Here is a 60948-nt window from a genome sequence, read left to right as displayed (position 1 = left end):
TGAGAAACGCTGGGTAACTCACAAAGCTTATCTGGGATGAAGAAGTAGAAGAATCTGGAGGGAGAAAGGTCTGAGAGCAGGAAGGACTTTCCAACATTTAACCAAAGTGACACCACTACCACCACCATACTACCATCACCTTCAACTGCCTGGTTTCCGGAGGTGGAACAATGATTTTACAGCTTTCTGTGACGTGGGTCTGTTGCTGGAGGTAAAGTTGTGGGTGAAGTGACATTTCCTGTCCCTGGGGGCCGGAGTAGGAGGAGAGACAAGTTGCTGAGTGTGTAAATCTTTCCAGAGCACATACACCCTGCCCCAGGGGCCTTCTTAGGCTGCCCCATGGAGTTTCCCCTGGCCCAGATAAGCCTTCAAGGTAAGCGTGAAGCTCAGAATATGAGCGGGATCCCCTACATCTCTTCCTGAGATCCCACTTCAGGGGTGAGGAATCTACTCTAAGCTAGAGCTGGCAAGGCTGACTGGCAAGACATCCAGGTGCTGAGTCTTAGAAAGAGTCTTAGAAAGAGGAGGTAATGAGAAGGTGAGAGATGTTGGTAGGTAGAAGCTCCCAAGTTAGGAGAGAGGCCTGGCCTGAAGACCTCTGCCTCACTGTGACTGAGTCTTTTTTTGGGGGGGAGGAGGGGGGTGCGGTGGGCAGCCTAATTCCAAGGCTCTCCTTGCTGGCACTCTGTCTCCTGATAACTCCTCTGGTGGTATCAACCCTCTGGGATGCTTTAGGTTCTTATTCCTCCATCCTGAGAAACCCTCCCTCTCAGCCCTCCCGCCTTTCTCCTGTTGTCCTGATTGCTCCTCTTCCCACCAGAGGAAAACCAGTACCACTTTAAGCCTAGAGGTGGGGAGAGACAGAGAGAGAGAGAGAGAGGGAGAGAGAGAGAGAGAGAGAGAGAGAGAGAGAGAGAGAGAGAGAGAGAGAGAGAGAGAGAGAGAGAGACTTTCTAAGAGGCTCCAGTAACCATCTTTGTGCTAACAGGAAGTCATGAAGCCCCCTCCTCAACTTTCAGCATCTTCCAGCCCATGGGTTTGACACACAGAAGCTGCCAGGGCCTGAGCTCACCCCCTGAGCCCAGACAGCACACCCCAGCCAAAGAGGCTCAGTGCAGTCCCAGGACCCCCACTGTCCACACTGAGGTAAGTAGAAATATGAAGGGCGGGGTACAGCTCCCTCTTGCACTCCCAACCCTCCCATGGGTAAGGATGCGCACAGGGACACAGGTCACAAAAACAGAAAGCAGGGGTGTTCATGACACCGAGGAGGGCAGAGATGGCAGTGTCTCTTCCCGCTGCTAGGATGCCTACTAGCTCCTGTGATCCAGGGAGCTGAAGCTGAGTCTCTAGGTGAGCAGGGCCCAGTGTACTGAGTCCCAGAAGGGTACCCATGTCAGTGTCTCTGTCCGTCCAGTGTATTCCAGGCCCCATCTCACCCACTCACCCACCTAAGTATCCAGAACCTTCCCTATAACCAGCTCAGACAACCTGCCACAAGGGAAGCCTTTGTCATGTGGTCTGTGGGTGGCTTCCTGCTCCATTCTTGCCTTGCCTCCCTCTTGCTAGGGAATGACTTTCTGCACATCTGGAAATCCTTGATCCTTGCCACCTCCCCATTCCCCCCACTCCCCAGCCCAACCTCTTCCACTTAGCAGCTCATTGCTTCTGCCTTAAAGGCCCTCATGGCCCAGAGAATGGTGAGAGGAGAGTCTTTGGAAAACAAACAGCTGGAGCTGAAGAAGAGATTTAAGGTAGTGACTTTGAAAAGACTTTTCTGGGTCATTCTACCCTAAAATAGGCCCAGGGGTTAGCCATGAGGGTAAGAAAGTAGCAGCTGGCTCAGTCAGAAGAAGCCCACTGATTATGGCTGCTTCTACCACCTTGACCTCTCTCTCCTCTGCCCAGGCCCCAGGGGCTGCGTCCATCCTAGGGGATGCTGGGAAGCCTGAAGAAGTACCTGGGGCAGAAAGCAGCTGGTCTTTGCAGGCGGAGACCCGAGCTTGGTTCCAACAGACCCAGGCCCCCGGGTTCCTGCAGCACGGGGCAGCCCCAGCCTGGTTCCATGGCTTCATCACTCGGAGGTGAGCCACAGAGGAGGATACAGGCCACAGAATGCAGGAGCAGGTGGCACAGGTCTGCAGCCAGGCGGGAGTCTGTCTCCACTAGCACTCCAGTTCCCCCAGGCCTGTCAGAAGAGATCACCAGCAAGGGTCCAGCTCAGCTCTATCTGTGCTTCAGTGTCCCTCTCTAGGCTCCCTTATCCTACTGCCTCAGGCCTCTAGAGCTTAGGCTCTGCCTCTCTTTCTCTCCTTTTCTAACTCCAGTTTGTGTGGGTGTGGGTGTGTATATACTTACAGCTTTTTGGTTATTAATTGGAAACCAGAGTCTCATGGACTTTCCTGCCCTGGCTGGATCTGACATCCTCAGATCTCAGCCTCCTGAGTAGCTGGGATTACAGGAACGAGCCACCACCAGCATCATCTTCTTCCATCTCTCTCCAGCCTACTTCTCTTTTACCTCATCCTTTCCCATCCTCCCTCCTCCTCCATTTCTCAGCCCTACCTCTCTCCTCCTTCCTCAGCTCCCAGTCTATTTGTGACTTCAGAAATCTAGAAGCCTGCCGGGCACCGGTGGCTCACACCTGTAATCCTAGCTACTCAGGAGGCCGAGATCTGAGGATTGCAGTTCAAAGCCAGCCCAGGCAGGAAAGTCCGTGAGACTCCTATCTCCAATAAACCACCAGAAAACCGGAAGTGGCGCTGTAGCTCAAGTGGTAGAGCACTAGCCTTGAGCTGAAGAGCTGAGGGACAGTGCTCAGGCCCAGAGTTCAAGCCCCATGACCGACCAAAAAACAAAATCTAGAAGCCTGTAGCTGTAGGCACAATCTCTCCAGGCTGTCCAGCCAGGATGAGGTTGCACAAAGATGCAGGCCTGGAGGTGTCCCAAGTGGGACTTCCAGCTCCTGTCCACATCTAGGCCTAGAAGTGGGAAAGCATCACTTCTCTCTCCATCTCCAAGTAGCCATCTGCGTGTCCGCTTGGAGGTGGGGACGCCTAATGAGGGCCAGGAAGCAGAAGCAGGAGGCTAGAAGAGCCAGAGCAGGATCCCACCATTTCTCTCCATCACCAACAGGGAGGCGGAGAGGCTGCTGGAGTCCCAGCCTCAAGGATGCTACTTGGTGCGGTTCAGCGAGAGTGCTGTGACCTTCGTGCTGACCTACAGGTGAGGGCCGAGGGGTGTGGCTCCTGGCTGCTGGAGGGGCGGGGCTCCTGACACCACCCTTCCCAGGAGGAGTGAGGAAGTCTCTGCAGCTTGGGAGACCCTGGCACGGGGTAGGTAGGGTCGTGCCTTGAACTGCTGGCCTTGGCCTGGGAGAAGGGATAAGTATCTGATCCCAAATGGTGCCCTTTAGGAGCCAGACTTGTTGCCGCCACTTTCTGCTGGCCCAGCTCCGGGATGGGCGCCACGTGGTGCTGGGCGAGGACAGTGCCCACGTGCGGCTGCAGGACCTGCTGCATCACTATACAACGCGCCCGCTCATCCCCTATGGGGAGATACTTACCCAGCCCCTCGCTCGCCAGGTACACCCACGCCCCCACCCACCCTGACCTAAAACCTCAGGTTCTGAGGCCCACTCAGACCCCTGCTTGGAGCATATGCCCAAGATGACCCAGTGATATCTCTCTTGCCCACTACTTTGCCAGAAAGGTAATGTTGGTGGAGGAACTCAGCCCAAACTCATAGCCTGCAGGCCAGGAAGAGGCCTGACACGCAGTCATATTTCAAAAGTAGGCAGTATTTACTGAGCGCCTGGGACCCAGAATGACTGGGAGGCAGGCCTTGGGACCTATGGACCTTTGCAACAACTAGGACAGTCAAGTAATGGACAATATGATGCCAAGGGAACAGAGTGCAATTTATCATAGCAAGAAGCCTTGTCAGGGAGGGCTTCCATGAACAAGTTCAAGAAGGTTTCTTTGGGTTTTTTTTGTTTTTTTTTTTTTGTTTTTTTTTAATTTTTTTGGGTCCGGTTGTGGGGTCTGAACTCTGGGCCTGGGCGCTGTCCCTCAGCTCTTCAGCTCAAGGCTAGAGCTCTACCACTTGAGTCACAGCTCCAATTCCGGCTTTTTTCATTTTGCTTATGTGGTGCTGAGGAATCGAACCCAGGGCCTCAGGCATGCAAGGCAAGCGCTCTACCACTGAGCCATCTTCCCAGCCCAAGGTTTCTTTGTTTTGTGCCTATCCTGAGGGCTTAAATTTAGGGTCTCATGCGTTGCTTGAATTTTTCACTCAAGGCTGGCACTCTTCCACTTGAGCAGACCTCCACTTCTGATTTCTTTGCTGGTTCCCTGGAGAAAAGAGTCTCTTGGATTTGTTTACACAAGCTGGCTTTGAACCAAAATCCTCAGATCTCAGTCTCCTGAGTAGCTAGGATGACAGGTGTGAGCCACCAGTGCCTGGCTAAATTTAAGTAGTTCTCTGAAGGGCTACTTTGCATGGTTCTTACAAGTGAGAAAGTAACAGTGAACAAGATTACCCAAAATATTCCAACTAATAGGAATAGGAGGCAGACATAAAGTAATACAGACAACAAACCAATAGTGTGTAGTATATAATAATAATAATAATAATAGGGCTGGGAAGTTGGCTCAGTGGTAGAGCGCTTGCTTTGCATGCCTGAGGCCCTGGGTTCGATTCCTCAGCACCACATAAGCAAAAAGAAAAAAAAAAGCCAGAAGTGGCGCTCTGGCTCAAGTGGTGGAGCACTAGCCTTGAGCTGAAGAGCTGAGGGACAGCGCCCAGGCCCAGAGTTCAGGCCCCACAACCGGACCCAAAATAATAATAATAATAATAATAAGGAGGGTTCTAAGAGAAAACCGTGATGGGGAGTGATAGAGTAGTTTCACATATTGCAACATGAAGAGCAGACACCTGTGGCTCATCCATAAACCTAACTACTCAGGAGGCTGAGGTCTAAGGACTGAAGTTCAAAACCAGCCTATAAAAATAAACAGTCCCTGGGCAGGGAAGGTGGCTCAGTGGTAGAGCGCTTGCCTTGCATGCATGAGGCCCTGGGTTCGATTCCTCAGCACCACATAAGCAGAAAAAGCCAGAAGTGGCGCTGTGGCTCAAGCGGTAGAGCGCTTGCCTTGAGCTGAAGAGCTGAGGGACAGCACCCAGGCCCAGAGTTCAGGCCCACGACTGGCAAAAATATAAATAAAAAATAAATAAACAGTCCCTATCGTGATCTTTTTGAAGTTAAAGACTTTTAAAACCTTGTTGTTTTATTGTTGTTGTTGTTGTTGTTTTAAACAACCGTAGACACAAATGAGAGACTAGTCTGGTCACCGCGTTCTAGATGAAATTAAATTCAACACTAAAGATCGCCTGTGACCAGAGTTTGCTCTCTCCTTTATCCCCTGGCCTCCTTGCCTTCTCCATCACCTTTTCCTCACTCAGAGAACCCAGTCCAGGCCAAATCTATATCTTCACTTTTCTCTTTCCCATCCTCTTGCACCAAATTGCTTTGTCTTCAGGAAGCCACCTGCCACCCCCCCACCTCAACCCCTCCACCCCATCTCAACCCCTCCAGCCCATCTCTCAGGCCTCCTCCTTTCTAAGCAGACTCCTGACCCGGCTGGACTTTCCCTAAGGAATGAAGAATCAAATTCTGGAAGCAAAAGCCAGGACCCTATCCCCAAGCATAATCCACTCATCAAACAGGAGCAGGCCCCCGCCTTAGAGCACAAAGCGGGAAGCCTGGAGCCAAAGGAGGTACTGTGTTGAACAAGAGGGCTTGAGGGAGGGAACCGGGACTGAGGAGTGGAAGGGGGCTAGCTACAAAAAATGCGGGGAGAATACAGAAAGGGAGGAATAGTGCCACCAAGGCAGAGGCGAGGCCTAGGTGATGGAGGGGTAGGTTTTGGCCTTGGCTCCATTGCGCTCACTGACATTCTTCTTTCCTTCTCATCTAACCTTTCCAGCCACCCAGGCCCAAGCCTCCCATTCCTGCCAAACCTCAGCTGCCCCTCGAAGTCTATGCAAGCCCCAAGCCGCGACCCTACCCAGCCTTACCCCCTAAGCCCACCAACCCTATTTACCATGAGCCTGATGAACCCATAGCTTTCTATGCCATGGGGCGGGGAAGCCCTGGAGAAGCCCCCAGCAACATCTATGCTGAGGTGGAAGGACCACCTGAGACTGTGTCCATCAAGCACCCTGTTCTCCGGAAGTGCCAGTCCAGGCCCGTCCCAGGAGTCCAGGTAACATAGGGGTTCAGGGAAAGGTGAGTCAAGAAGCACTTCCTGAAAGCTACAGCGGGGTGGGCAGAGAAATGTGCAGATAGGATGCTAGGTGAAGATGAAGGTTAGAGTCTGAGGTGATCTGGAAGGGATGCAAGCAACTTTTCTCCAGATCCAGAGATTGAGCCCTCTCCTCTCCCTGGATCCAGGCCTCCTCCTCACCCCGCTCCCACACTAGCTTCTCAGAGAAAATGGAGACCAGAGTGGGAGTCTCCATGTGGGCCTCTAGCTCCCTCCATCTTGGCCCTGCCATCCTAGAGAAGAAAAGTACTTGGGCTTCTGTGTGTTACCTCAGATGGGGTTAGGACCAGGTCGCCCACACTCCTGTCTCCTTCTGCACACTTATCTCTCTCTTAGCCCCTAAATGACCATGTTTAGATATACATTCAGGATGTGGTATTGTCATGAAAGGTGTTATGTTCACTTACCACACCCTCTCTCTGCCTCTGTCCCCCCACCCCCAGGCCCTGCCCCACTTTTTCTACCTGCTGAGACTCCAGGGTCCCCCCAGTCCATATCTCCATCCAAACCTCTCCAGGCTAGACAGCTCCCCCAGGGTCCTACATCCAGTCACACCCCACACAGTCAACACCACACTCACCCTTGCTCACCTAAACTTCTCCCTCTAAGTCACCCAGCTAGCCAAGCTCAAATCATAGGGCTTCCTCAACATCTCTCCCCTCATCCCTCTCACTCCCCAGACATCTCTAACTTCTGCTGGATCTCTTCCTAAATTGCTCACTCCCACAAGAGCCAGCCTCCCTCAGGACTTTGCCAAGAACTTCATTTGTATGGGGGGGGGGGGGGAGGTTAGGCACTGGGGCTTGAACTCAGAACCTTGAGTCCTTGCTTGGCTTGGTCACTCAAAGATTGCACTTCACCACTTGAGCCACAGCTCCGCTTCTGTATTTTTTGCTGGCTAGTTAGAGATAGAGTCTCATGGGCTTTTCTCCCTGGGCTGATTTCAAACATCAGTCTTCAGATATCAGCCTCCTGAGTAACTAGGGCTACGTGAGCCCCTATTGGCTGGCAGAGCCTCTTAGCACCAGTCTGGTCCACTCTGCCCCAAAGAAACTAGAATGGCCTTTCTGAAAAGCTGCCTGATCACTTAGGCCCTCCACATTTTGGTGAAGGAGGATGCTACCTCCACTACAGAACTATTCACATTTCTTCAAACTCGCCAAGTGGCTTCAAGCCTCCTGGGCTTGCACCCATCAATCTCTCTGCTGGGCTGGGAAGATGGCTCAGTGGTAGAGCGCTTGCCTTGCATGCCTGAGGCCCTGGGTTCGATTCCTCAGCACCATATAAGTAAAATGAAAAAAGCCGGAAGTGGCGCTGTGGCTCAAGTGGTAGAGCGCTAGCCTTGAGCTGAAGAGCTGAGGGACAGCGCCCAGGCCCAGAGTTCAGGCCCCACAACCGGACCCAAAAAAAACCACCATCAATCTCTCTGCTTCTTGCCACCTCTTGCCAGGCTCATCCTTCTGCTGCCCCACAACCTTCTAATCATCCTTTCAGACATGTTTGCCTTTCTCCTCTGGAAGAACTTCCCCCACCTGACCTGATCTGCTTACAGACACCTGTTTTACTGCTTGCTGATCACCTGAGGCACCCATTTTCCCCATCTCCTTCCAGCTCCCCATTTCCCTAGCATAAGTTTGTTAAGGCAGAACTGGGACTTACTCAACTGTTTTCAAAGCACACATAGACAAGAACTTAGGAAATATTCATTGAATGAATTCTCATTCAACCCTTTCTCAAGGGTTTTATACTCCCTCTTATGCTTATGCTTTCTCTTCTCTCTTGAGATGGCAGATGGGTCTAAGAGAGTAGGAGTGTGACCTAGGACTGTTCTTCTCTCTGCAGAATCCAGGTGGCCCACAGCTGCATTCGGAGAACTCTGTTTCTGGACAAAGCCCTCTCTTGCCCCAGCAGCCCCCACTCCCATATAGGCACACCCTTCCCCACAGTCTTTCTAGACAGATGCTGCAGGACAGAGGACAGATGTGACTCTCCCTTGGACCTCCTTCTTCAGTAAGTGGAAAGTCTGAGCTTGAAACATCAGGTCCACAGACCTAGGTGCCCTTCTCAGGAACTGTGGATGAAACAAGCACAGGTGATCAAAGCTGGGAAGGACCTCAGCCCTCATCAATTGCAAGAATGGCAAAGAGATGTCATCTTGCATGCCAACTCTAATCCATTGGTTGTGGCTGCCTAGAGGGTAGCATTGGAAAGGATGTTAAGGTCACATCTGAACTCAGCAGAAAAGAACATCATGATTGATTAGTGATGTCTGCTGTGGATGCAGAAGGGAAAAGGAGCAGTATTTCATTGGCTCTTGCTGATCAAGGTCAATTCCCTCTCTGTGCAGATAAGGAAATAAAACCAGAGAGGGATAGTGACTTAGCCAAGGTCAAAGACTAGAACCCAGGCTTCCCTGGGTTCAATTTCTTACTGCATATGCTCTAACTCTTCTCCACAGGATGTGACAGAGATTTCCTCAGATAGAAAGCCTGGCTGCTTTCCACATGGGGCCTGGGTGCTAGCTCCTCTCCTTTGGATACTAGTGTAGCCCTGAATATTGAAAGGTCTGGCTTCCACCAAGAAGCCTGAAGGCTGGAAAAACAAACGTGCAGTGTGCCTCATCTTAATAACACATGCTCCCTCCTGAGAATCCCCAAGAATCAAAGGGTTAGGTGCTTGCTGATCCTCTGAGATGGTAAGAATTATGCTAGAGGGCCCTGCTGGCTCTCACCACCCTGGTTTCTCCTCCTGGAGTCTAATTTCCTTGGCCTTCTGATTCTGAGTCTGGGCCCTGGTCCAATGCTGCTGTTGTCTGAGGAATGGTTTGGTGAGAACAGATGTTAGAACTTGTTTTGTTGATTGTCTGGCTAATAAATCATCACCAACAACCTCCCCTCCACAGGGATCCAGGTCATCGAGGCTCCTTTTGTCTGTTTCTCTCTGACTTCCTCTGACACTGTGGTTCAGAGGTTCAGAGGGGTGAGAACAGAGGTTCAAAGGGGTGAGAACAGGGGATTCTGGGGGCTGGAAGACACCTGATCGAGGGTTATGCATGTGTTAGCCTAGGGCTGAGAGATACCAAGACAATACCAAGAGATACCAAGGGCCTCTGTTTGAAAGCATTCCGTTTCTAACTGGGGTGGGCTGAGTGGACAGTCAAGGCAGAGAAGTGGCTTCATCACTTGGATGTACCTGAAAAGAGACACAAGGGGCAAATGGTTCAGGGACAGCCTGAGCCTCCTCTCCTTCACCTCCTCTCCACCCTCTCTGTCCAGCACAAGACTGGGGAGGAAGAAAGTGCCTTTGAGCATGGGACCTCATCTTCCTACCCTCTTGGACTTTTAGGTCCTTTGCTCACTTAGGACCCCATTCTGTCCCCTGCTCCTCTTGTTCTGTTTCTTCACTACCCAGACCCATTCAGGACCAGTGTCCTGCCCGACTTGGGTTTCAACCACTGGAGGAATCTGCCCTGAGTCTTGCCTCAGACTGGAGTCTTTAGAGGTCTGGTCTTCCAGGCTCAGAGCAGAGCTGGCAGGGAAAGGCTTAGGCAAAGTCATTCATGCAACAGTTTAGTTAAGGCAATCCATGCCTGTCTGTCTGCTTCCACAAAATGCTCTCCGCCTGAAGCACAGGGTCCGTCTGGCAGATTCTTGCCTCCAACTGCCTTCTGGAGGCCTGGGCATTGCCATTATCACACCACCTCCAGCCTGGCCCTGTGGCTGTGCCAGCTCCAATGACTAGCCATTTCCCTCCTTTCCACTCCAATGCTGATCAGCTTAAGGAGAAATACGATGCTGAATCAACAGACATGGGGTTATACTTCCTTTGTCTATAGGTCTAAACCCCTCCTGAGCAAGAGGATAGGATGGCAGCAAGGAGCAGATGGCTCTGCTGAGTCAGGAAAGCTAAAAGCACAATGAAGTCTCAGATGAGACTCTGGAGTTTTTTCAAGGTGGACTCCTTGTGGTGGTGGAAGGATACACTGTGGTTTGTTGTATAGCAAGGGATGGGATCAGATGAGAAACCAAAGGCCCCTCCAGACTTCCAGATAAAACACAATGGCCAGGTGGGGAGAGGGGCAGAGATATTTTCCTTTTTTTCTTTTAGTTGTGGGGCTTGAACTTGGCCTGGGCGCTGTCCCTGAGATGTTCAGCTCAAGGCTAACACTCTACCACTTGAGCTACAGCACCACTTCTGGTTTTCTGGTGGTTAATTGGAGATAAGAGTCTCACAGACTCTCCTGCCTGGGCTGGCTTTGAACTGTGATCCTCAGATCTCAGCCTCCTGAGTAGCTAGGATTATAGGTGTGGGCCACCAGTGCCTGTCTTGAGATGTTTTTACTACAGGACAGGGTGGGGTCTAGGACTCTATACCATCCTTTTTTTCTATGGGGTGACAGGATTCAGGGAACGTGATCACGGGACCTGGATTACCATGTTGGCAGTGTGCTAGCTAGCTGTGCAGCCTTTAGCAGCCCTTTTCTGTGCTCCGGTCCCCACATTCTTTATAAATCAGAGCTCATATTTGATTTGCATACTAGTTTCCTTAACAGACTATCCCAACTACAGGCCTGCTGGGGCCAAAAGGAACTTCGGATACCTATCATAACCAACTTTTATCCAGGAGGTCTGTGTGGGGAGGGTGGTCATGGGGTTTGAACTCAGGGCTGTGTCCCTGTAATTTTGCTCAAGGCTAACACTCTACCACTTGGTGCCACAGCTCTCCTTTCAGCTTGGGAGTGGTTAATTGGAGATCAGAGTGTCACAGACTTTCCTGCCTGGGCTGGCTTCTAACTGCAATCCTCAGATCTCAGCTTCCTGAGTAGCTCGGATTACAGGCATGAGCCACCAGTGCCCAGCTTCATAACTAATTTTTTGTTTATCTAAAGAGGAAACTGAGATCTAGGGAGGATAGCTGGAGGCAGTCAGGGCCAGGGCCCAGGTGCTGTGATCCCAATCCAGTGTTTTGATAGCAAGAGATTCCTGGTAGACCAAAGTATAAGGTTCCAGGCCTGCCTGAAGTCCAAGGCAGTAAGTTGTGGTATAGTTCAGTGGTAGTGTTGGCCTAGGATGAATAGGACCAAGGTTCTATCTCTAGCACTGAAAGGGGGAGGGAGGGAAAAAATCAAGGTGGCTAAAAACAACTAGGAGGAATCCACCCAACCCTGACTTCACTACCAAGCTGAGGCCTGGGGCTGCAGTAAAACTTTAGGATGGAGTGGTTGAGTAACTTGAGCAGAATGGGGCTGGGCAATTATATTAAGACTTTCCCTCCTCTGAAGACAGATTCCTCATGCCTGGAGAAAGTATTCTCAGCTGACTCAGTCTTCCCATGGTCAACCTCCCTCATCCTTCCTCCCTCCTCAAGCAGTGCCTCTCTGGCTCAGTCTAGTCTGCAGGATGGTCTCTCACACCAGACTACATCCCCTCAGAATGGAAGGCTTTGCCATGAGCTGCAAGCATTGCTCCTACCACTCTCAGTCTAGCTCTTCCCCAGGCTTGGCTCCTTGGGCATTATGGCTCTCCACATCTTTTTCCTACTCCTGCCCTTTTCATTCCATTGGCTTCTCCAGCTAATATGAGACCGTCCCAAGGCCACCTGCGGACTGAGCATGATGGCCCACACCTGTAAAGCTAGCTACTCAAAAGAGACGAGGGGCAGAGGAGGTGGCTCAGTGGTAGAGCGCTAGCCTTGCATGCTTGAGTCCCTGTGTTCCATTCCTCAGCACCACATAAACAGAAAAAGCTGCAAGTGGTGCTGTGGCTCAAGTGGTAGAGCACTAATCTTGAGCTGAGGGACAGCGCCTAGGCCCAGAGTTCAGGCCCCAAGACTGATAAAAAGAGAGAGAGACAGACAGACAGAGAAAGAGACAGAGAAAGAGATAGAGATATAGAAACAGACAGAGAGAGGGGGACTTCAGAGTACCTACCTAGCAAGTGTAAGGACCTAAGTTCAGACCCTAGTACCCTAAAAGTCACCTGAGATTAGTGTCTGGGGGTGGGGGAGGGGCAGGGAGTGGAAAGCTGTAACTCCCAAACCTCATCTGTCCTTATTCTGCCAGTTGTCAACCTTAGACTACCCCTGAAAATAAGCTGAACATGGGTGGATAGAAAGGAAAGATAAACAGCAAACAACTAGAGCATTCCAGCATCCTCGCCACTGTTCCCCAGCCAGAACCTAGGCTTGCCCCTCAATAGATTGTGTGTACGCGCGCACGTGCTGATACTGGGCTTGAATAGAGTCTGGGCGCTCTCCCTTACCTCTTTCTACTCAAGGCTGGCACTTGAGCCACACCAACACCTCCAGTTCCAGCAGAGTATTATGGATTTGTCTGCCTGGGCTGGCTTCAAGCCGTGATCTTCAGACTAACTACAATTACAGGTGTTCTGTCACCAACACCCAGCAGACTGAGGCTTCTTGGGCAGCAAGTCCAGCACCGCAGTTGGGTGACAAGATGGCTGAATCTTCCCCAGGGGCCGTGCCATTGGGAAGACATGAAACTCTCTCATTATGACACTTTCCCACTTGGTTTGGTTTGTAATGATGACTGCTACCATGCCAGTTTTAGACAAGTATTTTTTTTTAGGGGGGAGGGCGGTATGGGTCTTGAACTCTGGGCCTGGGCACTGTGCCTGAGCTTCTTTTGCTCAAGGCTAGTGCTCTACCACTTGAGACACAGCACCACTTCTGGCCTTTTCTGTGTTGGTGGTAATGAGGAATCAAACCTAGGGCTTCATACATGCTAGGCAAGCACTAAGTCACATTCCCAGTCCCAAAATGTTATCTCTGATAAGACTAAAAAGTGATTCCTTATAAAAGCGAGGCCTAATGGGCTGGGAAGGGGTGGCTCAGTGGTAGATCACTTGCCTTGCATGCCTGAGGCCCTGGGTTCGATTCCTCAGCACCACATAAGCAAAAAGAAAAAAGCCGGAAGTGGCGCTGTGGCTCAAGTGGTAGAGCGCTAGCCTTGAGCTGAAGAGCTGAGGGACAGAGTCCAGGCCCAGAGTTCAGGCCCCGCGACCGGACCCCTCAAAAAATAAAATAAAATAAAAATGTGGCCTGAAGGTGGCATGCAAGAGGATTCAGAGATATTTATTCCAATTCTACCATCTTACCCTTCCTGATCACAGTGCTCCTAAAAAGAAAACTTCTAAATGAGAACTACAGAGAGGGTAGAGCTCACATGGGAAGGGCTGCACCTTCCTCACACTGGAACTAAGGAAGCCAGCACTTGGCTCAAGGGGATCATGAGTCTTCTGGGTCCTGCTGAACCATCCTGCCATCTAAGACACCCTGTAGGGGCAGACCTCAGCTTTCAGCCCTGGCCTGGGGGGGACAGTGGGAATGTGGCCAGAGCTGATGCCCCTTACTAAAGGCTGGCTGGATACTCAGATTTGGACATCCACAGCCTAGCCTGAGTGTCCCCAAGGGATGCAGGAGCCCCGTCTGGCTCCAACACAAAGTAGGTCAGATTTCAGATAAGCGGGTGGTTTTCCTGTAAGTGATGAAACCCTCCAATGTACTTAATGAGAAACAGACTCCATAACTTACCCAGCACACAACCTGAAGCAGCATGGTGGGATGCTTCACTCTGCCTCATCCTTCTTATTTCCAAGTTCTCCCCATACATCTTCAAACTGCCTGTGGCCTTGGCCTCACCTGTTACCAGGATTGCTTGACATTAATTCTCTTCTGTTCCCTGCAGCAGTGGACACGTGCATCTGGCACCACCTGCATCCCAGGGCTCTTAGGCAAAAGTTCCTTCAACCCTTTTTCCTACAGGTAACAATGGTGGCTAAGCCCTCCTACATGTTTGCACACCTAGTGACCAACCTTACTCAAACAATGCCCTCGGTGAGGGATCATGCCTTCTGCCCCGTCCCTCTAAGCATATTATTCTTCCAATTAATTGGAATCTGCAGACACCAACACCTCCCCTTCCCAACAAAATCTAGGAGTCTAGGAAAATCTGTTTAGCTCCCAAGTTCTATGCTGAGCTTCTAACCAGCCAAGGCCAATGACCTCAATATAAACTAGGTTCACCTTCTGACAGATATTTGGGGCACAGGTATTTGTGCTGTTCTACTTCCCACTGGATGTTATTTTATGTTTAATAAGGCTTCTATGCCATAGAAGCAAACTCCTAACATCCCTCACCCCCATATTTGTGATCACAGGCCCCTCTGAAAATCATCTTGCTAAATGAAACCCCTTTGTACAACCTAAGGGGAGGGGAAGGGAGAGGAAGGGAGGGGGGAGAAAAGGGGAGGAAGGGGGAAAGAGGGGGGGGAGAAGGAAGAGAGGGGAAGGGAGAAGAGAACAGGAGAGGAGAGGGGGCAGAGAAGAGAGTCAGGTGTTCTAGGTTGTGGGGCTTGAACTCTGCCTGGACACTGTCCCTGAGCTTTTCTGCTCAAGGCTAGGACTCTACTATTTTGAGTCACAGCTCCACTTCCAGTTTTCTGGTGGTTAATTGGAGTTAATGGTCACAAACTTTGCTGTCCAGGCTGGCTTTGAACCTCGATCCTCAGATCACAGCCTCCTAAGTACTAGCTAGGATGTGAGTCATCAGTGCCCGGCTGACACTCTTATTTCCAATTAACCACAAAAAGCTGGACGCAGAGCTGTGGATTAAATGGTAGAGTGCTAGCCTTAAGTGAAAAAGCTTAGAGATAGTGCCCAGACCCTGAGTTCAGCCCTAGTTCAGCCCTGGGACTGGCATATAAGGAAGGGAAAGGAAAAGGGAAGGAAAGGAATCATCCTGCCCTAGACAAAACCATGCATATAACCTTGATCTTCAATGGTCATAGGTCCAGTTGAAAGGGTGGACAGAGAAGAAAAAGCCAAACAGTCAAGTGAAGGGAACTTCACACATACTAAACACTGAGATCTAGCACAGGGCAGGCAGCATCTGTCAGACAATGTTTTATTTCAACAAACATCCCTGGTTAAAAAAAAAAAAAAAAAGTTGGGGAGAGTTCAACATTTTATCATACCCGCCAGAGAGCAAAACTCCCATCCAAGAACTCAAGAGCCCTTCAGAGGCGCCACTCAAGTCTTTGCAAGCTCCGACACAGAAAGGAGCTGAATTTCTAACTGGTTAAGAAAAATCTATCAAATAGGTTCCTTCTTGCAGAGGCAAGGGCTGGGTCCACAGGGAAAGAGGTCCTGGGCTTAGAGCAGCTGGGGTCCCAGAGGTGAAGCTGGAGGCCGGGCCAACTGTGCTGGCAGAAGATCTTGGGAGATCAGTTCCAGAGCCCTAAAATCCATATTTGGCTTGGGTCTGACGGCGGCTGAGCTTGTTCTCTGACCAGGTGTTCTTCAGTTCCAGCTCCCTCTCCTTAGCCTGTGGAGGGGAGGGGAGGGGGTGGGGAAATCACATAGGGTTGGTTTATATTGGGATGGAACCCAGGATCTTATTCATGTTAAGCACCCAGTCTACAATTGAGCTACAGCCCCAATCCTTAACTAGAATTTTGAAAGACTTTTTTTTTTTTTGCCAGTCCTGGGGTTTGAACTCAGGTCTAGGCACTGTCCCTAAGCTTCTTTTGCTCAAGGTTAGCACTCTATCACTTGAGCCACACACAGTGCCACTTCCATCCTTTCTGTTTATGTGGTACTGAGGAATCAAACCTAGAGCTTCATGCATGCTAGGCAAGTACTCTAGCACTAAGCCATATTTTCTTTTTTTTCTTTTCTTTTTTTTTTTTGGTGGTTGTGGGACTTGAACTCTGGGCCTGGGCGCTGTCCCTCAGCTCTTCAGCTCAAGGCGAGCACTCTACCACTTGAGCTACAGCGCCACTTCTGGTTTTTCTAGTGGTTTATTGGAGATAAGAGTCTCACGGTCTCTCCTGCCCGGGCTGGCTTTGAACTGCGATCCTCAGATAACCTCCTGAGTAGCTAGGATTACAGGCATGAGCCACCGGCGCCCGGCTAAGCCATATTTTCTTCTAACATTTTCTTTTTTTTTTTTGGTCAGTGTGGGGCTTGAACTCTAGGCCTGGGCACTGTCCCTGAGCTCTTCAGCTCAAGGCTAGCGTTCTACCACTTGAGCCACAGCACCACTTCTGTTTTTCTAGTGGTTTATTGGAGATAAGAGTCTCACGGACTTTTCTGCCTGAGCTGGCTTTGAACTGTGATTCCTCAGATCTCAGCCTTCTGAGTACGTAGGATTACAAGGCGTGAGCCACTGGCGCCCAGAGACATTTTCTTCTTGACTTGTGACTTTCCAATTTAAAAATCATTCTCCCGGCTGGATGCCAATGGCTCACACCTGTGAATCCTAGCTACTCAGGAAGCTGAGATCTGAGGATCACTATTCAAAGCCAGCCCAGGCAGGAAAGACTCCTATCTCCAGTTAATTACCAGAAAACCAGAAGTGCTGTGGTAGAGCCTTCGCCTTGAGCTGAAGAGCTCAGTGGGACAGTGTCCAGGCCCACAGTTCAAACTCCACACCGACAAAAATAGTAATAATAATTCTTCCATCGTTATAATTATAGGGAAACAGTAAATCCTTTTAGCCAGGTGCCAATAGCTCATGCTTATAATACTCAATACTTAGGAGGCTGACATCTGAGGATCATAGTTTGAAGCCAGCCTGTGCAAGGAAGTCCACAAGACTCTTATCTCCAATTAACCACCAGAAAACAAGAAGTGGAGCTGTGGCTCAAATGTAGAGTGCTAGCCTTAAGTGAAAAAGCTCAGGGATAATACCTAGGCCCTGAGTTCAAGCCCCAGGACCAACCAAATAATTTTTTTTTCAGTACTGAGATTTGAACTTAGGACTCTATACTTTTTTTTGTCGGTCGTGGGGCTTGAACTATAGGCTTGGGTGATATCCCTGCGCTCTTCAGCTCAAGGTGAGTGCACTATCGCTTGAGCCACTGCGTCACTTCCATTTTTCTAGTGGTTTATTGGAGATAAGAACTTCATGAAGGGCTGGGAAGGTGGCTCAGTGGTAGAGTGCTTGCCTTGCATGCCTGAGGCCCTGGGTTCGATTCCCCAGCTCCACATATGCAAAAAGAAAAAAGCCGGAAGTGGCGCTGTAGCTCAAGTGGTAGAGCGCTAGCCTTGAGCTGAAGAGCTGAGGGACAGCAGTGCCCAGGCCCAGAGTTCAGGCCCCACAACTGGACCCAAAAAAAAAAAAAAAAAAAAAAAAAAAAAGAACTTCATGAAGGGGCTGGGAAGGTGGCTCAGTGGTAGAGCACTTGCCTTGCATGCCTGAGGCCCTGGGTTCGATTCCTCAGCACCACATAAGAAAAAAGAAAAAAGCCGGAAGTGGCGCTGTGGCTCAAGTGGTAGAGTGCTAGCCTTGAGCTGAAGAGCTGAGAGACAGCGCCCAGGCCCAGAGTTCAGGCCCCACGACCAGACCCCCCCCCCAAAAAAAAAAGAACCTCATGGACTTTCCTGCCTAGGCTGGCTTTGAACCTCGATCATCAGATCTCACCCTCCTGAGTAGCTAGGATTACAGGCGTGAGCCACCGGTGCCTGCTACAACTCTATGCTTTTAAGGTAGGCATTGACTGTACTGCTTTAACCACACCGCCAGACCTTAATTTTATTTTACTGAAATAGAAGACCACATGAAAAAGGAAAATCATGTCTGGGATGATTTAATCAGAACAAAACTCAAGAATCCTTATGCTTATCTGACAGAATTAAAACCAAGTCACTCAAGTGGGAAGTATACAAGGAGACTAGAAGGGGTTTCTGAAAAGATGAATCAGTTACCTCTGACACCTGACCAGCAGAATGAGAGAGGCTTTGGAGGGCAAACCAGTTCACCAATAAACTATCACTTAGTCTAGAGACGCAGTTTTGCTGTTGCACTGGGTAGAATATTCAGCAACCTAGAAATTCACACCATTTTAATACAACCACTGAAATGCTGTATAAAAAACCTGAGATGGGGGCTGGGAAGGTGGCTCAGTGGTATAGCACTTGCCTTGCATGCATGAGGCCCTGGGTTCGATTCCTCAGCACCACATAAGCAGGAAAAAAAAAAAAAGCTGGAAGTGGTGCTGTATCTCAAGTGGTAGAGCACTAGCCTTGAGCTGAAGAGCTGAGGGACAGCGCCCAGGCCCAGAGTTCAGGCCCACGACCGGACCTCCCCCCCCCCAAAAAAAAAAAAACCTGAGAGGTACAATAATGACCTCTCTCTTATTTCAACCCCTTCTGGCCTGGCCTGCATTCTAGGAATGTGCAAGCACCACCTCTGGAAAGGAGGTTCACAATGCACCCCAAGTTAGTTGATGCCTACTCATTTGGAATAGGAGGGAGTAAAGACTCTGCCTTCAAACCACAAAATGGAGAAAATGCAGAGGAATTCTTGACAAGGGAAGTAAAAAGATGACAAGGACAATGTAAGCAAGATTTGCCATGGAAATTACCAGCTGAAATGCATACTCCTTAGGATGAGGGCCATAAGCAAGTCTCATTCATGCCTGTATCTTCAAAAGCATTAAGTACAGTGGGGCTCAAGAGGATGTCTAATGATTTAATGATGATGTGAGTTACCTAGTTAAACTGAGTAATTATCAAGACATATTCTAATTCTCAAAGACCTTTTTGGGTTATCTGTAATTCTGAATAATGTATTAGAGAATATAGCACCATTAGGTGGATGTTAGAGAGTCAATCTTTCCTTTAGGTGTAGGTGTGTGTGTGTGTGTGTGTGTGTGTGTGTATGTGGTGCGTGCGTGCGTGCGTGTGTGTTGGGAGTCAATTCCTTTAAGGGTGTGTGTGTGTATGTGTGTGTGTTGGAGTCAATTCCTTTAAGGGTGTGTGTTGGAAATATGTGTGTGTTGGAGAGTCAATCTTTCCTTTAGAGGGTGTGTGTGTGTGTGTGTGTGTGTGTGTGTGTGTGTGTGTGTGTGTGTGTGTGTGTGTGTGTGTGTGTGTGTGTGTGTGTGTGTGTGTGTGTGTGTGTGTGTTAGGGGTAGGGGTGTGTACGTGTGTGTGTGTGTGTGTGTTAGGGGTAGGGGTGTGTGTGTGTGTGTCTGTGTGTCCTTTTTCTTTCCAGGCTGGTGCTCTACCACCTGAGCCACAGCTTCACTTCTAGCTTTTTGATGGTTAGTTGGAGATAAGAATCTCACAGACTTTCCTGCCTAGGCTGGCTTTGAACCTCAGTCCTCAGATCTCAACCTCCTGAGTAGCGAAGATTACAGGCATGAACTACCAGTTCCCTGATTAAGTTTTTTAATTCTAGATGAACTTGTAACTTATAATCCATTTTATTCTCTTAAACTGTTTTGTATATCCAAACTTTCACTTAATAGAGTTTATTCTAAGCATCTGTACTTTGCTGGTCCAGGGCCTTGAACTCTGTCCCTGGCTCCTTTTGCTCTACCACTTGAGACACAGCACTATTTCAGGCTTTTTTCTGTGATTAATTGGAGATAAGAGGACTTTCCTGCCCTGGCTGGCTTCAAACCCTGATTCTCAGATCTCAGCCTTCTGAATAACTAGTATTAAGGCATAAGCCACTGATGCCCAGCTTGAACATATATCTTATGGACAGAGAGCAGAGGCAGAACAGGATGATGCATAAGAACACATCTCCACCTAGTGGTCACACAGGTAACAGGGAAGGTGCCCGCTGAACGCTGATCCTGCACTTGGGCTCCTTAGGCCAGAGCTCAGGCCTCAAATTCCCAGATTTATAGGGATCCTGGCTGGGCCTTGGCCCTCACTCTCCTCACCTGATGAATCAGATATGTGATCTGGTGTTTCCGCCGCTGCTGACCTGTGGGCTGCTCACCTTTCTTCTGCAAGGGAAAAAACAGTCCTTAACTCACATGAAGAAAAATACAAGTTTCTCCTTGTAGACACTGCAATATTAAGGAAAGAAAAACCACTTACATAGCCCAAATCCTAGGGAAAAAGTCAGTTTGGGCTGACTTTATGTCTATATACTTACAAAAGTTATTTTTGTTACAGCCATTATGCAAAAAAGGAAATAAAAACCCAAGCTCAAAATACTTGCTTGAAATAGCCTACTAATATCCCCCATTAGACTGGAAATATTTTGAGGTCAAGACTGTCTTGTTTCTTTAGTAACGCCACCCATCAGCACTAAGCTCTGGACATTTGAGTCCAGCACCAGCAAATGGTAGACATTTGAGACCAGTTTTATTGCCTGCAATTAGTCTAAGGCAGTGTAAGTGCCAGAGTATACAGGTGATCTTCTGCCTTCCCTCCAAGTCTCCTCAAAACCCTTGTGTCCATCTCCCCCTTAAACCTACATCTCTGTCCCCTTCTCCCCAATCAGACCAGATGTCTAACCTGACTCCTACATACAGCTCCTCATCAATCACCTTTGGCTGAAACCTACCACCTCCATTCTAGAAAGTGCCAACAGCTCCCTGGAATTATAAATTTCACAATCACTCCACCTTTCGCCAGTCTTCTAGAGTCCCTAACCAAATTTGATGCAAATGATTTACTGTCAAAGTCTATATTGGTCTGGGCTTTCATTCTGTGGTTTTTCTATCCTCTGCCAGTTGTCTCAAGCTAGAAGCTTCCTAGTCAGCCCCACCCAACTCTCAAAACTCCTCTCCAGAGTCTCCTCAGCACTTATGTAATCAATTTGCACTGTAATCATTTGCACTCAAGTGTCCTTAAATCTCTTCCCAACTATGCTGTCAAATCCTCAAGAACAGGGACCATATTTTTTTCCCCTTATTTTCTTAAGAAAATAAAAATACAGTAAGATGGTAGAAGAAAACCTGGAGCTGGAAGAATAGCAAATTCTAATTCCTTGATGTTATTGTATGTCATTTTAAATGACAGATAAAGATGATATATATAAAACATTCAGTGATATTCCAGGACCATCGTGAACACTGACAACAGCAGCTATTACTATGTGATGATGCTTCTCGACCTGCAGTTAGTAGAGCACACTTTCCTAAATGGTTTTTCCAGTAAACAGTGATGGATCTGTGATGATCTAACCACAATCCTTTGCTCTGTCCTGTATGACCGCCAGCATTCAGTTAAAACAAACGGCTGGGGCTTGGATAGCCATCTGTGGCCACAGAACAAAGCAAAGCAAATGGGGGGAGGCGGAGGGAATAAAATCCTCAACCTTGGCCTTGCTTGTGCTGGGCTCAAATCCAGGGCTTCCCCACATTCTCTCCCCTCCCCCCCCCCCACCACGTGGCAGGCTCATAAATGTCCACATTTGCTATACTCAGCTACTAAATGAGATTTTCATCACACCAAAGAAAACTAGCACAGAAAAAGCAGGAGGGTAGTGGGAAAAGTGGGAGAAAAAGGTATTTGGAAGATCACGGCTGGTTACATAAATAATGGGGAAAAAGGAAAGGAGATAAGAGTTACATGCTTGGACCCTAGGACCCAAAGTCTTTTTTATGGCTCTACAGTGTCCATACCTCAAAGATGTGCTGAGCAGGCCCTAGAGTAACAGGGTAGAGAAAGGAACGTGACTGTTGGGAAAGGGCACAGCAGCTACTGGTCTATCCAATGGAAAGGTACCACAACATATCAGAAGTCTTCCCAGATCAGGCCAGGGACTGCTCTAATCACCTAATAGCCAGTCTCTACCACCAGCTAGACAATGATTATAGTGCTGCCAAAATCTAGAAGGCCAGAACTGTACCTGTGAGACTCCGTGCATACTCCACTATCATGGGCAGAAGTGTTTGCTAAAGGTGTTGCCAACAGTAACAATGAGTGTGCAATCAAGACAAGATTTTGCTCTGTGGCCTTCTAAGCTGGCTACCCAACAGACCTTTCCCACGTACTTTGCTGAATGACTTCATGGTTTTCTCTTCTGTCAATGACTTGGTCATCCACTGCTGGGCCCCACTGAGCTGGTCATCACCTTTGATCTCCACAAAGTTGATTTCCTCCCTCCCTCGGTTCCTCTTGCCCTGTAGCCGCTTAAACTGGAAAGAAACAAAGGAAAAAAATACAGGAACAGCTGGGTACCAGTGGCTCATGCCTGTAATCTAGCTACTCAGGAAGCTGAGATCTAAGGATCACAGTTCAAAGCTAGCCTGGGCAGAAAAGTCTGAGAGCCTCTTATCTCTAATTCAACAGCAAAATACCAGCAAAAAGTCAGAAGTGGAACTGTGGCTCAAGTGGTAACGCATTAGCCTTGAGCAAACTGAATGAGAGTTCAAGGCCCTGAGTTCCGGAAGGAGAGGGAAGGGAGGAAGGAGGGAAAGAGGGAAGGTGGGAAGGAGGGAGGAAAGAATGGAGGGAGGGAAATAGAGATACAATTGGAAGGCTTTAGGCATGAGAATCCCTAGTTCAAGACCATCTTGGGCTGCATAATAAGACTCTTGTCTCAAAAAAGAAAAGAAAGATTATTTATGCTTTATCAACTCACTGCTTCATCATCAATGAAGGAGGCATCTGGGGCAATTTCCTGGGGGGGAACCAGAGCCGGGTCCTGTGCAGGATAGTAGCCACCACTGTAATAATCCTATGGACAAAGAGAAAATTAAAACAAAAACAAATAAACAAAAAACTCTGAAGGGGGCTGGTAAGGTGTCTCAGTGGTAGAGTGCCAGCCTCGAGCAAAAGAAGCTCAGGGACAGTGCCCAGGCCCTGAGTTCAAGCCCCAAGGACTGGCAAGAAAGAAAAAAAAAACCCTGAGGACCCAGGGGTGAGAGGTCAAGGTCTGCCCAGAAACAGGACAAACCTCATCAAGGAGGCTTAGAAGAGATTCCCAAACTCCATCACCTCAGTTAAAGGTAGAGATCAAGGACCTGCCCTCTAGTTCACCAGTTTTTGCAATTTTGTGATCTGCATTGCCTAAGCACATGGTTACTCTTTAGGGAAGGGTGACAAAGCATAAAGGCATTCTTTCCTGCTCAATCTACACCCTACTCTTTTAGTTGTTTCCCAAAAGCAACTCCTAGCCTCACCTCTATCGTGCCCTCAGCCCAGCTCCCCTACTCAGAAGACCCCTACAGACAGATAGGAGCAGGGAAGAGAGGGCATGAGGCATGTTACCCCTGTTCTCATTCTATTTAGGCCCTCCACACAGAGACTGTCTTTTAAATAGGAAAGGAGGGTGTAAATCTCTGATATAAACTACTATTTAAGTATTACAGAGTATATAAAGCTGCTAACTACCTATGTTTGTGTTGCCAGATTTTTCCGGTAGAAATCTGTTGCTTCCTCTCTGAGGGGAGCTGCTGGGATGTTGTTGCACAGAAGAGGAAGAACAGGCAGAGGACAGGCCAAAGCCCCTGTCCCTAGCAACTGTTTCTTCCTTGCTGCTACCTTTGCCCAAAACGCCAAGAAATATCCCTCTAAGAACATCCATCTTCTAGTGTGTTAAATGTAAACAGGGCCAGGACTAATGGCTTATGCATGTAATCCTAGCTACTTAGGAGGCTGAGATCTGAGGATCATGGTTCAAAGCCAGCCCAGGCAGGGAAGTCCAGTTAACCATCAAAAAACTGGGAACAGAGCTATGGCTCAAGTGGTAGTGTGTTAGCCTTGAGCACAAAGAAGCTCAGGGACAGCACCCAGGTTCTGAGTTCAAGCCTCTGGACCAATACCAAAAAAAGAAAAAAGAAAAAGGAATTACCATATTCCTTGGTTATTTTGGCCTTTTTTTTGTTTTTGTTTTAGTGCTAAAGACCAAACTCAGGGCCTCATGCATGCTAGGCAAGTACTCTATCACTGAGCCACACCTTCAGCCCTTTTTATGCTAGTTAAATTTTGAGATGGAGTCTCATTTCTTGTCCAAAAAAAAAGTAAAGCCCGGCTGGGAAGGTGGCTCAGTGGTTGAGCACTTGCCTTGCATACATGAGGCCCTGGGTTTGATTCCTCAGCACCACATAAGAAAAAAACTGGAAGTAGCGCTGTGGCTCAAGTGGTAGAGTGCTAGCCTTGAGCTGAAGAGCTGAGGGACAGCGCCCAGGCCCAGAGTTCAGGCCCCATGACCGGACCCCCCCCCCCAAAAAAAAAAAAGTAAAGCCGGCACCAGTGGCTCACACCTGTAATCCTAACTACTCAGAAGGCTGAGCTCTGAGGATCATGGTTCAAAGCCAGCCCAGCAGGAAAGTCTGTGAGACTCTTATCACCAATTAACCACCAGAAAACCAAAGTGGTATTATGGCTCCAGTTGTAGAATGCTTGCCTTGAGCTGAAGAGCTGAAGGACAGTGCCCAGGCCCACAGTTCAAGTCCCACAACCAAAAAATTAAAAAAAGAAAGAAAAGAAAACAGGCTTAATATTCACTACATATAAATAATATACAAAAATCTATTCCAGGGGCTGGGAAGGTGGTAGAGTGGCTCAGTGGTAGAGTGCTTGCCTTACATGCATGAGAACCTGGGTTCGATTCCTCAGCACCACCGCTGTGGCTCAATTGGTAGAGTGCTAGCCTTGAGCTGAACTGCTGAGACAGTGCCCAGGCCCACAGTACAGGCCCCACGACCAAAAACAAAATCTATTCTCAGCCAGCCATCATCATGCATTCCTATAACTACAGCTGCTCAGGAGGTAGAGCTAACAGGCCGCCAAAGGTATGAGACCTTAACCGAAAAATAAACTAAAAAGACTAGGGCCTGGTTCAATTGGTAAAGCACTAAGTCTCTCAATTCAATCCCCAATACCATCAAAAAGAAAAAAGTAAACAAAATAAAAATAAAAATAAAAAATCCAGGGGCTGGGAAGATGGCTCAGTGGTAGAGCGCTTGCCTTGCATGTATGAGGCCCTGGGTTCGATTCCCCAGCACACATAAGAAAAAAAAGCCGGAAGTGGCGCTATAGAGTGGTAGAGCTCTAGCCTTGAGCTGAAGAGCTGAGGGACAGCGCCCAGGCCCAGACTTCAGGCCCATGACTGGAGCCCCCCACCCCCCAAATAAAAATCCAGGACAATTAGAATGTTTTCTACAGTAGTATTCGTAAGATACACTTTTACATTTTAACATTTTAGATCTGCTGGTATATTTATATTTTAATACTGCCTCAATGGTATCTAAAACTACACAGAGACTCTCAATTTGTTATTTATTTGCTGGATGTAAATACAGTGGTTTTTTTGGTTGTTGTTGCTTTTTTTGGTCAGTGGTGAGTCTTGAACTCTGAGCCTGGGCATTTGTCCCTGAGCTCTTCAGCTCAAGGTAAGCACTGTACCACTTGAGCCACAGTTCCACTTTCTATTTTCTGGTGGTTAATTGGAGAGAACAGTCTCAGGGACTTTCCTGCTTTGAACCTTGATCCTCAGACCTCAGGCTCCTGATTGGCTAGATTACAGGCATGAGCCACAGGAACTCAGCTACATTGGTTTTTTAGATGAGCTTTTTTTTTTTTGGTCCGTCGTGGCGCCAGACCTCAGGCTCCTGATTGGCTAGATTACAGGCATGAGCCACAGGAACTCAGCTACAATGGTTTTTTAGATGAGCTTTTTTTTTTTGGTCGGTCGTGGAGCTTGAACTCTGGCCTGGGCACTGTCCTTCAGCTCTTCAGCTCAAGGCAAGTGTTCTACCACTTGAGCCACAGTGCCACTTCCAGTTTTCTGGTAGTTTATTTGAGGTAAGAGTCTCAGGGGCTTTCCTGCCTGGGCTGGCTTTGAACCATGATCCTCAGATCTCAGCCTCCTGAGTAGCTAGGATTACAGGCGTGAGCCACCAGCGCCCGGCTTTTTTTTCTTTTTGACAGTACTGGGATTTGAACTCAGTCTTCACACCTGTTAGGCAGCACCCTTGCTTTTTTTTTGGTCAGTCCTGGGTTTGAACTCTGGGCCTGGGTGCTGTCCCTGAGCTCTTCAGCTCAAGGCAAGTGCTCTACCACTTGAGCCACAGTGCCCTTCTGGTTTTCTGGTGGTTAACTGGAGATAAGAGTCTCATGGACTTTCCTGCTTTGAACCATGATCCTTGGATCTCAGCCTCCTGAGTAGCTAGGATTATAGACGTGAGCCATTGGTGCCTGGCCACCCTTGTTTTGTTTTGTTTTGTTTTTTGGGTCCCGTTGTGGGCCTGAACTCTGGGCCTGGGGGCTGTCCCTCAGCTCTTCAGCTCAAGGCTAGCGCTCTTCCACTTGAGCCACAATGCCACTTCTAGCTTTTTTTTTCTGCTTATGTGGTGCTGAGGAATCGAACCCAGGGCCTCATGGATGCAAGGCAAGCACTCTACCACTGAGCCATCTTCCCAGCCCCCCACCTTTGCTTTTTGATGAATATTTTGGAAATGGGAGGCTAGTTCTGCCCAGCCGGCTTGAAACCTCAGTCCTCTAGATCTCAACCTCCTCAGGAGCAGGTATGACCCCCCCCCCCTCGCCCAGTGCCTGTTATCTTCAATGTTCTTTCTAACAACCACCCAGAAGGAAGATAAATTATCACTGATCAACAGTAAAGACTTAAAATTACTTTCAAAATCTTTGGTCTACCTTCCTGTTATGTTTTGCTATGTAATAACCCCCAAAGTGCTTATATGTATAGGGGGGTGGTCCCCAGGTATTTGGGGAAGTGGATCTAGTAAAGGAAGTGGGTCACTGGGGGAGCTGTTCTTAGGGACTGTATCTTGTCTAGGGTTCTCTCCTTTCCCTCTGCCCCCAGCCCTTCTCCCCTCAACTAAAACCTCTGAAATAATGAGCCAAAATAAGTACAGTCATCCCTCGCTATATTGCACTTCACTTAACTGCAGTTTCACTATATCATGGTTTGGGGTGTTTTGTTTTGTTTTGTTTGCCAGTCCTGAGCCTGAACTCTGGGTTTAGGCATTGTCTCTGAGCTTCTTTTGCTCAAAGCTAGCACTCTACCAATTGAACCACAGGGCCACTTTGGCTTTTTGTTTATGTGGCACTGAGGAATCAAACTCAGGGCTTCATGCATGTTAGACAAGCACTATACCACTAAGCCACTTTTTGTTTATGTGGCACTGAGGAATCAAACTCAGGGCTTCATGCATGTTAGGCAAGCACTATACCACTAAGCCACTAAGCCAGCCATACCGTATTAAAAAACAAAAAAACAAAAAAACAAAAAAACATGTAAATAGTGATCCCTCACCTATTGCAGGAGTTATGTTCCAGATTCTCCTGTAACATTCTTACCACTTCCCCATTGCCTCTTTGTAATCAACTTTGTTGATTCCTTCCTCCTCAGTCCTATCCCTCCCACTCTGTTTTCTCAAGACCTTCTACCTCCAGAAACTCTTCCTGGATTAACTGCTATCTATAAGTCTAACAAGTCTAGAGTGTGTATCCTCTGCACTTGCAAAGGCATTTTGTGTATCTAAGATCAGAGATGACTGGCTCCTCTCCCATCTTCTCCCTGAAACTCTCACTAGCTCCCTTGGAAAGCATCTAGTTTCAAAATGTTATTGTTTGGGTAAGTGTCCCCTACAAGATCCATGTAGGCTGTCACTAGCTTGTGATAGTATTGGGAGGTAGTAGAAGGGGTAGGGGGTTACTGGAAGTTAGGTCACTGGACACTGGGACATCATCCTCGTCTTTTCTGTTTCCTGGTCACCATGAAGTGACAACTTCTATCACATCTTCTCCCAAAAGCAATGTCCAGACCCAATAGAGCTTTGCAATCACAGACAAAACAAATTCATACCTCTAAAACCTGTGAATCAAATCAAATAACTTTCCTCTTTTTTTTGAGGGGGGGTCCGGTCGTGGGGCCTGAACTCTGGGCCTGGGCGCTGTCCCTTAGCTCTTCAGCTCAAGGCTTAGCGCTCTACCACTTGAGCCACAGTGCCACTTCCAGCTTTTTTCTTTTTTGCTTATGTGGTGCTGAGGAATCGAACCCAGGGCCTCATGCATGCAAGGCAAGCACTCTACCACTGAGCCACCTTCCCAGCCCCAACTTTCCTCTTTTTGTTGATTTTTTTTACCTTATGAACTAAAGGCTGACTAATATAGAGAATAAAGGTGTCAACTATGTGATCCAGCCTGTCAGCCTTCAAGACTTGGGAAAATCAGATCCAGAACAAGGTAGTGTATTTTGAGGCCTGAGAGGTATAAGAAAATCAAAACAAATGACACCAGAATCTGTATTACTGGCTCAATCTCTCCCTGAATGCCACACCTAATATTCCCCGGCCTACCCTCCATGTCCCCTACCCACCTGATAATAAGCACCAGCAGCATTGGCATCGCCATATGCAGAAAACTGATTATAGCTGTAGTCATCCCCAGGCTTAGGCATCCAAGGGGCCCCACTTGAGCCAGCTGCTATCTTGAACTCAAGGGGGGCATTAGCTGCATCATCCTGGAAAGCCGGCTCTGGTTCTGTGCCTGGAGGCAGCTCTTCAGGGACAGTGGGGACAGGATAAGGGTATGGCTCAACTCCAAGTGGCTCAGCCTTGTCAGGGAGGGAGAAAAAGTTCTCAGGAGCTACTTCTTCATCACTGTCGTCCTCCTCCTGTGTGATCTGCTTCGTCACCTGCAGGGCAGCACTCTTGGCAGCAGCCTTGATGGCAGAGGGCGATGGAGTGGTGGTTGTGGTGCCCACAACAGGAGCAAGAGAGGAGGGCTTGGTCTTAGCAGCCAATCTGGAGGGCTTAGTATCAGAGGAGCCATCAAAGGGTTTCCGGGAGAAGGCATGGGGCAAGAGCAACCTATTAGTCTCTTTCACAGTCAGGTTTTTAGGTTGGGGAAGCAAGGCAGACAAACCAGTTCCCTCGCTGGATCCCTGGTGAGCCCAAGTATGGGAGTAGGACAGAAGAAAGTGAGACTTTGTTACACACAGACAACACTGAAAAACAAGAATTAACAGTTCTGCATTCTAGCCTAACTCTCACCAGCCATTGTGCCTTCTCACCTCTAGCCACTCAAGTCATCTAATCTAGGTTTGATTCTTCCTGCCTCAGGCCCTCCTTCTACAGTTGCTTCTCCCAAGAAAGAATGCCATTCCTCTTCTCCTCCAACCCTGCCCACTTCCATTGACCTCCATCAGGAAGCCTTCCCCAACTGTCTTCAGCAAATAAAATGTTCTTCCTCTCTCAACATCCCAAGCTTAGGTCTCCCTCCAACTAATCATTCAATCTCTCCCTGTATCCTGAAGAGACGCTCTCCTTCCTTTGGATTGCTATCCAGAGACAAGAACAAGGCTCTGTCCAAGAGACACCTATACATGTTGCCAAAAGTCCTCTCTACCCTCAAAAAAATGAAAGACCCACACATGGGAAATGAGCTTGTTAATGTCCCAGTAAAGCATTGAACTTATTAATCTGTCAGTTAGTCCAGACAAAATTTCATCAGAACCTCCCCAATTTTGCATTCTATGTGCTTAAGGATCAGCCTGGCCTAACTTAGGGAGTGCTAATTGAAAAACTGAAGAGTGGAATAAGGTCACTGCACTATCCAGGATCATGACTTGGAGGCCTGGATTCACAGTCTCCTTTCGCACCTCAGAGTTCCTCTATGTACTCATCTCTTTCATCTGGAAAACTGCTCTTTTCTTTTTGTGCTGGTCCTGAGGCTTAAGCTCAGGGTCTAGGCACTGTCCCTGAGCTTCTTTTTGCTCAAGGCTAGCCCTCTACCACTTGAGCCACCGCTCCACTTCTGACTTTTAGTGGTTAATTGAAGGTAAAAGTCTCATGGGATTGACCTGCCCAAGATGGCTTCAAACTATGATCCTCAGATCTCAGCCTCCTGAGTAACTCTGGATTGCAGTCCCAGTGCTGGTTTTTGTTTTTTCTTTATTTTTTTTGTTGGTTCTAGGGCCTGAACTCAGGGCCTGGGCTCTGTCCTCAAGCTCTTTTACTCAAGGCTAGTGCTCTACCACTTTGAGTCCCAGCTCCACTTCTGGTCTTGTGTTAATTGGAGATAAGAGCCTCACAGACTTTCTTACCTGGGCTGAGTTTGGATTTGAACTGCAATCCTCAGATCTCAGCCTCCTGGGTAGCTAGGATTATAGGCATGAGTCACCAGTTCCCAGCTGATTTTTACTTTTTTTTGGGGGGGGGGAGGGGTGTCAGTCATGGGGCTTAAATTCTGGGCCTGGGCACTGTCCCTCAGTCTTCAGCTCAAGGCTAGTGCTCTACCACTTGAGCCACAGTACCACTTCCGGTTTTCTGGTGCTTTATTGGAGATAAGAGTCTCATGGCCTTTCCTGGCTGGGCTGGCTTTGAACCACAATCCTTAGATCTCAGTCTCCTCAGTAGCTAGGATTATAGGCGTGAGCCACCAATGACTGCCTTCTTTTTTTAAATTTTTATTGTGATATACAGAGGGGTTAGTTACATACATAACATAGTGAGTACGTTTCTTGGTGAACTTGTTACCCCTTCCCTCATTTTTCTCCCACTTGCCCTCCCCCTAACCCTCTTGCTCTTTACTTTTGAGATACCTTCTGAACAAGTCTACTTCCTCTAAGAAGCCAACCTATTATCAGAAAAAATACTGGTCTAACTCAGCCTTGGTATGCCAGCTTCTTCTACACCTCTTTTAGCACCTACTATAAACAAGCCCATACCAGTTGCCTTTCTAAATTCCATATGACCCTGTCCTTCTAAGATCTCCCTGAATAGAATCAGGGGAACAGACAGCTTCAGGATCATACATTTGAATCTCAAAACCATTAACTTACAAAGACAGGGTTTAGACTGTCACTGCTAATGGCTCAGATGTATAATCCCAGTTACATAGGAAGCTGTAGATCAAGGTTTGAAGCCAACCCAAGCAGGTAAATCCAAGAGACTCTTATCTTCAATTAGCTGATTTCCAATAAACAGCAAAAAACTGGAACTGAAGGCATGACTCAGTGGCAGAGTAAAAAACTGAGAGCTTGGGGCCAGGAAGGTGGTTCAGTGGTAGTGTGCTTGCCTTGCATGCATGAGAACCTGGGTTCGATTCCTCAGCATCACATAAGCAGAAAAAGCTGGAAGTGGCGCTGTGGCTCAAGTGGTAGAGCACTAGCCTTAAGCTGAGAAACAGCGCCCAGGTCCAGAGTAAGTAAAAAAAAAAGTAAGAGCTTAAGGCTGGGAGTTTAAGCCCTAGTACTGAAACAATACATTGCATGATTACCAGAACAAACAAGAAAATAAATAAATCATGGAGCATAGAGAGTACAGGAATAAACTTCAGGGAGCCAGAATATAGGTATTGAGACCAGGTGACATGGACAAGCCACAGGAAGATCACATTATTGATGTGATCTACCCTTGATGACAGAGAAGCACCAAAAAGCAACTACTTCTTGGAGTCTAAAGTCTTAGACTGGGACTCTGAAGTTAAGATTGCCTGACATAGCTTTTTTTTTTTTTTTTTTTTTTTGGTCAGTTGTGAGGCTTGAACTCTGGGCCTGGGCACTGTCCCTCAGCTCTTCAGATCAAAAAGAGTGCTCTACCACTTGAGCCACAGTGCCACTTTCAGTTTTCTGGTGGTTAATTGGAGATAAGAGTCTCATGGACTTTCATGGACTTTCCTGCCTAGGCTGCTTTGAACCGTGATCCTCAGATCTCAGCCTACTGAGTAGCTAGGATTACAGGTGTGAACCACTGGCGCCCAGCCCCGAAGTGTTTTATTTACTAGCACCCAAATGATTCAGTTCTCAAGAACAGCACCTCAGTCAGAGGTTAGTATTACCCCAATTTTATCTGTGAGTAAACGAAAAAGCTTGCCAGACAATCAGAGTGGGGAGAGCTGGAATAAAAACTATGTCAGAGCTGCCAGTGGCTCATGCCTATAATCCTAGCTACGCAAGAGGCTGAGATCTGAGGATCATGGTTCAAAGCCAGCCCAGGCAGGAAAGACTGTGAGACTCTTATCTCCAATAAAACACTCAGAAAAATGGAAGTGGCACTGTGGCTCAAGTGGTAAGAGTGCTTACCTTGAGCTGAAGAGCTGAGGGACAGTGCCCAGAGCCCAGAGTTCAACCCCCACAACCAAAAACAAACAAACCAAAACACTTATAACTGCCTGGTTCAAAGTAACTGTTATTTAAGTGTTTATTTCCAGGTTAAAAATAAGACAGGGGAAAAGATGGACAATTTTAAAATAAAGATGCTTCCTAACATCATTTTGACCAATCTATTTACTCCAACCTCTCTAAATAATCCTTTTACCTGAAATGTAATGAAGTGAATTGAATTATGATCTGTCCCTACCCCATCTGTCCTCCAAGACAGGTTTTAACTCCATCATTCTTAGTTCATGAAGAAAACAAGGAATATGCTAAGCCTTATTAAAAGGAAACCGAAGCCAGATCTTAACAGTCCTCAAATACATAGATCTTACAAACTTAACTTGAGGAAACAATGTGGTCAGAGAAGAAATAGCTTACCAAATTATCAAGCTTACCTGGAGGACAATTTTCTTCTTTGCAGGTTCATCTTCCTCAGAATCTGACTAAGAGAAAAAGAAATGGAATAAGGCCTCATTGTTTTAGGACAGTAGAAAAAAATATTCACAGTAAATGAATAGGTTGTATAGGTTGGACAACTATGACCCTCTAGTCTGTGCCCCACCTCTGTACAGAGATGAAGCTACCAGAGACCCAGGCAAACAACACAGCTTCAAACAATGGGGGTACCCAGTCATTCACACCTGAGACCCCATTCACCTCATCCCAGATTTATTCCTCAGCCTTCTTGGCATCTACTTCTATTCTGTTAAATTGAGATTATTTCCTCCCATTTGGTCCTTGGTGGAAAGAAAAAGCTATACCCATTCTCCTATAAACCTGTCCACTAAAAGATGAATGGGATTTGGCCCACTATCTCACCCAAGCTCAGCTTCACTTCTAAAACCACTTCCATAGACTACATAACCACATGGCTGGGGAACTCCAGTGGGATTAAGTGGTATGTTAACTACTCTTCTATGAGGCATTAAAGGTCAAAGCCATTGGAGAAATCCATTCCCTCTACAAGTATGATCTATTGTCTGCAAGACAGAATTGTTCATGTCCAGAAGACAGGCAAATAATGGCTAAGGATTTGGGATAAGACAGAAGGTGAGTGGTGTTATACCTCTGACTCAACAGGACTATTTCTTTCTAAGAAAAGCTGTCACAATGAAAAATATCTAAACTTTTATCAGTTCCTTGGTGACTTCAAGTAGAGGAAAGATGCAAGGTATATGAATAGCAAGCTTTAACATTTTGGTTTTTAAATGACTCCCTATATAGATTCTCCTACCTTACAAGTTCCTATTTTTGATTTTTTGGGTTTGTTGTTATTGGCCATGGGGCTTGAAATCAGGGCCTGGGGACTGTCCCTGAGCTCTTTTGCTCAAAGCTGGCGCTCTATCACTTTAAGCCACAGCACCACTTGCAGTTTTCTGGCAGTTAATTGGGAGTCTCATGTACTTTCCTGCCCAGGCTAGCTTCGAACAGTGATCCTCAGATCTCAGCCTCCTGAATAGCTAGGATTACAGGCATGAACCATGGGTACCCAGCTACAAGTTCCTTTTTTAATTTGTATGCTACAAGGATCTTTCCATCATAATTACTGAGAATTTACCATATTCAAGATACTAAAATAGTGCAAATAGTTTCTACCAGGTGTCCCAGGTAGGGATTGGGCAATTAAAAGTCAGAGGCATAACCTGGACTATTTGTATGCCTCAAGATTTTCTACACAAAAAGAGCTTAGAGGGCTGTGAAGGTGGCTCAGTGGTAGAATGCTTGCCTTGCATGCGTGAGGCCCTGGGTTCGATTTCTCAGCACCACATAAGCAAAAAAGGCCGGAAGTGGTGCTGTGGCTCAAGTGGTAGAGCGCTAGCCTTGAGCTGAAGAGCTGAGGGACAGCGCCCAGGCAGAGTTCAGGCCCCACAACCAATTAAAAAAAAAATAAAAAATAAAGAGCTTAGAATCCAGTAACAAGTACTCAACAAAATGCAGTAAAGGGCAGTAAAAGATAAAACCATCAAATGTGGTTTAAACATCCCTCAATTAGTACTGCCATTATGAAAAGTATATAAAGGCTTCTTTAAAAACTGAAAATAGCCAGCAACTGGTGGCTTATGTCTATAATCCTAGCTACTCAGCAAGCTGAGATATGAGGATATTGTGCAAAGCCAGCCTGGGCAAACAAGTCCTCAAGCCTCCAATTAATCATCAAAAAGCTGGAAAGTGGAGCTGTGGCTCAAATGATAGAGTGCTAACCTTCAGCAAAAAAGCTCAGAGACAGCACTCAATTCCCAAGTTCCCCATACATACATGTGCATATGCACATACTCAAAAACCCCCAACAACTTTAACTAAAAATAGGGCTGAGCACCAGTGGCTCATACTCATAATCCTAGCTACTCAGGAAGCCAGTCCAGGCATAAACATGAGGCTTTCATCATCTCAATCAAAAAACAGACATGGTGGTGCACACCTGTCATCCTACCTACCTGGAAAACCTAAATAGGTAGAGATCTTGGCACAGTCAACCACAGTATAACACATGTGAGACATTACTGGAAAAATAATGAAGGAAAAAGCCTGGCACAAGAGACTGAGCAGCTACTAGCAAGCACAAGGTCCTGAGTTCAACTCCTAGTACCACCAAAAAATAAATAAAAAACCTAAAAATAGAGGCTGAAAGTACAGGATAGAGCTTGGTGGAAGAGCACATACTCAGCATATTCAAGGCCCCGCAGCATTTTTAAAAATAATTTTTTATTGAGATTAAGTGATTACATAATTTTCACAAATTTCACAGTATTGTGAGATAGTGATAGTTAAAGTCACAAACACATTTTAACCTTCACAAGGCAAATTGTCATTATCATGCAGCTTTTTGAAAAATAAGTACATAAACATCTAAAAAGAGAATTACCAAACATGTGATCTAGCCATCCTCTGACTGGGTGTTTATCCAAAAGATTTGAAATCATTGTGTTGAAGAGATGTCTGCACTCCCACGTCCGCTACAGTACTACTAATGACAGCCAAGTTATAGAATGAACCTAAGTGCCCATTGACAAATGAACGAATAAAGAAACCTATAATGGGGTACTATTCAGCCAAGATGTCAAATCCAACCGAGAAAAAGTGGTAAGCACACATCACCTGAGCATGTTCTATATTTTCTGTTCAAACTTCCATTGTCCTTCTCTCTCCTCCTCTTTCTTCTTCCTTCCTCCCTCTTTCAATGATTCCTTTTTCTTTTACTGATACTGAGGACAAAATTTAGTCTTACACATGTTAGGTAAGCACTGTACCACTAAGCTATACACATTGGCATACATAAGAGGGGTCTTTAGACCTGAAGAGCTATCTCATCTCCTCTCTGGCAGAGCACAGAACACATCTTGCCATAGAGTACACAAGGTTTTTATAGAGTCCCAAGACACCTTTATGCTTTAACACCTTATGCAAGAGATGCACTATTCTGAAAAGAAATACATTTAATCCTAATTTAAGATATGCATAGCAAGGCACCATTAATCCTAGCTACTCCTGAGGCTGAGATCTGAGGATTGTGGTTTGAAGCCAGCCCTAGCAGGGAAGTCCTTGAGACTCTTTTTTTTTTTTTTTTTGTCGGTCGTGGGGCTTGAACTCTGGGCCTGGGCGCTGTCCCTCAGCTCTTCAGCTCAAGGCGAGCGCTCTACCACTTGAGCTACAGCGCCACTTCCGGTTTTCTGGTGGTTTAGTGGAGATAGGAGTTTCACAGTCTCTCCTGCCCGGGCTGGCTTTGAACCGCGATCCTCAGATCTCAGCCTCCTGAGTAGCTAGTATTACAGGCATGAGCCACCAGCGCCCGGCTGTCCTTGAGACTCTTATCTCCAATTAACCACCAGGAAACCAGAATTTGTACTGTGGCTCCAAGTGATAGAGCACTAGCCTTGAGCAAAAAAGCTCAAGGACAGCACCGAGGCCTTGTGTGTTTAAAAAAAAAAAAAAAAAAAAAAGATACATAGCATATCTTTATTTTCACATCCTGTAACAAAAATTGTCTCTAAGGTGACAGCAGAGGTAGACTATACTATAGCTGATGGAACAGAAGGCCAGATCAACTGTAGGAGGAAAATTCAATTTCTCCTCAAATATCACAAGTTGTTTTCATTACACTGACAACCTAAGTTTAAAGTCTGAACACACGTGCGCGCGCCCACACACGTGCACACACAGACACGCGCACACACCCCTTCCTCTCTGGGCATCTTCTACTAAACTTCTACTGAACCCCTGTATAAGTCATGCATACACACATCACCATGACAGACTCTCTGAAACCCTAAACTATTGCTAGATTATGGCCTCTCACCTCTGAGAGAGGGACAGAAATAACTGTAACAGTTGACAAACAGAGCTTAGAGACACTCAGTACCCACTGAACTATCATAGAGGAAGCCCAGGAGACTGGGAGTTGGGGAAAGGCAATGAAGACTGTCCCTGAGCCTTGCACTGACCCCAGCAACCTCGTCTCAGAAGAACATGGGAACATAGGACTGGTTCACTTTGATGATACTTAAAGCACTTTGGGACATGCAGGGGCCTGACTGGAAACTAACAAGAAACAGAAGTACAGCAAGGAATTAACTAACGTTTCAGCAAAGAAAATAAATCTTGGTGCCCAGAACCAGAAAGCAGAGATGAGTAATCCAAATGCTGAAAGATGTGTGGTATATCCTCCAATCATCCTGGGGGAAATATAGCTGTCTCAAAGCATTTGAAAGGAAATCAATTCAGCTCCTATCAAAACTGGGCTAGAGGCAACAGGCTTAGACTAAGCACACAGGATTCAATTTAGATGCTGAGGTGACATCCTTGAGAAGTCCAGAGCATTTAAAAACCTTTTTATCATAGTAGAAAACACAGCATAGCCAGGAGCCAGTGGCTCACGCCTGTAATCCTAACTATTAAGGAGGCTGAGATCTGAGGATCATGGTTCAAAGCCAGCCCAGGCAGGAAAGTCTGTGAGACTCTTATCTCCAATAAATCACCAGAAAACTGGAACTGGCACTGTGGCTCAAGTAGTAGAGTGCTAGCCCTGAGCTGAAGAGCTGAGGGACAGTGCCCAGGCCCAGAGTTCAAGCCCCACAACTGACCAAAAAAAAAAAAGCATAAATTTTATTTTCTTTTTTCTTTCATCAGTTGTGGGGCTTGAACTCAAGGCCTCTGTCCATGAGCTATTTTGCTCAAGGATAGCACTTTACCACTTTGAGCCCCAGCACCACTAAAATTTACCTTTTTTTGGTTGGTTGGTCATGAGGCTTAAACTCTGGACCTGGGAGCTGTCCCTGAGCTCTTCAGCTCAAGGAGAGCTCTATATCACTTGAGCCACAGCACCACTTCCAGTTTTCTGGTGATTAACTGGAGATACTTTCCTGCATGAGCTGCCTTTGAACTACAATCCAAAGATCTCAGCCTCCTGAGTAGCTAGGATTACAGGTGTGAGCCAACAGCACCCAGCAAATTTACCATTTTTAATGTGAACAATTGAGCAGCATTAAGCACATTCACCATGTTATACGACCATCACCACTATCTATTTCCAAAACTTTTTCATCATCTCAGACACGGTATCATTACACACTAACTCCCTATTCTCCCTCTCTCAGCCCTGGCTCCCCCATGCTTCTTTCTTTCTCATGAATTGGCCTCATCTGGGTCCCTCTACAAGTAGAGTAAGACAATACTTGTCCTTTGTGACTGTTTTACTCAGTATAGTATTTTTACTGTCCATCCATGCTGTGCCTATATCAGAATTTCATTCCTTCCCAGGGCAGAATAATATCCCAGGGTATGCAGACACCACATTTTGGCTATTATCTGAATGGACATTGGAGTTGCTGTCACCTGTGGTTTCTAGGGGTAACTCTGCTTGAATACTAGCATACTGGTACATCTGTTTCAGTTGCTACTTTAGATTCTTCACACATCTAAGTGAAACTGGCAGATTATAGAGTAATTCTGTTTGTTTAATGCAGTAAGGAAACTGTTATCCTCTAGAATAAATTACATAAAGATGTGGCATCATCTCCTAGACTCTAGGACCTAGAGAGTACTGAAGAAAAAACAGTGGTGGGCTGGGTGCTGGTGGTTCACACTTGTAATCCTAGCTATTCAGGAGGCTGAGACCTGAGAATCATGGTTCAAAGCCAGCCCAGGCAGGAAAGTCTGTGATACTCTTTTTTTTTTTTTTTTTTTTTTTTTTTTGACGGTCGTGGGGCTTGAACTCTGGGCCTGGGTGCTGTCCCTCAGCTCTTCAGCTCAAGGCGAGTGCTCTACCACTTGAGCTACAGCGCCACTTCCGGTTTTCTGGTGGTTTATTGGAGATAGGAGTCTCACGGTCTCTCCTGCCCGGGCTGGCTTTGAACTGCGATCCTCAGATCTCAGCCTCCTGAGTAGCTAGGATTACAGGCGTGAGCCACCAGCGCCCGGCGAAAGTCTGTGATACTCTTATCCTCAGTTAACCACCCAAAAACTGGAAGTAGAGCTGTGGCTCAAAGTGGTAGAGCACTAACCTTGAGCATAAAAGTTCAGGGGCAGCACCCAGACCCTGAGTTCAAGCCCCACGACTGACCAGAAAAAAGAAAACGGTGAGCTGGGCAGCCTGTATATCAGATATAGACAGGCAATGCTAGAAACACAGGAGGCCCAGGTGGGAAGTGGGCTTTGCAAGTATGAACCAGCTGTGACTCTTAAGAAAATATTGCTGGGCACTGGTGGCTCACGCCTGTAATCCTAGCTACTCAGGATACTGAGATCTGAGATCCTCGTTCAAAGACAGACAGGGGGGCTGGGAAGGTGGCTCAGTGGTAGAGCTCTTGCCTTGCATGCATGAGGCCCTGGGTTTGATTCCTCAGCACCATATAAGCAAAAAGAAAAAAGCGAAGTGGCACTGTGACTCAAGTGGTAGAGCGCTAGCCTTGAGCTGAAGAGCTGAGGGACAGCGCCCAGGCCCAGAGTTCAGGCCCCATGACTGGACCCCCACCCCCACCCCCAAAAAAAAGACAACCAGGGCAGGAAAGTCAGTGAGATTCTTATCTCCAATAAACCACCAGAAAACCAGAAGTGGCAGTGTGGCTCAAATGGTAGAGTGCTAGCCTTGAGCTGAACAGCTCAGAGACAGGGCCCAGGCCCAGAGTTCAAGGCCCACAACCAACAAAAAAAGGAAGAGAGAGAGAGAGAGAGAGAGAAAAAAAAAACATTGCAATTTTTCTTGGCCTCACAAGAACCTGAGCCTCAATGGCACTACTGTCCTCTCTGTTCCAGCTGCCAAGAATGACAAGACACATACACCCAAGACTGCTGAGCAAGAACGGAAACAGACATTTTCCATTAAGCAGAGTCCGGTGGGATCTGCTAATATATCAGAGCCTCATTCCCCATGGCAGCCTTCCGCTTATCTTCCTAGGCTCTGGTTCAGAGACTCCCTCTCCAAAAAGCAATCACTAGCTGCCAGGGCCAGGAGCCAAAGAGGAAATAAAGGTCCAAGAACAGACCTCACCCCTATGGCTCCAAACTCTAATCACTACGACTATTATCCTGATTAGCTAGATTCATCAACTTTGGTACCCAGTTCATATCTACCCTTTAGTTTGAATTGCATTTTTTTCCCATTTCTGCACTCCTCATGTGTATTGTTTTCTGATTTTTGGCTCTTCTGCTTAGTAGTCAGAAGACACCAAGCACAAAACACATTTAGGCTCAAATACCTCTATCACTCCCAAATACGTGATTTTTTTTAAAATCATTTGTTTCCTCCTCATAAACTAGGAGCAAAAGCTCAGATCTAGAATGGAGGAAGAAGGGTGAGCAAACATAGTCATTATACTCAATGTACAATATGTAAAAAATGAATTATGTGGGGCTGGGAAGGTGGCTCAGTGGTAGAGCGCTTGCCTTGCATGCATGAGGCACTGGGTTTGATTCCTCAGCACCACATAAGCAAAAAGAAAAAAAAAGCCGGAAGTGACGCTGTGGCTCAAGTGGTAGAGCGCTAGCCTTGAGCTGAAGAGCTGAGGGACAGTGCCCAGGCCCAGAGTTCAGGCCCCACGACTGAACCCCCCACCAAAAAAAAAATGAACTATGTAAACCTGAGGATAGGGACAGGAGGAGGAAAATATGGGACGAAAAAGGAAAGGATGACATTGACCAAGAAGCATTATATACTCATAATCTGACTTATGGAATTACACAAGTACTTAATTGTACAAGTACTTAATCATAAAGAAAAATATAGATGGGTGTGGCAGCACATACTTGTGAGGCAGAGACTGAAGAATCCAGAGTTTGTGAACAACCCATGCAAAACTAAACTGTGAGACTCTATCCCAAAAAAGCAAAATACTGCCGAGTGCCAGTGGCTCACACCTGTAATCCTAGCTACTCAGGAAGCTGAGATCTGAGAATCACGGTTCAAAGCCATACCAGGCAGGAAAGTCCGTGACACTCTTACTTCCAATAAACCACCAGAAAACCAGAAGTGGTGCTGTGGATCAAGTGGTAGAGTGCTTGCCTTGAGCTGAAGAGCTCAGGCACAGTGCCCAGGCCCAGAGTTCAAGCCCCATAACTGACAAAAAAAAAAAAAAAAAGCTCTAGGACAGCACACAGGCCCTAAGTTCAAGCCCCTCGACCAACCAAAAAAAAAAACAAAAAAGCCATGGTGCCAGCACTCATGAAAAAATAGATGGGTGATCTGAGGACTGCAGTTTGAAGCCTGAAAAAAAAAGAAAAGAAAAAAAAATGGTGGGGGCTGGGAAGATTGCTCAGTGGTAGAGCGCTTGCCTTGCATGCATGAAGCCCTGGGTTCGATTCCTCAGCACCACATAAGCAAAAGAAAAAAGCCGGAAGTGGCGCTATGGCTCAGGTGGTAGAGCGCTAGCCTTGAGCTGAAGAGCTGAGGGACAGCGCCCAGGACCCAGGCCCCACAACCAGACCCCTCTCCCCCCCCAAAAAAAATATATATGCACTCATTATCTTGCCCATGTAATTGTAACCCCTCTGTATGGCATTTTCACAATAAAAAATAAATAAATAAATAATAAAAAAGGCCAAAGAGTAGAAGTGAAGCTGTGACTCAAGTGATAGTGAAACTCTTATCTCCAATAAACCACCAGAAAATGGGAAGTGGCTCTGTAGCTCAAGCGGTAGAGCGCTAGCCTTGAGCTGAAGAGCTGAGGGACAACGCTCAAGCCCAAAGTTCAAGCCCCACGACCGACCAAAAAAAAAAAAATAATAAGAAAGCTTAGCATCCAGGCCCTGAACTCAAGCCCCAGGACCAACACATACATAAAACATACATACAGCCGGGCGCTGGTGGCTCACGCCTGTAATCCTAGCTACTCAGGAGGCTGAGATCTGAGGATCGCGGTTCAAAGCCAGCCCGGGCAGGAAAGACCGTGAGACTCCTATCTCCAATAAACCACCAGAAAACCTGAAGTGGCGCTGTAGCTCAAGTGGTAGAGTGCTCGCCTTGAGCTGAAGAGCTGAGGGACAGCGCCCAGGCCCAGAGTTCAAGCCCCACGACCGACAAAAAAAAAAAAAAAAAAAAAACCATACATACATACATACACACATACAAACATACACACACAGAATACAGCTAAGTGTCAGTGAATGACACTCCTTTCCCTTTCCCATATGATAGAAACTAGTGAAATCTGTCTCAGAGATTAGAACTTTCCACTATTTGGGTAAAAAATTGAAAGTTGTGATAAAGTTAATCCAGGCAACTCTAAATTTATTTTCTTTCTTTTCCTTTTCCTTTTGCTGTTCCAGGGATGGAATCCAGGGCCTTGTGCATACTAGACAAACAATCTACTACTGAGCCATACTCCATGTGTCCAATCTTAAAACTTCTGTTTGCATAAGCATACAAGAAACCTTTTTTGGGGGTAGGAGGGTAATATGAGATTTAAACATAAGGTCACATGTTTGCTGGGCAGGAACTCTACAGTAAAGCAATTCCTCCAGTCCAAGAGAAAACTCTCCTAACAGACTTACAGTCCTAAGTACATTTTTTTTCCAGTCTAGGGGCTTGAACTCAGGGCCTTGGTGCTGTCCTTAAGCTCTGTTGTTGTTTTTGTTTTGTTTTGTTTTCTCAAGGCTAGCACTCTACCACTTGAGCCACTGAGCTTCTTCTGATCTTTTCTGTTTATGTGGTACTGAGGAATTGAACCCTGGGCTTCATGCATGCTAGGCAAGCACTCTATCACTAAGCCACATTCACAACCCCCTAAGTACAATTTTTTACATACTGACTTCAAGAATCTGCATCCCATGAACCTATTAAATCAACCACTGTAGCTTGAGTTAGAGCAAGAAGGGTAAAACGATGAGCATCTCTAATTCCCCACTTAAATCAAAAGCTTGACTAAAGCTGGGGATGGTGGTGCATGCCTTTAAGCCCGGCACTCAGAAGGCTGAGGCAGCAGGATCATGAACCCAAGGCCAATCTGAGTACATATTGAGACTCTGTCTCATACAATAAAGCAAAAACAGGATACACCTGGGGTACAATTTGGTATTATGTTGATTGCAGATGATTGGATGATGATCCAAATCAATCAAATTCTCTCTTCTGGAAAACTAGAACTGAGACTAGATCACAGCTCAATCTGGGCTGATCTCTAAAAGGAAGGAAATAAAAACAAAGGAGGTAGCTATCTTCTGTCACGAAGAAAGGCTAAGAAAGACCTTGTGATGCCTATAATCCCAGTTCTCAGGCAGTTCAAACAGGAGGATTCTACATTCAAAGCCAGCCTAAACTCAGGCTGGGAAGGTGGCTCAGTGGTAGAATGCTTGCCTCACATGCATGAGGCCCTGGGTTCAATTCCTCAGCACCACATAAGCAGAAAAAGCCAGAAGAGGCACTGTAGCTAAAAGGCACTGTAGCTATAGCCTTGAGCTGAAAAGCTGAGGGACAGAGCCCAGGCCCAGAGTTCAGGCCCCACAACGTACAAAAAAAAAAGTATTCTTTATCTGACTTATGTAACTGTAACCCCTTTGTACTTCACCTTTATAATAACAATAAAAGAAATTTTGTACTGGGTGCTTGTGGCTCACACCTGTAATCCTAGCTATTCAGGATGGTGAGATCTCAGGATCACAGTTCAAAGCCAGCCCAGGCAGGAAAAGTCCATGAGACTCATCTCTTATCCCCAGACAAACCAAAACAAAAAGATTAAACCAAACAAAAAACAAGATGCATTAAGAAGAAAGTGGCGGGCTGGGAAGATGGCTCAGTGGTAGAGTGCTTGCCTTGTATGCATGAGGTCCTGGGTTCGATTCCTCAGTACCACATAAGCAAAAAGAAAAAAGGCCAGAAGTGGTGCTGTGGCTCAAGTGGTAGAGTGCTAGCCTTGAGCTGAAGAGCTGAGGGACAGCGCCCAGGCCCAGAGTTCAGGCCCCACGACCGGACCCCCCCTCCCCCAAAAAAAAGAAGAAGAAGAAGAAAGTGGCCTGCAGAAAAAGAATGAATCGAATGTGTGGAGTTCTAAGCAGATCCTGTTCCAGATGCCAGGCCCGCCCTTCCGCCCTTCCTTCCTTCCTTCCTTCCTTCCTGCCTCCCTCCCTCCCTCCTTTCCTTCCTTTCTTCCCTTCCTCCCTTTCCTTCCTTTCTTCCCTCCCTCCTTCCCTTCTTTCTCTCTTCTTTCTCCCTCCCTCCCCCTCTCTCTCTTTCTTTCTTTCTTTCTTGTCCTGGGGCTTGAACTCAGGGCTTGGGCATTCCCTAAGTTTCTTTTGCTCAAGGCTAGCACTCTACCACTTGAGCCGCAGTGCCACTTCTGCTTTTTCTGTTTATGTGGCACTGAGGAATCGAACCCAGGGCTTCATTCTTTTTTTTTTTTTTTTTTTGTCGGTCATGGGGCCTGAGCTCTGGGCCTGGGCACTGTCCCTGAGCTCTTCAGCTCAAGGCAAGTGCCCTACCACTTGAGCCACAGCGCCACTTCTGTTTTTTTCTGCTTATGTGGTGTTGAGGAATCAAACCCAGGGCCTCATGCATGCAAGGCAAGCACTCTAGCCACCTTCCCAGCCCCCAGGGCTTCATTCTTGTGAGGCAAGCACTCTCCCACTAGGCCACATTCCCAGCCCCATGCCAGGCCCTTTCTAAGGGACCACAGTATGTTCATGATGCTTTATCACTTAACCCCATTTGCTCTACTTCACAATTGCCTGGGACAAAGGCAGAGGGGCAATCTTGAATCTTCTCCTTCGTTCCTCTAGACCTATTAACATCTATCTCCTAGATATGCTTCAATACCCCCAGCTCTATCCCTCCTCCAGCCACCAGCACCTCACAGTGAAGCTCATGGCTCTGTGATGAAAGAATTCTGGCTCAGCCTGTATAGACTCTAACCCATAACAAAGCAGGAAAACTTCAGCACAGCCTCCAAGGCCCATTGTCATCTGCTTCTCCAGTCCCATCTCCTACCACCTGCTCCCCATGTACTCCAGAACAGAGCCTATCTTGAGGTTCCCCAAGCACCTTCAGAATCTTTCTCACTCTAGGCCTTGTACATTTGTTTTCTTCCTCTCCGCTCTACCCCCGCATTCTGCCTGCATCCCACTCACCCATCTTATCTTTGTTGAGGCATCTTCACCTGCTAGAAGCCTATCTCCCCACACTGGACTAGAGTCTGCTAGATGGATACAGGCTGCTCATGAAACCAGCTCCATCATGACTCTTCTCTGTCTAACCTAAAGTCTATTTCTCCACATAAACTGTAAGTTCCCTTTGGGTAGAGCCTATCATGTTCATCATGGTACTCTTAGCTCCAGGTACAAGGAAGCAAGGATTTTAAGGAATGATAGTTAAGTTTTCTGACACTTCAGACAACCTAAATGGAAGACTCTCAGCTTCCACCAGCATCATTTTCTAATGATGATCTAGCTCTGCCTTCCAGAACTAGATATGAACCTCTCCACCATCTCTGGGGAAAGAGGAAGGCTGGCTCAAAGTGTCACCTTCCCTACTCATCTTCCACATTTCACAATTAGGGAAAGGGAGAGAAAGTCTAGAGGGGAAAGAAAGGAGAGAAAACAGAGAACAAAAAAAAAAAAAAAAAAAGAGGTTTGGTTTGTTGTTGTTTTTTTTTTTCCTCAATCCAAAGCCTTTCTTTATCCCAAGGCCTTTCTTTATCCCAGGTTAAATCATGGCAAGCTAAGTTTCAGAGGTGCTTTTCTTGGGTCCTAAAATAAAAACAACAGTCTCAAGTGGAGGGAAAAGATTCCAAGGAAAGTTTGAAAGAAAGTCAGACATAATGACATACACTTATAAGTCCAGGTACTCAGGAGGTACAGGTTAGGAGGATCGTGGCCCCAGTAACAGTGCCAAACCCTATCTTGGTGGGGGAGGGAGCAGGAATAAAGCCAAGTACCAGCTAAGTATACCTGTAATCCAGCTACTCAGAAGGCTAAGATCTAGAAGACTGAGTCTGAAGGCCAGTTAAGAGCAGAAAAGTCTGTAGGATTCAGTCTCCAAAGTAACTAGCAAAAAGCAGAGCTAGAAGCATGGCTCAAATAGCAGAGCAAGTCAGAGGAGCAAGCAAACAAAGTAAATTTAAGGCCTTGAGTTCAAACCCCAATACTACAAAAAAGGAAAAGAGGGGATGGAGGGTAGGTTGAGAGTGTGTTAGAAGGCTCAGACAGATAAATCCACAAGACTCTTATTTTCAAATGACTAGCAAAAAAACAAAAAACAAAAAAACCAGAAGTGGAGGTATGGCTCAAGTGGTACCCAGCTCTTATCTCCAATTAACCAGTGAAAATGCGGAGCAAAAGCAAGAGCAAGGGAAAGAAAGAGTCATGGAAAAGAAGGAAAAGGGAAGGAAAAAAAATACACAAGCAGGTGCTGGTGGCTCATGCCTATAATCTTAGCTACTCAGAAGACTAAGATCTAAGAATCACAATTCAAAGACAGCCCAGGCAGGAAGGTCCATAAGAAACTCAACTCCAACTAACCACCAAAAAGCCAGAAGTGGAACTGTGGCTTAAATAGTAGTGCACTAGTCCTTGAGCAAAAAGGCTCAGGGACAGAGCCTAGGCCCTGAGTTCAAGCCCCAGGACTGGTACCCCATTCCCTCAAAAAAAGTTAAGTTTGGAAAAGTATAAAAGAGAAACACTGAGCTGGGCGCTGGTGGCTCATGCCTGTAATCCTGGCTACTCAGGAGGCTGAGATCTGAGGATCACAGTAAAAAGCCAGCCCAGGCAGGAAAGCTCATGAGACTCTTATCTCCAATAAACCACTAGAAAACCGGAAGTGGTGCTGTGGCACAAGTGGTAGAGCATTAGCCTCAAGCTTAAGAGCTGAGGGACAGCTCCCAGGCCCAGAGTTCAAGCCCCATGACCAACCAAAAAAAAAAAAAAAAGGCTAGAGAGAGAAAGAGAGAGAGAGAGAGAGAGAGAGAAAAACAATGTAACCTGAAAGATTCAATATTCAACTTGGATGCTGGTGGTTCCAGCCCATAATGCTAGCTACTCAAGAGGCTCAGGTCTGGGGATTGTTTTCAAAGCCAGCCCTGGCAGAAAAGACAGTGAGACTTTTTTTTTTTTTTTTTTTGGTAATGAGTCTTGAACTCTAGGCCTGGGTGCTGTCCCTCAGCACTTAAGCTTGAGGCTAATGCTCTACCACTTGTGCCACAGTACCACTTCTGGTTTTCTGATGGTTATCAGAGATAAGAGTCTCTGGGACTTTCCTGCCAGAGCTGGCTTGAATCATGATCCTCAGATCTCAGCCTCCTGAGTAGCTAGGATTACAGGTGTGAGCCACTGGCATCCAAATGACAGTGAGACTCTTATCTCCAGGGCTTTTGTCGTTGTTGGTCACGGGGCTTGAACTCTGGGCCTGTGTCCCTCAGCTCTTCAGCTCAAGACAAGCACTCTACCACTTGAGCCACAGTACCACTTCTGGTTTTCTGGTTGTTAACTGGAGATAAGAGTCTCACAGGCTTTCCGGCCCGGGCTGGATTTGAACCGTGATCCTCAGATCTCAGCCTTCTGGCTGGGAAGGTGGCTCAGTGGTAGAATGCTTGCCTTTCATGCATGAGGCCCTGGGTTCGATTCCTCAGCACCACATAAGCAGAAAAAACCAGAAGTAGCATTGTGACTCAAGTGGTAGAACACTTGCCTTGAGTTGAAGAGCTGAGGGACAGTGCCCAGGCCCAGAGTTCAGGCCCCACCACCTACAAAAAATAAAAATCTCAGCCTCCCGAGTAGCTAGGATTATAGGCGTGAGCCACCAGCACAGCTCTTATCCCCATTTAACCAGCAAAAAGCACCAGCCTTCACCAGGTGCGTGTCTCACACCTGTAATACTAGCTACTCAGGAGGCTGAGATCTGAGAATTGCAGTTTGAGGCCAGCCTGGCAGGAAAGTCTGTGAGCCTATTATCTACAATAAACTACTCAAAGGGCAGAAGTGATGCTGTTGCTCAAGTTTTAGAGCACTAACCTTGAGCAAAGAAGCTGAGGGACAGCACCCCAGCCCAGAGTTCACGCCCCAGGACTGGCCAAAAAAAGAGAGAGAGAAAGAGAGACAATAAAGAAGGAGGTGAGGGCTGGGAAGGTGGCTCAGTGGTAGAACGCTTGCCTTGCATGCCAGAGGCCCTGGGTTCGATTCCTCAGCACCACATACGCAAAAAGAAAAAAGCCGGAAGTGACGCTGTGGCTCAAGTGGTAGAGTGCTAGACGAGCTGAAGAGCTGAGGGACAGCACCCAGGCCCAGAGTTCAGGCCCCACAACCGGACCTCCCCCCGCCCCCCCAAAAAAAGAAGGAGGTGAGGAGTAACAAGTGATAGGAAGATGCAATTTTCAGCCAAGCCATGAATGAAAAAGGGAGAGAACCTCAGGGTACCTGGTGGGAAGAGAGTGAAGAAACAGCCAGGGGGAGAAATAGAAATAACAAGACTCCAGACACTTTGGAAACTTAAGAGAAAAGCAAGAAGGCTATCCAAGGTGGGCCAGGGTTTGACCAGTCAAACTTCTCTGAAGAGAAAGGAAAAGAGCTTTCCACCCATTCAGTCTAAAACACTCCTTCAATCCCAAAGCCCTGACCCCAGAAGAGGCCTGGTGGTATTTTTCTGCTTCAACATCTAGAAATAACACAGCTCAGCTGCCTCTTCAAGAGCTACAACACAAGCATCCTAACTCATCCAGGCTTGACACTAGATAAGTGGTAAAACTTCTCTGACTTTACCAGGCCAGATCTTTCAAGCTAGCCTCCCATTTTTCCTCTGTAAAAATATATGTACCATGAGGCTGGGTAGGTGGCTCAGTGGTAGAGTGCTTGCCTTGCATGCATGAGCACCACATAAGCAGAAAAAAAAAAAAAAGCCAAAAAGTATGTACCAGAGTTCTGTAATGAGAAAAGGGGGCCAATGTCTGGCAAATGAACAGCCATCTACGACTCCATTTCTTCCTCAACTTCCCTCAAAAATAAAGCCAGGGTATCCTATCCTCTCCTTCCACAGCCTGAGGCTTTTAAGAGGCAAAGGACAAGGCTGGTCCAAGATGTTCAGCAGGGGCCTGGTCCCCTGTCGTTTCCTCAAATGCCAAGTTTCATCTTGCTCTCAAAATGGCAAGCGGAGGGGAAAGCCAGCCTGCGGAGGAGATGCCAAAGGGGAAACAAGTGTCCGTGTCTCTTAGGCACGGCCTGTCAGTCCTTCTGCATGCAGATCCAGCTTCTAGAATCCCGTATGACCAAACACCCTGACTCCATAGCCAACAAACTTCAGCTCAATTACTCTCACACGAAGAGGATTCCAGGTGCCTTGGGTCAACCAAAGTGTTTATAAGAAGCACAGTAATCGCCCCACTTCATCTAGCTGTGCTCAAACCCGAAGTATATTTGAGGTGCCCTTCCTGGATACTCACATCCCCCTTGTGTAGCTCAGGCGCTGCGATCTTCACCGGCTCGGTCCTCTTCTTTGGCTTAGGAAGCCCCAGGGGGGGTCCGGCACCGCCGATAGGAGGGGGCAGACTGAGGCCAGGGCCTCGGGGCGACGGTAGTCCCAGTCCCAGCCCCTCCCCAACTCCCGCCGCTTCAGCCGGGCTCACACCTGGAGGTGGAGGGAAGCCTCCCAGGCCGAAGGGCAAAGGGGGAGGAGGCTGGAGTCTGGGGTCTCCGGTAGGTGGGGGCAGCAACAGCGGTGGGGGAAAGGCTGGAGCCAGCATCTGGGGGGGCGGGGGCAGCAAGGCCGGACCCTTGGGTGCAGGGAGAGATGCAAACAAGCCACCTAAAGCGGGCCCAGACGTAGGCGCCACCGCCTCCTCTTCCTCCAGCTCCGGCTCGGCCTCATCCGGCTCACTCTCATCGCTGCTGGCGTAAGCAACTAGCGACATGGCGCCTCCCGCCTTTGGGGCGCCCTTGCCGGCAGCTGAGGCCTACTAGAGACCGGGGATACCCAGAGGCCTAGTAGGCCCCGCCTCTGGGCGGGGCGGGGAACCAGACGCTCGCTTGCTCTGTACCCTAAGACTATCCGCGGAAGGAGCCCATGGCCACGGGTAGATTTCTACCAAATAACGCTTCCCTCTCTCCTCACTTAAGCTCCTAGTCCCAGACAACTACACACAGCTAATGGCCGCCGAGTCACTCCGCCTCCTCCGTGCCTCACCAACATAGGAACTACAACTCCCAGGAAACACTTTGAACATAACCCCATTCTCTGCCGCAAGGGCCTCCTCGCAAGGCACGGCGGGAGTTGGAGTCCTAAAGAAAATTAAGGCCTGCGCGAAAAGACAGGAGGGAAGCCCGCCTCTGACGCAAAGACTCCTGGGACGAGTAGTTTTTATGGTCGCCGGCCAATTCCTAGGTAACTACAAGTCCCACCCGTCAACGCGGTAGTAACGGAGGTAGATAGGAAAGCATTTCGGTACTTGAAGTTTTGAAGGGCTGTTTCGTAAGCGCTAAGATTTATGGGAGATGTGGCACGCTTAGAAACTGCAAGTGTTGTCGGGCAAAAGAGGGAGTCTGGGAAGGTGGCGGAGTAGGGAACCATAGCTTAAAGGGACAGTAATCTGTAAATGAACTGATGAAGTTCTCAAGGGGGCTGTGCCCCTCCATGACCTGGGTGGGCGTCCCGCTCACCGCGCCCCACAGCCTGGGCTCATCTTACAGAGACCAGTGAGACAGAAAGATGGGCAAACCGTGGAAGCCAGGGCCCCTGGAACTCGGGTTAATCTCTCCAGTAAAGAGGCAGGCTGTGCCTCAGGCCTCCTCCACTGTTCTCAGGAAGCACCTGAGTCCATTTAGCGCCTGTAACCCTCACCTATCCCTCTGGAGTCATCCTTTGCATCCTTTTCTGTGGTGCTTGCTGTGTGTTCCAAGTTTGTGTGTGATCTTCTTAAATATGTCTTCGTGGGTGCCCTTTATATGCACCCATGTTTGCCAGTGTTCTTTTCTAATTCATGTCTGCCTTTCATTTAGTGTTTGTTCTGCAGCTGCCTTTCTCGGTCCACTTGTAATTTTGTCTTCTTTTCTTGTTTATCTCTCCTATACCTTCCTTTCTTCCTGTGACTGAATGCATTCTTCTTTTCAGCCATGTCTGTGCATGTCCTTTACATGTTAATCCACCTCTCTCTCTGTTCCACCTGCTCTCAGAGAGCAGAAAATTCTATTGACCAGCCCATAAAAAAGCTGTTGAGGTTCGGAGAGGAAGCTAAAGGGGAAGATGGAAATGGTGCTGACAGGTAATGATGATCATCATCATGGTGAAGAGGGTTAGTGTGAGGCCTAAGCTTAAATCCTCCATCAGGCAAATTTGATAGGGCTTCCATCCTCCCCACCCAGGTGTCTAAATCCATTTGGTTTCACAGACAAACTTGTCACCCTTTCTGTGAAGCCTGTGTTTAAATCTACTTGCCCAGAGCATCTTTTCTGTGTACCTATCCCCACGTTTTACTGCGGCACTAGGGGTGTACTTGTTAACATCCACAGTACTCTGAATCTGACCCTCCAGCTCCCCAAGCCAACAAAAAACAAAACAATGTGCATAAGAAAAAAGCTTCTGAAAAGTACAGATGCCTGATTCTGGCCTAAGAGTTTCCTAATCAGCAGCTGTGGGGCGGGGCCAAGAAGTCATATTCTTTAAGAAATTCCTCAGTTGGTAGCAAAGCAGATCCCTTGAGGACTATATGGAAAAACTAGACCATCAAGTCCTACCTCTCAGGTAATGCATCTTGCACAACACTGACTTCTAAAACCTGCTTTGCAATCTCTGCCCCTCATCCTACTCTGCTGATTTTGGGGCAGTTGCATCTCTTCACTAAATCTCATTTTCCTCTTTTGGAAAAATGACTACAGTACTGATACTTCTGCAGGAAGAAACTGGAGAGCTTTTCTCATAGAGGGAGTAAAACAAAGGAAGGGTTTGTGCTGTGGAGAAGAGGCATGATCAGGGCAGAGCCACTGTTCAGAAATCAGAAGAATTAAAATAATATGCAGCTGGATGCTGGTGGCTCACACCTGTAATCCTAACTATTCTAGAGGCTGTGATCTAAGGATTTCAGTTCAAACCCAGCCCCACAGGAAAGTTCCTTAGACTCTTATTTACAATTAGCCACCAAACAAGCTAGAGGTGGAGCTTCTGTGGCTCAAGTGGTAGAGTGCAAGCCTTGAGGAAAGATCAGGGGCAGAGACCAGGCCTTGAGTTCAAGCCCCAACACACATCACATACACAAATGCACTCTGGATAGAGCAATATGTAGTGCTCGGTGGGTAAGACCCTGGAGTTTCCATCAGCAGTACCTTACAAACAAAACAAAATGAACCAAAAGCAGAATGCAACTGCCTATGGTACTATGATTCCTATAAATGTTAGCATCCTAGAGGCTGAGTCAGATGGAGTTCAAGGCCAGTCTGAGCTTTTTTCTTTCTTTCTTTTAATCTTATCTTTAAATAAACAAAAAAGCAATATGTAATATGTACCCGGCTTCCTAGGGACTCTTTATCTCCAATTATCAAAAAACTCTGAAGCCAAGGACCAGTGGCTCACGCCTGTAATCCTAGCTACTCACGAGGCTGAGATCTGAGGATTGAGGTTCAAAGCCAGCCCTGGCAGGAAAGTCTGTGAGACTCTTATCTCCAATAAACCACCAGAAAACCAGAAGTGGCACTGTGGCTCAAGTGGTAGAGCACTCACTTTGAGCTGAAGAGCTCAGGGACAGTGCCCAAGCCCAGTGTTCAAGCCCTACAACCCCCCCCCACACACACACACACACATCTGCAAGTGGAGCTGTGGGTCAAGTGCCAGCCTTGTGCACAAAAGCTCAGGGACAGTTCCCAGGACCAGCATACACACACACACACACACACACCACACACACACACACCACACCACACACACACACACACACACACACACACACACACACACACACACACACACACACACACACACACACACACACACACACACACACACACACACACACATATACAGAGTCACCATAATACCTGGTTGTTTTGGAGCTTGTTTTACTTTTAGTGCTGCAGACCAAACTCAGAGCACTCTACCACTGAGCTACACTTTCAGCCCTTTGTGTGCTAGATCATTTTGAGATAAAGTCTGACTTCCTGGCCAGGCACACTTGAATCATGATCTGTATAATTTATGCTTCCTATCCTAGGTGGAATGACAGGCATTTGCTATCATGCCAACTTCTGTTTTGATGGAATCTCATGGACTTCCAGATCACCTGAACCACAAGCATCCTGTCTCAGTCTACCACATAAATAGGAAGACAGGTGCACATAACCACACTCAGTTATGGGTTGAGAAGAGAGTCTGGAAAACTTTTCTACCAAGGTTGGTCTCCAACTATGATCCTCCTGATCTCAGCCTCCCAAGTAGTTAAGATTATGGTTATGAGCCACCAATGCCTAGGTACTTTCCTTGTTTTTTGTTTTGTGTATTTTTGTTTTGTTATGTTTCATTTTTGCTGCTCCTGGGGCTGGAACTCTGGGCTTGAGCTTTTGTGCTCAAGGCTAGAGATCTACCACATGAGCCACAGCTCTACTACCTGGCTAGTATTGTCATATTTATTTATACCTTTTTGTCACATCTATAGCTATGCCATATGTGTATTATTCATGGTAGCCTTTGTTTGTGTGTGTATGCAAGTCCTGGGGCTTGAACTCAGGGCCTGGGCACTGTCTCTGAGCTTCTTTCACTCAAGGCTAGCACTCTACCACTGGAGCCACAGCGCCACTTCCAGCCTTTTCTGTTTATGTGGTAGTATGAAATCAAACCCAGGGCTTCATGCATGCTAGGCAAGCACTCTACCACTAAGCCACATTCCCAGCCCCTGTTAGCCATTTTTTTTTTTTATTTTACTGAAACCGTTAAGTATGACTTGCTTTTTCTTTTGTTCTTTCTTTCTTTTCTTTTTCTTTTCTTTTTCTTTTTTTTTTTTTTTTTTGCTGGTACTAAGAGTTGCACTCAAGGTCTTTCATGTTTACTTGGCTTTTTTGCTCCTGCCATGTGAGCCATATCTCCACTTCCAACTTTTTTGTTGATTATCTAGAAATAAGAGTCTCTAGGGGGGCTGGGAAGTTGGCTCAGTGGTAGAGCGCTTGCCTTGTATGCCTGAGGCCCTGGGTTCGATTCCTCAGCACCACATAAGCAAAAGGAAAAAAGCCGGAAGTGGTGCTGTGGCTCAAGTGGTGGAGCGCTAGCCTTGAGCTGAAGAGCTGAGGGACAGCGCCGAAGCCCAGAGTTCAGGTCCCACAACCAGAAACCCTCCCCCCCCCCAAAAAAAAAAAGAGTCTCTAGGGCCTGGGAATGTGGTTTAGTAATAGTATGCTTGCCTAGCATCCATGAAGCCCTGGGTTTGATTCCTCAGTCCCACATACACGGAAAAGGCCAGAAGTGATGCTGTGGCTCAAATGGTAGAGCACTAGCCTGAGCAAAAGAAGCTCAGGGACAGTGCCCAGGCCCTGAGTTCAAGCCCCAGGACTGGCACAAAAAAAAAAAAAAGCCAGCCCAGACAGGCAAGTCTGTGAGACTCTTATCTCCAATAAACTACCAAAAAAAAAAAAAACCAGAAATGGCACTGTGGCTCAAGTGGTAGCATCTAGCCTTGAGCTGAAAATCTGAGGGACAACACCCAGGCCCAGAGTTTAAGCCCCATGATCAACAACAACAACAACAACAAAAAAGTTTCAGGGGCCGGGCGCTGGTGGCTCACGCCTGTAATCCTAGCTACTCAGGAGGCTGAGATCTGAGGATCGCGGTTCAAAGCCAGCCCGGGCAGGAGAGACCGTGAGACTCCTATCTCCAATAAACCACCAGAAAACCGGAAGTGGCGCTGTAGCTCAAGTGGTAGAGCGCTCGCCTTGAGCTGAAGAGCTGAGGGACAGCGCCCAGGCCCAGAGTTCAAGCCCCACGGCCGACAAAAAAAAAAAAAAAAGTTTCAGGGACCTTCCTGCCCAGACTGCCTTTGAACTGTGATCCTCAGATCTTAGCCTCCTGAGTAGCTAGGATTACAGGCAGGAGCCATCAGTGCCCAGCCACACCTGTAATCTTAGCACTGGGAAAGCTGAGGCAGGAGGATTTGGGGTTTAAGGCCAGTCTGGGCTAGTTTAATAACAGAAAAGCAAAGTAGGAAGTGATGCTGTGGCTCAAATGGTAGAGCAACCTTGAGCTGAAGAGCTGAGGGACAGCACCCAGGCCCAGAGTTCAGGCCACACGAACAGGGGGAAGGGGGGGGAAGGTGATTATAAGTGTGGGCCACCATGCCTAATTTACCTGTATATTTTGAAGAAAAATAAACAGGGCTGGGGGCATGACTTAGCAAGTGCAAGGCCATGAGTTCAATCCCTAGTACTTCCAAATAAATAAGGCCCTGGGTTTAATCCCCAGAAGTACAAAAAATAAATACACTAAAAATTAAAGGGAACTATGTGCCGGTGGCTCACAGCTATAATCCCAGCTCCTCAGGAAGCTGAGATCTAAGGATCATGGTTCCAAGCCAGCCACAGCAAGAATGTCCTTACGACTCTCATCTCCAATTAACTACCCCCAAAACAAAAGCTGGAAACAAGCTGTGGCTCAAATGCTAGACTTGAGCAGAAAAGCTCAGGGACAGTGCTCTGGCCCTGAGTTCAAACCCCAGGACAGGCATACACATGCAAACACAAAAAGGAGAGCTAAGCTAGATTGTGCAGCCCTGAGTTCAAATCCCTGTACTGATCCCCTCTCCCCCCCAAAAAGTGAAAATCGTTGGAGTCATTCTCTAAGGTTTTATTGTCCAATGTATTTGATTATTTCAATTCAATCTGATAAAATATGCAGTCCCTCAGTTGTATCAACGACATAAAGAATTCAGTAGCCTCCTGTGGCTGTGACTGCTGTACCAGGCGGTGCAAATGGAACATTTCCATCACCCAGTAAGGTCTACTGAACAGCTCTGCTCTGAAGCAATAGCTGGCAGCCAGAGTTGCATGTTAGTCTCATTTGGAGAACTAAAATCCAATACTAATGTCTAGGCCAGATTCCAAGGTGTTTATGCTCAATTGATTGCCAGTGGGAGGCATTAAGAAGGGGTAGGGGATTGTCCAGCTAGAGGGCCACATAAGACCTTCAAAATCATTTGGTACACGACTGTACAGACATGCATGCCTTTCCTTAGCTGACCATGGCCTGTCTAGCTGTATTGATAATTTTGTCTGGTTCGCAAATGATGTTATAAATATCTAAATGGCCCTTGGCAGAAATAAGTTCTCCACCACTGCAAGGATAGGCAAGAGCAGTGGTAAGCTTCTAGAAGCTTTATTAGCCAGAGGTGGAGAGGCCTGGAATTGCCAGGCCAGAGCAAAAGTCCTAGCTGGAAAATGTGTGCCCCTGCCTGTAGAAGGGACCGTGAAGACTCTGGGAGCTGGATTCCTGGGTCCTTTACTTAGTTCTTAACAAGAATTATGATAATTCAACCTCAGTAGAGCAGAGAGTTTTGAAAGTGAACGAAAAGCAGTGAAAGAAAGTAGCAGAAACTCTCCATGAGGAGAGGAGTCTAAAGAGGAGTCCGTGTGTGTGTGTGCCCACACACGTGCATTTGAATTCAGGGCCTGGGTGCTGTCTTTCAGCTTTTTCACTCAAGGTTGGCACTTACCACTTGTGCTACAGTTCCATTTCTGGCTTTTCCCTGAATAATTGAAGAGTCTCATAAACTTTCCTGCTAGAGCTGGCTTTGAACTGTGGTCCTCAGATCTCATCCTCCTGAGTAGAAGTACAAGCCACTTGTGCCCTGCTTCCCTCCCTCCCCTTCCTCCCAAGACTCATCTGGTTACCTAGTCTGCCCTTGAACTTAAGGGCTAAAGCAATTTTCTTACCTTAGCCTCACCAGTAGCTGGGACTACAGATGCCACCACACTCAGTTTGAGGGCTCAATGTACTTTAAGATCTTCATACGTTCTAGAATGCCACTAAAAACAAGTAAATAAGAAATACATCAATTTTAACGCCAGGTGCTGATGCTCATACCTATATTCCAAGCTACTCAGGAAACTGAGATCTGAAGCTTGAGGTTTGGAGCATCTGAGCAGACAAAGTTAAGAGACTCTTCTTTCCTATTAACCGCCACCACCCACCACCACCAACAACAGCAACAACAACAACAAACTTAAAGTCAAGGCTCAAGTGGTAGAATGCCTGTTATAATTGTTTTGTTTTGTTTTGTTTTTGGTCCAGTCGTGGGCCCCTGAACTCTGGGCCTGGGAGCTGTCCCTCAGCTCTTCAGCTCAAGGCTAGCACTCTACAACTTGAGCCACAGTGCCACTTCCGGCTTTTTTCTTTTTGCTTATATGATGTTGAGGAATCGAACCCAAGGCCTTATGCATGCAAGGCAAGCGCTCTACTACTGAGCCACCTTCCCAGCCCACCTGTTGTAATTGGAAAAAGCCCAGAGTACCTCAAAACCCTGAGTTCAGCGCGCGCACACACACACACACACACACACACACACACACACACACACACACACACACACACACACACACACACACACACACACACACACACAAAATCAGTGATTTTCTGGTTAAGCAATATGTGCCTATGAAACACAATTTAGAAATAAAAAAATCTGCAGGGCACTAGCTACTCAGGAGGCTGAGATCTGAGGATAGCAATTCAAAGCCAGCCTGGAAAGGAAAGTCCATGAGGCTCTTATCTCCAATTAACCACCAGAAAACCAGAAGTGAGGCTTGGCTCTAGTGGTACAGCGCTAATCTTGAGCTGAAGAGCTGAGGGACATCGCCCAGACCCAGAGTTCAGGCCCCACAAACAACAAAAATAAGAAGAAAGAAAGAAACCTGGCACTTCTTTGCAGACCCCTCTCCTGATAGAAAGTTTCTGCTACTTTCTTTCATGGCTTTCTTTTTCTTTTTCTCTTCCTTTCTTTCCTTCCTTCCTTCCTTCCTTCCTTCCTTTCTTTCTTTCTTTCTTTCTTTCTTTCTTTCTTTCTTTCTTTCTTTCTTTCTTTCCTTCCTTCCTTCCTTCCTTCCTTCCTTCCTTCCTTCCTTCCTTCCTTCCTTTCTTTGTCAGTTGTGGGGCCTGAACTCAGGACCTGTGCACTGTCCCTGATCCTCTTTGTGCTCAAGGCTAGCACTCTACCACTTTAGCCATAGCACTACCTCTAGTTTTCTTTTTGTTGTTGTTTTGGTTTTTTTGCCAGTTCTGGAGCTTGAACTCTGAGTCTGAGCACTGTCCCAGACATTCTTTTGCTCAAGGCTAGCGCTCTATTGCTTGAGCCACAGAGCCACTTCCAGCTTTTTCTGTATAAGTGCTACTTCGGAATCAAACCCAGGGTTCATGCATGCGAGGTAAGCACTCTACCACTGAGTCACATACCCAGACCCCACCTCCAGTTTTTGAGTGGTTAATTGAAGATAAGAGTCTCATGGGGGAAGTGGCGCTGTGGCTCAAGTAGTAGAGCCCTCGCCTTGAGCTGAAGAGCTGAGGGATAGCGCCTAGGCCCAGAGTTCAAGCCCCACGACTGACCAAAAAAAAGAGTCTCATAAGGATTTTTCTGCCTGGGCCAGCTTTGAACCATAATCTCAGCCTCCCAAGTAGCTAGGATTATAGGCTTGAGCCACTGGCACCCAGCCTTTCTCTTTAAAATTTTTAATTGCTATTATAAAGGTAATGTACAGAGGGGTTACAGTTACATAAGTCAAGTAAAGAGTACATTTCTTTTTGGACAATGTCACCCCTTCCTTCCTCGCTCTCTTCTGGTTTTCTGGTGGTTAATTGGAGATAAAAGTGTCATGGAAGCCAGGTGCCAGTGGCTCATGCCTATAATCCTAGCTACTCAGGAGACTGAGATCTGAAGATAGCAGTTCAAAGCCAACTCGGGCAGTAAAGTCTGTGAGATGCTTATCTCCAATTAAGCCACCAAAAGTGGGACTGTGGCTCAAGTGGTAGAGTGCTTACCTTGAGCTGAAGAGCTCAGGGACAGTTCCCAGGCCCAGAGTTCAAGCCCCAAGACCGAAAAAAAAAAAATGTCATGGACCAGTCTGGCTTCTAATCTCAAGACATCTCAAATCTCAGCCTCCTGAGTAGCGAGGATAATAGATGTAAACTACTAGCACAGGTTTTCCTTATAAATAAATGTACTATGTGCCCAAATAAGGCACCTTACCTTTGTAATCCCAGATATTCAGGATGTAGAAATCAGAAGAACCACAGTAGAGACCAACTCCAGGCAAGACACTGACTCAACAAACAAGCTGGGTGTGGTGATTCAAGTCACTAATCCCAGCTGGAGGTATAGATAGAAGACCAAAGATTAATGTCTGCCTTGACAGAAGCAGGAAATTCTACCAGAAAAATAACTAAAATTGAAAGTCATAGGAATGTGGCTCTAGAAATGGAGTGCATGCCTCTAAGTGCAAGGCCCTGAGTTTAAAAAAAAGAAAAGAAATGCTGGGTCCCAGTGGCTCATGTCTGCAATCCTAGCTACATAGGAGGCTGAGATTTTAGGATTGCAGTTCAAAGTCAGCCTGGGCAGAAAAGTCTACCCCGTGAAAAACCAGAAGTAGAGCTTTGACTCTAGTGGTATAGAGCTAGTCTTGAGGAAAAGAAGCTTAGGCACAATGCCCAGGCCCTAAGTTCTAGCCCCAGGACACACACACACACACACACACACACACACACACACACATATGCACACACACACACACACACACACACACACACACACACACCTTCAGAAAGTTGAGGATGAAACTGAGTAGTAAGCACATCAGACATGCTAATAGCTGGGTGCTGGTGGCTCACACCTGTAATACTAGTTACTCAGGAGGCTGAGAGCTGAGGATCCCAGTTCAAAGCTAGCCTGGGCAGGAAAGTCCATGAGACTCTTATGTCTAATAAACAACTCAGAAAAATCCAGGAGTGGAGCTATGGCTCAGGTGGTAGAACACTAGCCTTGAGCAAAAGAAACTCAGCAAGCTGGGCACTGGTGGCTCGTGCCTGTAATCCTAGCTACTCAGGAGGCTGAGATCTGAGGATCATGGTTCAAAGCCAGCCCGGGCAAGAAAGTTGTGAGACTCTTATCTCCAATAAACTACTAGAAAACCGGAAGTGGCACTGTGGCTCACGAGGTAAGCACTTGCCTTGAGCTGAAGAGTGAAGGAAGAGCATACAAGGCCAGAGTTCAAGCCCCACACCGACAAAAAAAAAAAAAAAGAAAGAAAAGCAAATCAGCCACAGTACCCAGGCCCTGAGTTCAAGCCCCAGGACTGGCAAAACAATAATAAACATGAATTTAAGAGGTAAAAGAGATAATTAATTGAAAAATTACCTCCATATTTCTTGCCTCAACCCCATTTTCTTCTTCTTTGATTGGGTGGGGGGAAGCACTTGGCCCAAATTTCTTTCTTTCTTTTTTTTTCGTTGGTAGTGGGGCTTGAACTCTGGGACTCCCTGGGCGCTGTCCTTCAGCTCTTCAGCTTGAGGCCAGTATTCTACCACTTGAGCCACTGTGCCACTTCCGGTTTTCTGGTGGTTAATTGGAGATAAGAGTCTCAGGAAGCTAGGTGCTGGTGGTTCATGCCTGTAATCCTAGCTATCCTAGGAGGCTGAGATCTGAGGATCAAGGTTCAAAGCTAGCCAGGGCAGGAAAGGCTGTGAAACGCTTATATCCAATAAACCACAGAAAACCAGAAGTGGCACTATGGCTCAAGTGGTAGAACGCTAGCCTTGAGCTGAAGAGCTGAGGGACAGTGCTCAGGCCCAGAGTTCAAGACCCACAACCGGACCAAAAAAAAAAAAAAAGTCCCAGGGACTTTCCTTCCCGGGCTGGCTTTGAACCGTGATCCTCAGATCTCAGCCTCCTGAGTAACTAGGATTACAGGTGTGAGCCACTGGCACTCGGCTTCCAATTTTCTTCTTAAAAGCAGAACTATTACCATTTTGTATGTATTACTTCAGAGATATTCTCTATATAATTATCAAGCAAATGTGAAGATATCTATTTACACATTGTAACATAGTCCATTTACTTCACTTTCCTTTTATTTATTTTTTTTTTTGGCAGTACTGGGTTTTGAACTCAAGGATTCATGATTGCTTAGCAAGTACTCTACCACTTAAGTCACAACTCTAGCCCTTCTTACATTAGTTTATTTTTTGGGTAGTCTCCCACTTTTTTCCAAGCTGGCCTCATATTTCTGCCTCTTGCATAGCTGGAATTACAGGTGTGCAACACCACACCAGGCTTTTTGGTTTTCTTTCTTTTCTCTACATGACATCTACAACCCTTACTTCATTTTACTTAGTAATACATCTTGAAACTCTATCATATGAGT

The 60948-nt window shown here is 47.0% G+C and overlaps 2 protein-coding genes across 3 annotated transcripts; one reads left to right on the top strand and one right to left on the bottom strand.

The window, feature by feature from the left end:
• The first annotated feature begins 255 nt into the window (after nt 1-255).
• Nucleotides 256-9231, top strand: Sh2d2a (SH2 domain containing 2A). Of its 2 annotated transcripts, XM_069990222.1 has the most exons (10): nt 256-373; nt 989-1146; nt 1680-1754; nt 1909-2084; nt 3136-3225; nt 3416-3584; nt 5629-5778; nt 5988-6266; nt 8169-8336; nt 8785-9231. In XM_069990222.1, the coding sequence occupies exons 1-9, from the start codon at nt 340-342 to the stop codon at nt 8310-8312; spliced, it is 1275 nt and encodes a 424-aa protein (XP_069846323.1). In that variant the 5' UTR covers nt 256-339; the 3' UTR covers nt 8313-8336; nt 8785-9231. The 2 variants fall into 2 exon arrangements, with proteins under 2 accessions (XP_069846323.1, XP_069846322.1); XM_069990221.1 differs by having other exon boundaries at nt 8169-9231.
• Nucleotides 9232-15235: 6004 nt separating this feature from the next.
• Prcc (proline rich mitotic checkpoint control factor) lies at nt 15236-49878 on the bottom strand. Its single transcript, XM_069990220.1, has 7 exons — nt 49017-49878; nt 32565-32612; nt 28387-28953; nt 22681-22776; nt 22091-22234; nt 20024-20089; nt 15236-15669 (listed from the first exon to the last, which is right to left on the bottom strand). Exons 1-7 carry the CDS (start codon nt 49482-49484, stop codon nt 15583-15585), a joined length of 1476 nt encoding a protein of 491 aa, XP_069846321.1. The 5' UTR covers nt 49485-49878; the 3' UTR covers nt 15236-15582.
• Nucleotides 49879-60948: the final 11070 nt, after the last annotated feature.

The sequence above is a fragment of the Dipodomys merriami genome, unplaced genomic scaffold (genome assembly GCF_024711535.1).
Source record: "Dipodomys merriami isolate MVZ:Mamm:240054 unplaced genomic scaffold, mDipMer1.0.p SCAF_392, whole genome shotgun sequence".
NCBI classification, from domain to species: Eukaryota; Metazoa; Chordata; class Mammalia; order Rodentia; family Heteromyidae; genus Dipodomys; species Dipodomys merriami.
This window is presented reverse-complemented; position numbering and strand designations above follow the sequence as displayed.

Coding starts and splice junctions, on each gene's coding strand:
- Prcc (XM_069990220.1), bottom strand. CDS start 49,484: ATGTCGCTAGTTGCTTACGCCAGCAGCGATGAGAGTGAGCCGGATGAG. Junction 32,613..49,016: donor CTGAGCTACACAAGGGGGAT/GTGAGTATCCAG, acceptor TTTTTCTCTTAG/TCAGATTCTGAGGAAGATGA. Junction 22,235..22,680: donor CCTTCATTGATGATGAAGCA/GTGAGTTGATAA, acceptor GTTTCTTTCCAG/TTTAAGCGGCTACAGGGCAA.
- Sh2d2a (XM_069990222.1), top strand. CDS start 340: ATGGAGTTTCCCCTGGCCCAGATAAGCCTTCAAG. Junction 1,755..1,908: donor AGCTGAAGAAGAGATTTAAG/GTAGTGACTTTG, acceptor TCCTCTGCCCAG/GCCCCAGGGGCTGCGTCCAT. Junction 5,779..5,987: donor GAAGCCTGGAGCCAAAGGAG/GTACTGTGTTGA, acceptor TAACCTTTCCAG/CCACCCAGGCCCAAGCCTCC.